Genomic DNA, 72,089 nt, shown 5'->3' with positions numbered 1-72,089 from the left:
TAAAGAAGCCATTCACACAATCTCATCTTGGGACTCAAAACACGGGAAGAAAGATGTATGTCAAGCTTTGGACAATGCTTTTACATCATGGAGTGACCAACAATATGCCGAGAAATACTTTAAGCTTTGAAACATTCTTTCCCAGGACACGGATGACACAGTCGTGATATTTTACGTGTGCATATGTGTAGACTGAATTTTTGTGAGAATTCGCAAGATGTACAATACATGGGTCATTTATTTATATGAGAAATGATCTTCTACTTGTCTTTTATCTTGGACAATATTTTCGTAGTCTTCAGTCATCAAGTCTTCTAACAGTCTGTTGGAATTGCCATTGGCACCAATTGTGCTCCTTTGTTCGCTGACCTGCATTTATATTCTTATGAAGCAGAGTGTAGTTAACAAAATCTACGTGAGAAGAAACAATTTCGTGTTGTGGCCTTCAATATGATTTAGAGAAATTAATCTAAATTACGTTTTATCTATTAGCAATATCTATCAATCATATGATTCCTTGTGAACTTAAAATACATGACACCACAGAGTCTGCTTCATATATAGTAACGGCAAACTAACAACTCAACTTTTTGACACATGGGATTATTTCATCTTCTCCATCGTCAACTTGCCGTATCTATGTAGAAATATCAAATTATCGCCTGCCTATGGTGCGTCTATATCTCAACTGATTCGATGTGTAAGAAGTTATTCTGCGTATGATAAGTTTCTAAATAGAGACAGGCTACTGACAAACAATTTGATGGTTCAGGGGTTTCAACAGTTTCGTTTAAAGTCAGCAATTTGCAAAATATATGGTCGTTATAACGATCTAGTTTGTGAATACAACCTATCGATGGGTCAAATGCTGTCTGACGTGTTTCATATTTATGCTACGATACCGGCCTTTAATTCTTTTTATTATGTTTATCACAATTTTCATAGAAGCTTTTGAATTGATTAAGATACATTAAAAGATTATATCTTAAGATTACGTGACATTTACTAATCATCATGATATGCTACGTTTAAATCGTGGCGAATGGCTGCACAAAAGCAAATTATTTTCAAAATTGTACTATGAGTGTTGCAACTTATCAACAAAATATTTATTTGTCTATAAAAGTGACTAATTTGATGGTGATGTTTCTATGGTATTTCAAGACACATCAGGTAATACATTTAGAATTTTCTATTTTTGTCTTTAATCTAATGAGAGGGATCATATTACTGTTCGTTACCTTCCCCTTGCATTACATATTTTTCAGAAAGAAAAGGATTGAAGAAATATACACTTATACGATCTTTGCCCCGTAGACCTCTTTGAGGTCATGGGATAGCATGATAAACTTAACAATAAATTGTTTCCTGTCGGATTCCTAATAAAATTATTTGCAATATGCCTACCCCAAGTCGGGATACATTGTAATCGTTTTAAAAAGAAAATATTGTGATTTTGTTTTTAAAAAGCATTAGAATGTGCCGGTAGAGAAAGGACTAAATAACTGAATATGTGACTTAATCAGACAAAAATGTTAAAATAAATGTAAAGAGACTGAAACGATCTAAAAAAAACTGCATAACTACATGTATAGTCCAGGTAGAAAGTTATTCAATACAAATTAACGTTACGTGTGTACACTATGTTATCATGAAATATTTTCTTGTAATTTATAGAAATAAGAGACTTTACGGTAGATTATTGCAGAGTGACGCTGCAGTATGGCGTAAACGACGCGTAAAATACCGGACATGTACGAGTGCATGCGAAGTTTCACGAGCAGCATTGACTCCGCTGAACATATCATCCTTGGTGCTTTATGGTTGAGGATTTTTAAGGTACGATGGCAGGGTATAATCTAGGGAAGAACCATGCAATGTGCACGATATTCAGCTGGTAGTGAATGGAGAGATTTTCTAAAGAAATGGGTTGGTGCTTTTTACTTGAAATAGCGATTTTTTGCCGCCATATTTTGAATTCTTTGAAGCCTTCATATATTGGTTTTGGTAATCCCTGTGGAAACAGATTCCAACAATTCACTAGTGCAGTTCGGGGTTAACAGAAAAAAGTGTCTGATCATGATAAATTAATGTCAAACATAGAAACCGGAGCTTATAAACCAATGCCTATTCGACCATCTCTTTATAGCTAGAGTGCAATATTAACCGATCCATTGTCCTAAGACATGCCCAATTCACATTAACATTAAACACACACGGGGAGGAAGGAGTTCAATTTGCAAGTTCATTGAATCTCAATCAATCAAGAAGCTAGAAATTATTCAATCAGAAAATTATTATCGATTATATCATATATATTGAACTCGATTGTTTGTTAAGATTTGCATCTTTTTTCTAAAACACTGACAACTACTTAAAGACATCCTCCAAATAGGATACACGATTTCGCACTAATTAAAGGTTTCCAAGTTTAACATTCGATAGGTAGATGTTCCGGCGCGTACGAGATGAACTCGTGATACATGATAAAAACATTTCCCATGTTCAATCAAAAGTACAAAGGTATAAAGACAATCATCAAAAACATGATTCATTTGATCAACACCAACTCAAACGTTGCAGAGAACATTTAACGTCCTCTTAGTGTGACCCATTCTGTGGGTTTTATTTACTTGATGATACGCAGATTCATTCATTTTAATCATCTCTTGTGCATTTTCATGACGGCTAGACAGTACACAATCAGTGCTTCTTTTTCTTCTTCATGTAAGGTTTAAATAATTATTTGGTGACAGTCATTCGTCTATAACACTGAACGATTTGCAAAAAATTGCTTGAATTGTGCCAGATAAATATCATGAATTAACCATATAATCCTTATATTTGAATTGTTGCAATAGAACTATGCTTTGAAGGTTACTGCTTTTCTACACACGTATATGAGTCTGACAGAAAAATGGGAGTACATATTTCTCCATTCCAGAGTTGGCCGGTTCTAAACCACAAAGATATTCGGTTGTGTAGTGTTACATGCACGTCCGTATAGGCCAAAACTAATCTCAATTTGATTGCGAAATAAAAATCACACCTGAAACATAATTTGATTAAAATACAATGTGTGTTACATTATATATGATCACACGTGTTAAATGAGTTCCACTGTCCATTTATTGATACAGCTTGATATTTACGTCCTCCTTTGGATTTAAGATTTATTGAGTTGAAATTCATTTATCATACACAGGTAAAATTGCAATATATGTTTAACATATGATTGGATATTCATATGTTAAACATATGTTAATGTTTAACATATGTTAAATCTATGATTTTATCATCATATGGTGATCATATGTTTTGAACATATGTTTTACGTATGTTTGAAACATATTTTAACATACTGCAAACTTCAAAAATATGATTAACAAAAGCTGAAAAATTGATATGTTTAACATATGGTCAACATATGAAAATTTGAACATATGATTAACGTATGGTAAAAAAAGGGTTGGGGTCTATGTTTTATACAGATTTTTGTTTCTTGGATATCCCCACCTATCCCACAAAATCGCTGCTATAGGTCTAGATCCTGTTTTACAAAAGATATTATAACTAAGACTAAAATGTTTTAAGAACTCGTCATATTTATAATTAAATCACACGGTTTTGACACAATCTGAGAAAGCTGGTTTTATAGTATATCAGAGATTATATGGACTTTATAGTGGTAGGTTCTAGTGTATGACCTGACCTTAATCTGTAAAATTTATCATACCAAATATGACGTAAAATTATTTTGAATTACATTTCTCGCTCGAGGAGAAAACAGCTTGCAAAACCGCTTTGTCATTATATCCGTCGATGTAATTTACACACCTGTTACTTGCTGTTGATAAAGTCTGTGTAATTAAAGTATCGGTGTAACTAAGAAGATTCATAACACGTGTGCGTACTAGCAGACAATCAATCATGTCAGGGAGAGCGGAGAAAGACTCTCTAGCAGTAAGTAGAAAAAGGAAATTAATGCCAACTATTGGCTTTTATTCAAAAGTATACTTTTTGTATATAAAATCAGGTTATAAGCAGTGTATATCAGAACTAAACAAGGAGAGAAGGGTAACCACAAACAACGATGTAAACTATGTTAGGCCTAATTCATATCATTGAATTTAATTTTTCTATATGAAGCACAAACATCATTGGGTAGTCAAAATCAGTGTGACAAGAACGAACTAACAATCAGAATGAAACACGTCAGACAACATTTGACCCAATGATAGATTGTATCGGCAAACTAGATCTTTATAACGACCATAGCATTTGCAAAATTGTGACTTTAAATGATATTGTTGAAACTCCTGCACCATCAACTTGGAAGACCTATTCACCGAAGACTACGAAGATATTGGCACATAGGAACTCCAATACATTTCTATTTCAACTTCAGAGTATCTGAGTCGCGTTTAACAAAGTAAATTTTTTGAATGACTGACCACTAGATATGAATAATTGCGGTTTCCTATTTTGTTGAAGAAGCAACTGTCTATGATGTCAAAAATTATACTCTTTAATTTATCGCGAGGAATGGTCGTGTAAAGTGTTGAAAAGTCATAAGTTTCGATGTTGGTGATTTGCGAAAAGTTTTGCGATTTCAAAGTAGATGAAAGTCCTTTAGATTTTTGATTTGATTTCCACCACTTTTGGCATAGGTAGTCGCACAGTAAGTTTGAATTTTCTCGTTCATAACTGTTATTATTTTATGAGGAGCAAAGAGAGGGGCTTGGTAGAGCATTTACTGGATCCAGCAATGCATTTTTGTTTGTAAGGGTTTTCATAAAGTTCATGAATCATGTATAGGTATGATAACTCATATTCATCCGACCCACTGACTGGGGTATAAAATGTGTCTAAGACTGAAGCATGGTTTTGAAGAATTTCATCTTTTGAATGGCAGTTGAAGTCTAAGTACAATTACCAAAAGTGGAATTAATGCCAAGTTCGTTTAAAATAGAGTTGTAATAATGAGCCTTACAAACGAAGACAACGTTGTTACATTCTCATAACTCCTATAAACAATACAAAATAGACAGTTGGGCAAACACGAACCCCTGGATATACGTGAGGTGAGATCAGGTGCCATGGAGGAGTAAACATTCCTGTCGACAGGTCACACCCGCCGTGAGCCCTATATCTTGATGTGTTTTAAAATAAATGTTTGTGTAGATGTACTATTTAAGAATTGTTTAAAATGTTGCGTATTCTAAAAAAGTAACATTCCCTTGAACAAGGTACACAGTCAACATTAAGCATAATCTTTCTAAAACCAAACAAATTAAACAAAAGAAAGGCAAATCGCTGGTACTGAATATGACATTTTTATTCTGTTTGGTAGAATGGAAAATGTCAACCATTTCATGGAAGAAAACATTTTTCGATACCATCACTATTTCTTTTTCCTCCCCAAAAGCCATCCTATAAAGAAACAAGACAATGTTTTATGTATTGTATTTCTAAATAAATGTTTGCATAAATGTACTTTGTTAGACATAACATTTTTAAAAGTAACATTTGCTTGCATAAAACGTGAATAAAAGACATGTGTGTGGGCTATGATGTTGTAGATGATTTTAAATGTACGCCCATAACAATCGCACACAATCCTTATATAAAATAAATACAAGAAAAGCAAACAAATGGCTTGCACTAAATATGGAATTCAAAACTCTTAGTATCCATTTCCAGCAATCAGTAGTTAGCATCAGCATCAATAAGCACACATTTAAAAGTAAATATATCCAGCTGCCTCAGATTAAGGTATTAAGGGGGTATACTGTACCATTTGATATATGTTAGATTCAGGCAATTTCTGAGAAAGAAAGGTTATTAACGTCGTGGCATACAAATAGGTTGGATCCGACATAAAAGATCTTCGATTTTGAAATTCGTTTTATAGAATAAAGATATCAAATGAAATAGGATTTTCCCTACCGTCTTTATTGACGCTCTCTCTCTCTCTCTCTCTCTCTCTCTCTCTCTCTCTGTCTCTCTCTCTCTCTCTCTCTCTCTCTGTTTTTCTAATTTTTGATTAACTTGTGTTGTGCCAACATTACCTGGACAATTGTCAGTGTTACAGTCCCTAGACGCCCTTGAAGGACCACTACAGGTCGCCCCTCCATGCATCGGATAAGGGTTGTCACAACTTCTGTCCCTGCTTTGGGTGCCAGTGTTGCAGGTTTTTGTGCATGATGACCAGCTTCCCCAATTACCCCAGCCTCCATCAACTTAAATAATTGATTAATGCAATTAGAGACCAACGAGGCATATTTTACAAAATACATTGCATCATGCAATTAGTTATTGCATATTATGCACAATGGATATCATGCCCATGCTTTAAATAAGCAAATATCATACATGTATATAGATAAAACACATATTTACCCCCCCCCTCTCTCTCTCTCTCTCTCTCTCTCTCTCTCTCTCTCTCTATATATATATATATATATATATATCTGCGTGTAGATACGTACTTGGACAGCTGTTGGTATTGCAGAGAACACTATTTTCTGATTGACCACTGCAGTAACGTCCTCCATAACGTGGGACAGGACTGCTGCAACTGCGAGTTCGGAGTTTAGTTCCACCATCACAAGATTTCGAACAAAATCCCCATCCACTCCATCTACCCCATCCTCCATCCACTGAAAGTTTATAAATGGAGGCCAAATCATATTGCCAAATTATATTTCATATAACGACTACTTGTTTTGCAAGACATTTGTATTGTCTATGTGTCTATGTGCACATTTATCAAATTGTACATTCAATCGAAAATATGAAGCTAAGTGGCCACAATCGCATCATGTGTCTAAAATTACTGAAAAACAACAATCACGTACTTACATTGTTTTCTTTGATACCGATTCTGTAACTAGTTCTTACCCGGGGCCTGACAGTTGTAGGATAGCGAGGACCACTTCCCTCCCGGGCGGCAGTAAATGGTGTTAATTGTACCTACTGATGTATATCCAGGGCTGCAGGCAAACGTTGCCGATATTGGAGAATATGTTTGTCTGGCAACAACTCCGTTCTTTAACGTCGGGAGAGGTTCAGCACATTCTACGAAAAGAGTCATTCATGTTATTACTACAATCAACAGGACCTCACGTTGTAATTATTTAGTAATACCATTTTCTCACATAGAAGTCCACTCTCTTCAAACATCAACATCAGTCATTATCAAATTTTGAAGTGTTGCAAACATATTTAACTCTATCATAGATAAGATTTATCAGAAACAACAATTAATTTTTTTTTTCATTACTGAAAAAGATGTATTCTGTATACTTGAAACATTAGAACCTGCAATGTATATACTAAGCAATCATGTCATACTATATCGAATGCGGAAAATCAAAAGCAACACGCAGTGAAGCATCCAGCATATTTTCAAGCGAGATGCCATCAAAGGTCAAATCTTTTCTGCCTGGTGTGGGATTGAATCCTCCAACATAGCAGAAATGACCTTTGTGGAAAATAATATCCAATGGGGTTTAAAACTCCCGCAATGCGACTTATTTACAATCGCCTTTGATGTGTATACATACATACATACATACATACGTGTAGATGGATCCAAAGAAAAGTTAATTAATGTAAAACTTATACGGTACCAATAGCATACCTGTTGCGATGCACACACTCAAATTGAAGAGAGTATGTATACAGGTGGAGTCGTTGTTGCACGTTTTGTCTCCACATATTTTGTCTTTCGAATCAACCTGATCATGCAAAGAGAGAGAGAAACATTATTGTTTTCCATCCGCAATTTGCGCTCTAACTTATAATAATCATCTGACATTTCAACTAAACGAAATTTTTGGAAGAAAATGCAGGTGACTCTCAGTTCCTCGAACGTTCGATCTCTCGATGTGAATTTGGGTACCGTAAAACATATTTCATTGTTTTTCACTCTCGATCTTTCAAAGTTGTAGTAACGTACATACACCTTTACCCAAGCTCTTGGACCTTACCTGGATTTTGTTGAATGTCGGAGGATAGCGTCGTCGTGACAATTAGGTGTTTACATAGGTGATACATCGCCTCAGCTTTTTAGAGAGGGTGGACATTTGATTTATAATTGCTTAATTGATCTGTTTTCACCCTACACTAGTGTCTCGTGATGATTAAAATTGGTATATAATCTGACTATGAATAAAATCTGTAATTTGTTTTGACTTGTTAACGACAATAATCTAGAGATCTACAGACTGTAAAATTTCTCGAATTTGTTCTTTGTGTAACATTACTCAAAAATAAGAAATGATCAATTAATAATAATAATAATGAAATAATTTTGTAAAGGGTAAAATCCATATTGCTCTAAATGATATTTAATTAACAATAAAATAAGTAAAATAGGTTGCATAACAACAAATGACTAGTACATGTAGGTGAAGATAAGAATGATTGCACAACATAGTAATATTGACTTAGATTTCATCTGCACAGACTAGTTGTAATGAATTTTAAACAGATGCGTCTTTAGTTTAGGTTTGAAGATACAGAGACTAGCAGCAGTTCTGATATCATATGGTAATGCATTCCACAGTTTAGGGCCAGCTACACTAAAAGCTCGAGTTAGAATCACGGATGAGGTGGTAAATGGCACTTGTAGTAGGCTCTGATTACTGGACTGCAGAGTTCTGGAGGGATCATAAGGTGTTATGAGTTTCTGCAGATAGGATGGAGCGATGGTGTTGACTGTTTTGTACACTAACATCACAAACATCGTTTTACTCATTTATCAGAAGTTTTGCTTTGTGTAAAACGACAAAAAATGTGTTCTGTTTAGTTACCGACAGTAAAGCTTTATCGGAAATTAGTTTTGTACGGCTATCTTGACAAATAAATACATCCACTTTGAAATTGTTTTACTAATGCAAAATAATGTTCTATATTTTGAAATCAAATGAACTATCTGACAATAAGATCCCATTATATTGCTGGTAAACATTTCCGGTTACTTTAAAATCTGAACCATATGGTCGAACCTTCAATTTCCGAATTTTAATCTCTTGAACTCTTGATCTCTCTAATGTTTTAAAGGTCACTTGAACTTCGAGTTAACGATAGTTACATGTACATTTTGCCGCAGATGAATTTTGTGAAGTCGATGAAAGTGCAATTTCTTCTTTTATGGTGCTTTTGGTTTATTTTCCTTTCTCATCAAGGAAAAAATATATCCATCATTTATATATATATATATATATAATATTCTACCAATGAGAATAATATTCTATGCCTTGGATAGATTTTATTTTAACTGTAGAAATATTATTTTGAAAAAAAGATGTTTAACTTCACATCTCCAAAAAATACGCTTTTAGATCTCTATCTCAACAATTTCTTTGACAATTCAAAATGCTAGTTCTATGCGTTAGAAAATAAGTATTTGGATTTTTTGTTGTATAGCAACATTTAAGGTTTAAAATTCATTGAGTTTCCAAGTTCATAGAAGTCACAACTGCTACATAACAAAGCAAACAAATACAATAATATTGAATATTTCTGTCATCTTTTTTCATTACTTTCTAGTTTAATGCATTTACCATGGAGATTAAATTGAAAATTTGAATCAGCTACAATTCAATGTCAGTAAAATGTAAACGGGTCACTTTCATAGCTTGTTCCAGAATTTTCTTTGTTTATCAAAGTTCGTTGTTACAAATGTAAATGAAACCATCTTGACTTTAATTTCGAATTTGGTAAGACAACGTATAATCCAACCGCCTTTCCAAAGTTGTGTGTAACCAGTCATTGAGGTAAAGTTTCTATATCCTTTATAGGATTTTTTAAAGAGTGATTTCTGTTTGTCATTGCCTTTACCCTGAGTTCCAAGCATAAAATATAAAAAACGAGGTTAAATCGGATGCTATGGGGAGGCCAACTTGCGCATGCATAAATGCACGTTTTCACCAGAGGCAATCGGAACATCGATCGGTGTTTTCCGTAAAGTTGAGAAAAATTTCAACAATGTTCCGATTGCATCGGGGCTTGATGTAACAACTTCTAGTTACAGATAAAGCCTAGCAGAGTAGTCCCTAATCATAAACATATTTTTATTAACTTATGAACATATGTTCATCAAGTTAATCAACTTGTGCAAGTGTATGTTTATTCGAATCAGCAATGTTTCATAAACAATAGAATTCAGAAATGCTCCGTATGGTTAAGGAAAAAGAGATTTTAGTGTTATTAATAAAAAGCAAATAAATGTTTCGTGTAATCTATTCACTTATACATAGTTATATAACAATATATTTATCTTACGACGCTAAGCAGAGGAATTATCAAATTGTTGTTCATATGTTAAAATCGACATCATTTGTGAAGTTACACTGGGTTTTTCAAATGGAATCCGCATTCTAGCATGTGGGGATCAATATTTTGTTGCCAGACATCATTCTGTGGTGAATGTGACCCAAGTTTGTACCTTTTTCTGCACAAGAAAGAAAGAGAGAGTTAAAGACCCCACAATGACAAACAAAGACATTTTTTCTTACAACTTTGGGGTTGCCGCACCCGTAACATCCCTGCTCTAAATCTGTCACTGTCATTGGAATAGGGTATTTGTCGCACGATTGTTATACCTGTTTAAAGTATATGTATGAAACTCAAACATGGGTTCCTCATTTAGTTATACAATAATACATGTACTGACAACGATAAAAATGGTTCAAAATTGAATACAATCTTTTAATAAGATACATTTTTATTTCAACCTAAACTATATTTTTTGTTAGAAACGTTTGCTTATGGTCCATGTGTGTCAGTCATGTTTAAAAACTGAATCCTTTCTTCACTTGTTTGTTCAATGCTATCTGACTTATGAATGAGCAAGCTGATCCCCACATATGCTTCAAATATTGTCAACGGTGATATATATATATATATATATATATATATATATATATATATATATATATTTATATTATGCTTTGTAAAAGAGTTGTTAAGATTTTTATGCTGAGGAGCGAACATCCATCATATGAAATATATGAGGAATATACATATATATATATACATATACTAAAGATGCACATCTGGACATGATATGATCTATTCGGATTTACTGCCGGGCGGATATATCAGGTATTGTGATTCATTAGTGTTAAAAATGATTTCTTGAATTGAAATTACATGTAAATGAAATAGTCTGTTGAAAAATAGCTTTACAAATATTCGTTTTTCTTTCCGATTAAACAAATATCATTATTCCTTTTTGGAAAAAACAAACATAAACAGTACTTTCTATATTAATCGAAACATATTGACCGGTCAACAGGGGATGCTTACTCCTCCTATGCACCTGATCCCACCTCTGGTGTGTCCAGGGGTCTGTGTTTGCCCAACTATCTATTTTGTATTGTTTGTAGGTGTTATGAGATTGATCACTGTTCGTCATCTTCAGTTTACATTGAAAAGTGCTGTATTATTCTTAAATGAGACATATTTTTAAGCATAGCTAGAAAATACCTTTAACCTCAAGATTTGATGTTCAGCAAGATAGAATACTCTTTCTTTACTTTCGGCATCAGAATTACCAGAACTACCAAGGCAATTAGGAATGAAAAACTATATGTATTTAAAAAAAATAAACTACATGGTTCAGGGTTCTTTTAAAGATAAGAATGTTCGAGATCAGTGAACAATGCCATCGTTCTTTATATCTGTATTGCTATTACTCGCCCATAGGCACGCGCATCACCAAAATATGTCTGTATTTACTTACAATATCTGGCAGGTCCATGTGAATTGAATCTCCATCATTTATCAATGGCTCAACATTGCTCTTCTTCCTACCAATCAAATCACAAATGAAGTGCTTTCTGTTATAGTTCACAGACTGACAATTTCTGAGACGCTGACATTCCTTGAAACATGCAATCGGTCCTATGCCGTCTAGATTTTTAAGAGGGGAAACAGGGAGTTTCATTCCAATTGCGTGATTTATGTTGGAATTTAAGCAAGTTACGTCAGTTTCCGAAGCATAACAGAAGCATAATGCTAAGAGTAGCCATACTAAAATATAAAATAAGGCGTTGGTAACTAGACACGCGGACATGAGAACTGTGCGATCTTCGTGGTATAACAGGTTGGAGTGAAATTCTTGCCGAACGCAAGCCATAGAAATGGTAACGTCATGATCGAATAATCATTTTCATTTATTATATTTCAGAATATTTGGAAACAACAAGGCTTAAAATCAGTTATAGATTAAGGATGCAGAGACTGATTACACCGATACCAATCAATATTTCTATTGTTCTCTAGAATGCTTTTGATCCTTTACTCGATCCAGTTTCAAATGGAATGTTTTTCAGTAGGATTGAAATTAATTAATGAGATAAATATCGCTTGATTCGAGTATCCTTAATATAAATTTTAAACCATCTAAAGAAACACATGCATATATGTACGAAAATGAAGATGGCTAACGGTGATATATCTCAAATTCCTATAATAAATAATTCCAAGTAGGTTAATTTGCGAACCTGTTTTCATATTTTTGAGATAGAATTGATGTAAAAGCTTCTAATTGAGAAGAATACATTTCTTGATGTGACCTTCAAGTCGACATTCAACGATAATGATTTCCATTTATACAATGTATGTCCATTCGATATATACAAATGAACACAAAATAAAAGACACTGCAGTCTTCCTCATGAAAAGGTAAATATAAAGATCAGTGATCAATCTCATAAGTCCTATAAGGAATACAAAACTAAAAGTTGGGCAAACACGAACCAATCGATATACCGGATGTGAGATCAGGTGCTCATGACAAGAAGAATGCCTCCTCTGTCGACCGATGCAAGTGATAATAAAATATTGCTACATTAATTTGGGATGTTTTTACAATAGTTCGTGGGTAAATATTGTATTGAATATGGCTATTATTGCAAACCTAAGAACTTGTAAAACCGTATGACTTCAGCTACGTCATCGCCAACTTTTCAGTCTATCATCACCTGTAGATGGTATTTATGTCTCCCAGCTTGTTATTGGTATTATCAGCTTGTTATTGGTATTATCAGCTTGTTATTGGTATTATCAGCTTGTTATTGGTATTATCAGCTTGTTATTGGTATTATCAGCTTGTTATTGGTATTATCAGCTTGTTATTGGTATCATCAGCTTGTTATTGGTATCATCAGCTTGTTATTGGTATCATCAGCTTGTTATTGGTATCATCAGCTTGTTATTGGTATCATCAGCTTGTTATTGGTATCATCAGCTTGTTATTGGTATCATCAGCTTGTTATTGGTATCATCAGCTTGTTATTGGTATTATCAGCTTGTTATTGGTATTATCAGCTTGTTATTGGTATTATCAGCTTGTTATTGGTATCATCAGCTTGTTATTGGTATTATCAGTTTCGAATTGAAGCAGACTAATGACAAACAAGTTGATGTTACAATGATTTCAACAGTGCCGTTTAATGTAAGTATTTCACAAATTATTTGGTCCTTGTAACTTTGTAGTTTACCAATACAACCTATCATTAAGTCAAATACGGTCTGATGTGTTTCATACCAATTGTTAGGTCGTTCTTTACATACTGACAGGCTAATGGAATATCTTCTGATTTATCTAAATACATACACAGTGATCCCCCGTTATAACGCCAACATCTGTACCTCGGCAATTTTGGCATTATAACAGGGGTGGTATTATATCGAGGTAGGGGAGGGGTATATGTACAGCTGTCATAAGAAATCAATCAAATTTTATCTACTACATCAATGTGCTTTGAATGCCTGGATAACCCCGGCGTCCAGTGGTCGTAAATGATTCGTAATGGTAGGGGTATTTACTGATTTCCAGTTTTTGTTTTATATCCGACACGCTTAGATTTCGGTGTGTCCGCCATACTCAGATTTCAAAAACAATACTGTATATTTGAACTCAGTTGATTATAAGTTACATAACTTGCTATCTCCTCCACACTTTGATGTCTGGAGGACTAACGGTGGATTATTGCTTAAGCCTATTCACTGAAAGTTTCCTGTTGTTGATTGGCGATAATTAGCGGGGGTGATTATAACGGAAATTGACCAAATCGTATCTGTAAATAGGTTGGCGGATGGCGGTATGCGGGGGATGGCGTTATGACGATGTTTTCCATAGCGAGGAAAACGGTACTTCAATTTTTTTTGGCGATATGCGGGGGCGACATTATAACGGGGGGCAATATAGCAGGGGATCAATGTACATCATATACATAACAGAGTGTGAACTATTTCTTAATTTGTCCAATCTATCTTTTTATTTCAATGACGCATTTTAAGGCTTGTATTGTGAATATCCTATTGATACAATAGCAAACAACTGGTTGACTGTGCAGAAGTGTAATAAAAATATTCAGCAATGTAAACATATGCAAAATATAGATGATTTGATAAAATGATCAACTTTTAAATACAAAGCGTTGGATGTTTTTACAAAAGTATTTTCACATTTACAATATTTAAATCTGCATTGACGAAATCTTAAACAAAACTTACATATGTACGTTGATGTAGTTAATTTAGACAACTTTTTTTTGCAGTTCGTCAGTGTCCAATTTTATGTGTTAATGTCTTAATGCAGAAGTTAGCATACCCAACGTTCTCTCAAAACGGGCATTATTCTGGGTTTGTTTTGGTTGTCTTCATAATCTACCAATGCCTGTATTGTTTCATTGTATAGTCGGACAATGGCTGCATTGAGCGACTCCATAGCCGGCCAATGTCTGCATTGAACGACTCCATAGTCGATCAATGACCGCATTGGGCAATTCAATAGTCTGCAAATACCTGCATAGGGTGACTCCATAGTCAACATATGTCTGCATTAGTTGACTCCATAGTAGTCTAATTTTGTTTTTTTTTCATAATCTACCAATGCCTGTATTGTTTCATTTTATAGTCGGACAATGGCTGCATTGAGCGACTCCGTAGTCGGCCAATATCTGCATTGAGCGACTCCATAGTCGGCCAATGCCTGAAGTGAGCGACTCCATAGTAATAATAATAAGGCCTTTATTCATCCAGGATTACATATTTAGCGATAGCGCTAGTTTTCAATATGGTCCTGCATATAACATACATACAGACAGATATTAGTAAAATAAACACAGATTAAAAGAAGTAGAATACATATAAACTTAAGAAATAATTATGAATGTAAGATAAATAGAATATAAAATGAAGCTTAAAAAGTATGGTGATAATCTCCAGATAATATCTCTTAAAACACGCAACACTCGTTGAGTTTCTTATATTTTGACTCAAGGCATTCCACACTGTGCTCCCTGAAATGCTGAAAGATCTTCTATAATATTCTGTTTTTGCCCTGGGTATATACAATATATTTGAATAAGAATTTCTAGTTTGCCTCTGACTGACTTCTGATACATATTTAAAAACATTTAAATAATCTGGCATTAAACCATGTAAAACTTTATACACTAAAATGACTTTTCTATAGACAAAGTAATCTGATAGAGGCAACCAGTTAAGTTCTGTAAACATGACCATCTTCACACATAGTCGGCCAATGCCTGCATTGGGCAACTCCATAGTCAGCCAATACCTGCAATGGTTGACTTAATAGTCAGTTATGTTTTTGATATTATTGGATTGTGTCATAAAAAAGGTATTATCTTATCATTAAAAAAGGTTGATAGAACCTGAAATCACCGACTGACAGAGTACTCTTGCAGACGTACATGTAGATATCCCTCATGTCTTCAATGTTTGAACCGACTGCTAATTTGGTTTTTCTTTTTTTTCCTTTTTTAAAATCTTAATTTGTAATCCCGCTTCATGCATTACCTGACATGTACATTACACAGAACCGTCTTAAAAACGGATGTGCCGATCCAACAATATATTTTAGTCGTAAATCGATTTAATTATTGTACTGCATGCATTTATAAGCATGCCCAAGTGTTTATATAGGCATACAAACATAAAATCGTATCTAAATCACAATTTGTAGACAATATATGTTTAGAATTATCACCATACTTTTTACTTTTTAAGCTTCATTTTGTTCCTATTTATCTTACATTCATAATTATTTCTTAAGTTTATATGTATTTTACTTCTTTTAATCTGTGTTTATTGTACTAATATATGTATCTATGTAAAACTTATACGGCACCAATTTTGATGCACCAGATGCGCATTTCGACAAATAATGTCTCTTCAGTGATGTTCAACCGAAATATTTGAAATCCGAAATAACAATTAAGTTTTAGAGATATTATAGGGAAAAACAGTGTGCCAAAAAAGGGGAGTCAAATTCGTCTAAGGATCAGAGCTATGCGTGAGGGAGATAATCCTTAATTTTGAAATGAATTTCTAAATTTTATAACAGCAATTCAATATACATCCGTATTTTCAAGCCAGTAACGAAGTACTTAGCTACTGGGCTGTAGAGACCCTCGGGGACTAACAGTCCACTAGCAGAGACCTCGACCTCTGTATGTATGTTATAGGACTATATTGAAAACTAGCGTTATCGCTAAATATGTAATCTTGGATAAATAAAGGATTTATTGTTATTATTATTATTATAGAATTCATAGGTCTGATCCACAGGCAATCATACTAAACGGTGTTTATTTTCATAGTCCAGAGGCGTGCTCCAATACAAAACTCTGATTACTGAGAGAGATTGTAATAATGCACAATTGAAAGAAATATTACTTCGGTGCACACATGCGGAGGTAATTAATTTGATCGATATCTTAAGAAAATATTGAGATTGTCATGATCTTTGTGGCAACAACGTCATTAATAGCGGTGAATATGACGTCATTGATATGAGATTTCCCAGAAATATGCCTATATTTAGAACATCTAAATGGCCAAGAGTAACAATAGAGTAATGCCAAGTTTACCTTGAAACATATTTTGATTTAAAATTCTTAATTGTATTCGTTTTCAGTTTTGAAAAGGGGATTGACATCTTAATCTTTAATGAGAAGTTCCCAAATATTTTCCGCTAGTGACAACCCACTGGCAAATCCTGACATGCATGGTAAATATGCTGATGTGGAGGACACAGGGGGATTTTATTCGTATTGACAACCTGGTATTTAGGTTTAATCCAAGAACTATGGCATTCCATTCGGAGTGATAACCTGGTATCCAGTTGATATGACTCTTGAGGTTCAATTCAGGGTTAAATCCATACATATTTGTTAACCAAAACGCACTATTAAAATAAATCTAGATAATGAAAGGTGAAAATAACAAACAGTGATCATAATGTAAACCTTATACGTACCAATTTTTATGCACCAGATGCGCATTTCAACAAATAATGTATCTTCAGTTATGCTGAAGCGAATTTATTTGAAATATGAAATAATGATAAACTTGTAAGAGCTATTTTAGGTAAAAACAGAGTACGAAAAAGTGAAGTCAAATTCGTCTAAGGATAAGAGCTATTCGTAAAGAATACAAAATAGAAAGTTGCACAAACACAGACCCCTGTGTATACCAGAGGTGGGAGCAGGTGGCAGGGAGGAGTATACATCCACAAAGGGATTCATGACGTTATGGTTCACCGATATTCACGAACCATTTACTGTTTATCGTAACATCAGTAGATACACAGACATGGCAAAAGCCAAAAAGACAAAACATCGAAAGTCATTACTCTGTTTCTAGTTATAAGTGAAAACTAGTGTTTCAAATATTGACAAATATGGTATGGTGGCCAATTCTAATTCTATTTGTAATTTCCTTTCAGATATGGGACCCGATTGTTCAGAGAACCTGCAGATTTTGATGAAGTTTATTCTACACCATTATGCTGAGATCTAGGGAGAAGGATTGCCGTATGCTTGCCAATGAAATTTGCAGTCTCTCTTTGAAAAAAAAATACTGGTATTACTAGTTCTAAAGTTTCGGTATTGTGATAGTGATTTTCAGTTTAAAACAAGTGATTAAATACATTTCAATAAGATTACTATACACTATTTTATCTTAAAAATAAAATTAATTTTGAGGTGTCAGTAAAATATGTGATTTCTGGAACCGGATTGTTTACGGTAGATTATTACAGAATGATGCTGCAGTATGGCGAAAACGGCGCGTATAACACTATACGTGTAGGAGTGCACACGGAGTTTCACGAGCAGCAATGACTCCGCTTTTCACAACATCATTGATGCTTTATGGTTAGTGATTTTAATGTACGATGGCGGGATGTGATATAGAGAAGAACCATGCAATGTGCACGATATTAAGCTGGTAGCTAATGAAGATAATTTCTAAATACTTCAGAAATATTTTTGTGCAATTTCAATGATTTCTGCCGAATTTTAAATTCTTTGAAGCCTTTATTTATTGGTTTTGGTAATCCATGTGGAAAAGATTCCAACAATCCACTATTATCCATCGGGATAAACCGAAAATGTGTTTGATCATGATGAAATAATCTCAATCATAGAAACCGGAGCTTCTAAACCAATGCCTATTCGACCATTGGAAGAGTGCAATACCTGGTAAAGATATTAACCGATTAATCGATTGTCTTAGGATATGCCCGATTTACATTCACACTGAACACACATGGGAATGAAGAAATTCAATTTTCAAGCTAATCGGATCTCAATCATTCAAGAAGCTAGAAAGTATTCAATCAAAAAATTAATTATCGATTATGTCATACATATTAAAATTGATCATTATCAATATTTGCTTCTTATTCTAAAACACTGACAACTACTTGAAGATAATTCTCAAATAGAATACATGGTTTTTCACTAGTTACAGGGCACAAAGTCTAACATCCGATAATCCGATGATCCGATGCGTGCGAGATAAATTATCGATACTTGATTAAACATTTTTACTCCTGCAGCCAAAATTACAAAGATATAAAGACAACCATGAAAAATATGATTCATTTGATCAACACTTACTCAAACGTTCTGAAGAACAGTCAACCTTCTCTAAGTATGGCAGCTTTGTAGTTCATTCTACAGCCCAGTAGCTAAGTACTTCATTACTAGCTTGAAAATACGGATGTATATTTAATTGCTGTTATAAAATTTAGAAATTCATTTCAAAATTAAGGATTATCTCCCTCACGCATAGCTCTTATCCTTAGACGAATTCGACTCCACTTTTTTGGGCACTCTTTCCCCCCCTAAAATATCTCTAAAACTTCATTGTTATTTCGGATTTCAAACATTTCGGTTGAGCATCACTTAAGAGACATTATTTGTCGAAATGTGCATCTGATGCATCAAAATTGGTACCGTATAAGTTTCACATACATTTCTTTTGCATCTTCATGACGGCTAGACAGTACACAATCAGTGCTTCGGTTTTCTTTATGTAAGCGTCAGATAATTATTTATTGACATTGTTCTATAAAACCTGAACGATGTGCAAAACATCGATCGAATTTTGCAGTGCAAATAACACTAATTAATCATTTAAGGCTAATATTTGAATTGTTGCGATAGAACACATCTATACTCTGAAGTTCACTGCTTTTCTACATACGTATATGATGAAACGAAGGGAGTACATATTTCTCCATACCAGAATTGACAAGTTCTAAAGCACAAAGAGCTTCGTTTGTGTAGTGTTACGTGTACGTCCTTATTGGTAACAAATACTATCGACTTGATTTGCGAACTAAAAACCACACCTGAAGCATGATTTATTGAAAAAATACAATGTGAGCTACATATATGATCAGACGTGCTAAATGATTTCCACTGTCTATTCCTTAGATACAGTTTGGTATTTACGTTCTCTTTTGCGATCTGACTGGATTTAAGATTTATTGAGATCAAGATCATTTACCATATTTAATCAATCATTCTCGTTGAAAGTCAACGTTTGACAATATATATTATCGTTATAACGATATGATTTAGAGATACAACGTGATTGTGGGTTAAATACTGACGATCGTGTTTCATGCCAATTGTTAGATCGTTCTATGTATGCTGGTTGTATCTATGGATTGCTCCCTGTATCGATATATAGGGGTTACCGGGTGTGACAAGCCAACATGGGCTTCTTACTCTTCCTTGGAACCTTATTCCACCTTTCATGTGTCCTTATAGGTAACAAATAATGTCGATTTGATTGCGAAATAAAAACATCTGAAGCATGATTCAATGAAAAATACAATTGGATTTAGAGATATGATCACACATGTAAGATGATTTCATTACGTTAAATTTAGACGTTAGCTTGAAGCCGTGATTGACGCTGTTAAGGATTTCACCACCGTGTACTTTATCTTATTGGAAGGCGGATTTAGTTAATTTCTTTACAGTTTCACCACTCTACAGTTTCTATGGATTGCTCCGTATGCCCTTTTTTGATGGGACTGGTAGTGTTATTGTTTTTTGGCGTCGCTTATACAATGTAATTAAGACTCAAAATAGTTTTTTCCTTAAATTCCCTGATATATGTATATAATTTTGCAATTAATATCATTGTAAAATCATGTCAATGTGTATTCATCAAATTCAGTGCTAAATCCGGGGGATGAATAAATGAAAAATATCCATCTATACATATGAAACAAAAATCGTGCAACACCGTTTTTTAATCCTATGAATGCTGATTTATATCACGCTATACGATGGATGACAGTTTTCATGATTAACGTTAATTCATTTGATCTCTGAAAACGTAACAAGACATTAATCAGTTGATATATTCATTGTCATTCTTTCTCAAAGATAAGAAAGCATGATATATTGAGAGAAAAACACCACAGTAGCTAACTACGGCTCTATCTTTTGATTCAAATGACTATTATGAATGAAATAAAGTTAGATAGGGTTAACATGTAACATTCAAACTAAGTGTTTTATCAATATTTAGTGAGACTTTCGTTTACACGAATGAGAGGCTCTAGGCAATTTTATGCCTCTGATTAAACGTCGATTGATGGGATACTTCTGTCTTATGTTTGATTTGGCGGTGTACTTTGACAAATTCGGTAAACAGTGATTCCCCAAAATGTGCACGATACGGTTCAGATCTTGATTACAAATAAAACTACATATCACTGATTTACACTTTTTCATGCATGAGTTTTGATATTAACGATTACCTAAATCTCACACAATGAAATTTGAACTCCTCCAAAATGTTACATTTTGATTATGCTTTCAAACTCTTAAAAGTATATTTTGTCAGATTACCGTCCGCTCACCGTTCAAGTGGGTGGGAAATATTGACGTGTTAGTACAATGGTATATGCAATAGCGTTCGTAGCCGTAGACATAACTTGAGGATTCTTAAATGAACGACTGCATGCGCGCGTGCGAAGTGGCTGTCTTCACTTTAATAGGAAAATTAGATATTTAGATGTACTTCATCTATACTCTCACCGCAATATCATTTACAATGACAAACAAGAAATCAGAACAATGCGAGAAAGTCATATATCTCAACGGTATGCCTTTCAATTGTGCGACTATGTTTCATCGATCAACTGTATATATTTTATGAAAAATTCACTAAATTGAAAGCATTCGAAACGTAAAATTGCATAGATCTGCGATGCAGTACTACATGTAATCAAATTTAAATCGGCATGGATTGACAAGTAAGTCAAAACTGTGTATATAGAAATGACCTTTCTTTTACCGCTGACTAGGCCCTTAACTAATGTTAAATTGACTTCTAACGGATTCTTTCTCTATAATCAATTAATTATCACATTGTCAATGGTTTGAATAAAAGGAAAAAAATGCTGAATTTGATTACATGCTGCGTGTCTTCACATTTAGTGTGTTAGACCTTTCTTTGATTCAGGCTATACAATTGTTCTTCAGAAATAGTAAAGATGAATTTCTTGAAAATTATAAATTATACAGAATTTATAATTAGCGCATTGTGATGTCGCTCCATGGTGTTTTATGTTGTATACATACACATACAATTTTGTTTTAATATTTATGATACGGAATTTTCATTTTCCCCGTTGAGTACCCTAAGCTGATTCTTGTGTATAATACTTGTCTCCATCAGTTGCTTACTACACTGTATCAAACTAGAATTCACTCAGTGACTGTCATCTACATAAGTAGAGGGACTTTAGGAAATTCTGAAATTGACAGATTTCCCTACTGCTTTTTGAAATAAATGATGCTGAAATGGCATTTAGTTTTGCTGCGTTCTGTGAATTACTTTCAATTAAAACAAAACAAGATAGGAAATAGTTTATTGAAACTTGATTGAATTTTGCATTGGATTGATTTGAATTGTAACTACGAATTGCTCCGTTTACCTGATTAAGATATAGGCCCAACGGCAGGTGTGACCAATCAACTCATCCTAGGCACCTGCTCTCTCATCCGGTATATCCAATGGTCCGTGTTTGCTCTTAATTTTGTATTTCTTACTGTAGTTATGAGATTAACAAGTGTTCGTTATCTTCACATTTTATTGCTTTAAATTCTAAGCATTCTGCATTGTCATGGTCAAGTGATAAAAAGCGTGCTTAAAAAGTAAAAAGACTGACACTCTGTAGATAAGCTAAACAATTTACATACTGTAGCAACAAACAACCAGAAGCGACACATGCTCGACCACTTGGAAATGGGAACATGAATGTGTATATGTTCTTGATTTAATAAATGAAAAGGTGAAAATAATGAACCGTGATCAATCCTATAACTATAAGGAATAAAGGTTAGAATTTGAGCAATTGTGCGAGATCAAGTACCTAGGAGGACTAACCATTCACAATCGACCCGTTACAAACCGCTGTGAGCCGTATATTGTGATAAGGAAAATGGAGTAATGTGAAGTCAAAATCAATGTGCCCAGAACAACTGAACAATTGGTATGTGAGGAACATATGAAATTTATCGTTTTTGTGCTTGACGTAAGGTCATATGTAAGAATTTTGCAGAAAAATTAAGCTTTATATCCCATTGTTTTGGGTGTAGTTCATTTAACAATATTACAAAATAAAAGACACTTTTCAAATACCACCATATAATAAACGTGTTGTACTTTCACTTCACAAGTTCCCTTAAGATGTCAAGAATCGTATGACGTCATTTAACCAAATTATACAAGAAGCAAATAGATGATCATACATCGACACGGCTGAGACCAGGTATATATAAAACAATAAAAGGTGTTATAAAAGAGTTTTCAAATCGCATTATCTGCTTGTAAATAAGTGAAAAATGATCTGCAATATAAAGACCTACCCCAACACTTTCTTTATATGTGTTTTTCTCGAGTTCAGTGTATTTTGCAAGAATAGTTCAGGATTTGGGCACTGACTTCTAGATAAAGCCATGATCAAAGCTTTCAAATAATCCCATGGTATCACAATACATTTATTTTCCTCTTACCGCCGTCCAGTTTTAGCCTTGATATGCATGTAAACACATGTAATAACAAATAACGTTATTTGTCGTTTGTTTACATGGCCAAGTAGTTACGATTGGTAGAATATTCATCCAAAATTGGATACTGGAAAGGGAAGTAATACGGCGGAAAAATTACAATATTCATTATACATATATGTACGAAAGACAACCAATATATTTTGATCACGCAACATTTACTTTATTTTGAATCTTAACCCAATATATATATAAGGTAATTTCAGAAATATTTTAAACCTGGTTTGTCTGATAATTCCAATCTGATTAAAAACAGATCTTTAATCTTTAATCTGCACGTTACTTTTATGTTGCTACACTTTTACACTTTTGTGCAGTATGTAAACAATGAACAACGTTACCCATAAATTCTACCTCTAAAGTTATTGTGTCAATGTATAAAACACAGTAAATGTTGTTTAGTTTGATTGTTAGTTTCAGGTATTTATAGATCATTATTTTAATTACAATTTACCTTGACTTTTTCGATTTCTAAGTTGTACAGCTTCACGTCGTCTTTACCATGTGCGTAGCAAGCGCTTTTTAGACGCTGATTCCCACCACGTGACAAACTTCACCAGGTTCTTTCTCATCATAATGCCATGTCATGTGTTGTCAAATCGGGGAAAATTGACTTATTTTAAGCGTAGTATAAAGACAATATTCCGATATATATTATATGATCCTAAAAATAGAGTTTGTGTATGCGTATCCAAATGTGGATTAATCAAGGCGGTGGAACTGTCATGGTGTATCAGCTCATTATGATCTCATTATCATATCGAGTTCATTTGTCATCTTCTCTATCTTGCATTCCTTCTGGTTTTCACGTCTGGTAAGGTGACCTTTTCTCTAAACGTTATGTTGAAAGCTATTTCTACACTGAAATATATCAACTAAGCTCATTTCTAAGCCTAACTCATTAAGGTATGCCCACGGATTATGTTGCAGAGAGGGAATTATACCGCTTTAGCTCAAATTGATTATTAAAGAGCATGGCATGAACAGGTGACGATAAAGAACCGTGATCATAACTCCAATGAACAGGTGACGATAAAGAACTGTGATCATAACTCCTATGAACAGGTGACGATAAAGAACTGTGATCATAACTCCTATGAACAGGTGACGATAAAGAACTGTGATCATAACTCCTATGAACAGGTGACGATAAAGAACTGTGATCATAACTCCTATGAACAGGTGACGATAAAGAACTGTGATCATAACTCCTATACAGAACTACGAGTTAGAACAACTATTACTTTTGTATTCCTTATGAGAGTGTCCACTGTTCTTTATCGTCACCTGTTCATGTATTAACAATACCAATTACCATTCCTATGTCGATTCGTCAGTGAAATAGAAGTAAAAGACTCCACATAATCTCTCACTTCTGCTTCATAACTGATAGTTTGTTGGAGAGGGATATCAACAGCAAACTAACAACCAAACGAGGTGACTGTATACGATACATAAATTTATGTTTCTCAATGGGATCCATGCGCGAGAGCATGTTCTAGATAGTAGTAAGTTTATAATTCTAGGTAGGCTAATGACAAATAAAGATTATGTATAAGAGGTTTCAACGGTCTCTTTGAAAGTCAGAATTTTACCAAAAAATGTCATGGTCGTCACAGGGACGTAATCTAAATAAAATATATCATTGGGTCGAATGCTGTCTGACGCAGTTCTTACAAATTGTTACATACTAATTTTAACGTCGGGTTACTCCGTTTACCTAATCAAGATATAGGGTTCTCGGCAGATGTAGCCTGTCAACAGGGGATGCTTACTTCTCCTCGACATCTGAATCACTATGTCCGGGGCCCGTATTTGCCCTACTCTTAATTTTGTATTCTTTGTAGGAATAATGATACTGAATCGCTGTGTTTTACTTGTTCATGTACACAGTGAATTGAAAAGTAATATCATGTAGCACTAATACATTATAAGAACATGTATTAAATTATTTTAGTTAACGCTAGATTCAATCGATACTGTTGAAACCTCTGTACCATCAACTTGTTTGTCAGTAGTTCACCTGCAAATGGTGTTTATATTTCAACTGATTCGATACGCAAGAGCTCGTTCTGGGTATAGTCAGTTTTTAAATCGAGACAAGCTACTGACAAACAAGTTGATGGTACAGGGGTTTCAACAGTCTCGAATAAAGTCAGCATTTCGTAAATTCTATGGTCGTTCTAACGATCTAGTTCGTCAATAAACCTATCATTACAGGACGGCCAGCGCGGATCCCGTATTAGACCGCGCTCCCCCAGCGGTATGTTAATCCTTCCCGCGCTATCCCGCCGAGGGATTTCATCGCGGGGCAGAGTTACACCGCCGCGGTGTGAAGTACCGTTGTTTACCTGTTAGGACTATCTACCCGTACAATAGTTATTTTATTCATCGGCAGAAAATGATTATGGCTTGATTATCGTCAGCTTTCTGGCATTACATACCGGCATATTAAAGAAATAATTTAACAAAAAATAAAAAATAAAATCGGGAACGTTTATTTGTCCTTACTAAAACCAGATACACATGTACTTAGGATTTACATGTAAAACTTATACGGTACCAATTTTGATGCAACAGATGCGCATTTCGACAAATAATGTCTCTTCAGTGATGCTCAACCGAAATGTTTGAAATCCGAAATAACTATGAAGTTTTAGATCTAAATATAGCCAAAAACAGCGTGCCAAACAAGTGGAGCCAAATTCGTCCAAGGATAAGAGCTATGCATGAGGGAGATAATCCTTAATTTTGAAATGAATTTCTGAATTTTATAACAGCAATTAAATATACATCCGTATTTTCAAGCTAGTAACGAAGTACTTAGCTACTGGGCTGTAGAGACCCTCGGGGACTAACAGTCCACCAGCTGAGGCATCGACCCAGGGGTCATAATGTAAAACTTATACGGTACCAATTTTGATACACCTTAACTTTTTAGTCTGAAAGAAATCCGTTTTTTGATTTTGTTTTTTAGTATTTTATGCTCCATATAATGATAATGTACCTTGGATAAGAAGCTATGTGCTAATAATATTTACAGTGAAAAAAAAAGATTTACAAATGACCGTATATGAGTGCAAGATTAATATGTTCTGTCTGTTTTAATGGCGTTTATATATGTATGTAGACTTTGAGAAATGATTCAAAAATTTATTTATAACAAAATATCATTTTGTGTTTTTAGGAATAAAGAAATGTCAATTTTTATATTTTGCAAAAAGGTTTTGTTTTCCCATTTCAATCGAACTTCGTTTATATGTAGACCGTGTTGCACGTGTTCTTAAAACAACACACGGGGGAGAAGTGGACATGATAAAAATATGGTGGGTATATGTTCAACGCGTCGCATCAAGGACGTGAAAATTATAATGTCTTTACCCAAGGATATGTAATCTGCTTTCTTAATACTTTTGATTAGGGCACGGATGTGAGCAACATTAAAACATACTCTCTAATTGCGTACCTGTATGATTAATCAAAATCCAACATATTTTGTAAACTAATCGCACATGCATAAGGCGGGTGGCGTATGCCCCCCAAAGTGCGTTTTACTTGTTATCAACTTTGTGTTATTATATTATATGATATAATTGTCTTCTTCTATTCCAATCTCTCACTCACTCTCAGATTAAAGCCTCAACAATGTAAATTAAATTGAACAATTTGACAAGCGTGCGCTGATCGTTGTCTGGGGCGTTGAAGCAGACAGGAAGCGTTATGTAACAGGTATACACATACCTCGTACCTAGATATACACGTACCTGAAGCCTGTTCAGCAGAGCGGGTGCACATGAATATTAGGAATGTTAGCAGGCGCCCGCTCTGCTGAACAGGCTTCTGTTTTGATAGATATACACAGTATGCATGTGCTAATATTTTGAAAATTTACCATTTGTTATTCTAAGAGGAAAATCGGATTTAAAATACAGCTGGAGTTTTTTTTTTCTGTTGAAAATTATTCACAGAAATCATAAGTTACAAAAAAATTGAGGAAGTATTGAAAATTTATTTTAATAACAAAATATTATTTTGTATGTTTTAAGTGTAAATTTTATATTATACTAAAAGAAAGATTTTTGTTTTCCCATTTCAACCGAACATCGTTTATATGTACATATACACCTGTTGGGTCCCTGCTGCACGTGTTCTTAAAACAACACTTGGGGGAGAAGACCCTGTGTGTATATGTTCAACGTGTCGAATACAGGATGTCAAAATTGTAATGTTTCTACTCCAGGGCATGCGACCTGCTTATCAGCTTACAATTACATATACCCAACAAATTTTACCAGTAATTAAACTAGGGTGTTTTTTTTTAATTCCTTCATCAAGTGCTTGTTGCCTTGCTTACAACTTACTAATTCCTTTTATTACGGTACATATGACTGTCAGCATCATCAAAATTACCCTCTAATTGCATGTTGAATCAAAATTTATCATACTTTGTAGAGTAAGGCCACACATATTTACGACAAGGGTGGCGTATACCCCAAAATTGCGTTTTACTTGTTACATGTATCTACTTTTTGGTATTATATCTGGTGCATCAAAATCGGTACCGTATAAGTTTTACATTAGGTAGACAATAATCTAGAGTGAAAGGAAGCCAACCATAATTCTGCCATCAGATTTTGTTTTGACAATCATTAATATGTAGTATATTAAAATACTTAAATATTTCATTTTAATTAGATTGATGCTTTATTTGTATTGATTACCAAGCGGTGTTCGTGTGGCTAGTCTAATGTTGTGTTAGCAGTTTCACGGGTGGAGCGTGCGCTGATCGAGGTCTGGGGCGTTGAAACAGACAGGAAGTGTTATGTAACAGATATACACATGCCCGAGACCGTTCTCAAGACAATGAAACCTGTTAAGTTAGGACGTCTTCACAATGTCTAGAAGAGACTACACGCATGTTATTGTAAAGGCAAAAATGTACTGTGTTAGGTATAGCTATAGGGACTCGTAATTAAAATTTCAAAGCGGGCGAGATTAATTATCGTTTGAACTGTGTGGCTATCGCGCGTGTCTTCAATTAATCAAATAAAGGCTTGGGGGGCGGGGGGTGAGGAAAAGTGAGAAGTTTTGATAAAATGTGATTTTAAAGTGATATTAAATTAATAAATACTTGGTTTTATATAGAAAACTTCTTATAAAAATATTTCAATTACAGGAATATGATATAAAACATCGGGTATTTCGGTAGGTTAGGGGGTATTTCGGTGTTTATGAGGGTATTTCGGTAAATCACGGGTATTTCGACAATTCTAGTTACCGAATAAATAACAAACATTTAGATGTACTACTACTGTCATAGTTCACATTTTTGCACTGCACACATCTATAATTATATATAAAATACTGATTTCAGAGAAAACTCAAATCAACATAATGAAATAATAATAAGTGTTTATGCGTCTAGGCTAATGTTGTCTTAGCAGTTTCACGGGTAAAGCGTGCGCTAATTGACGGCCGGTGCATTTAAGCAGACAGCAGATATATACATACCAATAACCGTTTTTCACAGTCCATAATGTTAAATAGTATTCTCTCTCTATCTCCCTCTACGATGAAACCTGTTAAGTGAGGACGTCCTCACATTGTCTAGAAGAGAATACACGTATATGTTATTGTACAAATATAGACCTATGTATAGAATTAGATTTCTGAAAACTAATTTATTAAACCAATATGTGATTGATATTGACAGGGATAGGGGGGCCTAATCAGTTTTCGTGAAGTTTCACTGGTAGAACGTTTATATAGATGTATGCACATGCATGCCTACCCCTTTATTGAAAGTATGATTCAATAAAGCTAACATGAACAGTTTTTGTAAAATGTGTTTATACAAGTGATGTACACTGTATGCACATGGATGTGGTACTTCATATGTTTATACTGATTGTGGCTGTTGATGGCTCCGTTTGCCTGGTTGGGGTGTAGGGCTCACGCCGGGTGTGACCGGTCGACGGGGGTGCTTGCTTTTCCTAGGGACCTGATCCCACCTCTGGTTTGTCTAGGGGTCCGTGTTGGCCCAACTATCTATTTTGTATTGCTTATAGGAATTATGAGATTGATCACTGTTCGTTATCTAATCCTTTCACCTTGCACTAGAAGTACGCCCATTATAGAGATTAACAAACACTCAATTTCACGCAAAATCCTTCTGAAAATAAAAACAATAAAGAAAGAAAAGGAAATGACTAGTACTATACATGGCATTTTCATTCCAGGGATGCACTGTCTGATAGAATGAAAAACGTCACAACCAGAAGACAGTTTTCGATATGGTCACTATTTCTTTTTCCGTCCAAAAAGCCATCCTATAAAGAAATAAGGTAATCATATGTAATGCATTTGTAAATAAATGTTAGCGTAAAGAATACAAGTTACAAAACATATTTCAAAATTCAAAGACTTTTCGGCAATTAGTTGCAGTACTTTATATCCACACACTTAAAATTAATGAACTCAGCTACGTCCCGTTAAAGTATTGAAGGTGGTATACTGTACAATTATATATTTGTTAAATTCAGGCAATTTCTGAGAAAGAAAGGTTATTAAACTTCTTGACATACAGATTGGTTGAATCCGATATAAAGATTCTCAATTTTGAAATTTATTTCACAAAATATAATTATCAAATGAAAGAAGATTTTCTCAAATCTTTTTTATTTAAAGACAATACTTTCTCTTTCTCTCTATCTATCTCTCTGTGTGTATGTTTGTATTTGTGTTTCCAATATTGGATTTATATCGTGTTTTGCAACATTACCTGGACAATTGTCTTTGTTACACTCCCTGGAGTGCCTCGAAGCTCCACTACAGGTTGCCCCTCCATATATCGGAGAAGGATTGTCACATTTCCTGTCCCTGTTTTGGGAGCCAGTGCCGCAGGTTTTCGTGCATGAAGACCAGCTTCCCCAATTACCCCAACCTCCATCAACTTAAAGCATTAATGAATGTAATTACAAAATACATTGAAGCAGTCAATTAGCTTATATGAAATGAATATCATGCCCATGCCAAGCAAACACATCCGGATTGAAAAAAAACCTCCCCGGATGTTGTAATAACTTAGCCTCCTATCATCAATATATTTTAAACTCCCAACGGAACCGTAAATCAGTTAATTGATCATAGCAATGGTAATTGATGAACAATGCGCGGCTTCAAGAGGTGTACATTTCAAACAACAAAGAAATATGACATATATGCACTTTGAGCAACCTTAAAATAATTTTAAAAACCATTTCAAAAGGAGAAGTTTCGGGACATTTGGAAATGAGCATATATAAGCAATCATCTCAAATGACAAATCCACACTTCTTCAAAACGCAGAAATTTCTGTAAAACGAAGAGCAGTAACCAATTTACTTCTCAAGAATTCAACCCTTGCTTGAAAGTTTTGAGAAAAAAAACCGGTTTGAGCATTGATACTGTGTACTAAAAAATGAAGTATGCAACAAACTATTTACGACAACTCCTATTCTTGTATACGGTCAATGTAGCAATATCCGTGAACTAATTACTGGGTGAAAGCTCAATCAAGTATACGATATATTTGTTTGAATTTAAAGTATAATTTCTGAAGAAAAGGGCTTGTGTTCATTACTAAGCATAAAAGACACCACAGGGTATTCCATATCTGCTTCAAATGTTGGATAATTCATTGGACATTGATGTTAACGGCAAACTTGCAACTTAACTGTAAGATAATATGTATGATTTCAGCTTCTCCTCTTTAAATTTTCTATGCAGTAACATTCCATTATCAACTCATTGTAGTGTTTATTTCTCTGACCTGATTCGATACGCACGACCATAGTCCATATATGATACACATTTTGTTATAAAATTGAGACAGACTAATGACAAATAATTTGATGTTGCAGTGTCTCAACATTGTCTTTAAAGTCAACATTTCGAAAATGTTATGGTTGTTATAACAACCTAGTGTACCAATACAACCGTTCATTAAATAAAATGCTGTCTGACGAGTTTCCAATACCCAGCTACATGTAAGGTCGTTCTTTACATACTAAATGTAATTTTGACTACACATTACTCCATTTCCTGAGGTATATATGGTGAACATGGTGAGTGATGAGATGTTTACTCTTGTTATGGACCTGATCCATCGCTTTTGTGTTCAGGAGTCCGTGATTGCCGTACTCTTAAGTCTTCATAGGAATTATGATATACATCAAGTTATCTTTATTATTTTATTGTTATATACAGGATAACGTATCACTTTTAATCATGTAAATTTATAGGAATTATAAGAGTTATTACTACTTGTTATTTACACATTTTGATACACAATTATTTGCATCCAAATTCCAACGAATTTCTCTTAATTCACAATTAATTTCTTGACCCAGGGCTTCATCAAGAGTGAAGGGTCATACTTAATTTTGAATCATATATTGTATTCTATTACAACCCATATTTATCCACAGAAATGTGTTTATGTATACATACTTGGACAGTTGTTGGTGTTGCAGAGTACACTGTCCTCTGAAGGACCGTTGCAGTAGCTACCTGCGTAACGGGGAATAGGATTGTTGCAACTCCGATTTCGGACTTTGGTTCCACCATCACATGATTTTGAACACGAACCCCATCCACTCCAACTGCCCCATCCTCCATCCACTGAAATTTTATGCAGGAATTTGAAAGGATGTTGCAAAATTGAATTTCATATAGCGACCTCTTCTTTTGTAACACATTTGGAACTAGTATCGATGTACACATTTATCAAATTGTACATTCAGTCGAAAATATGAGGTAGAGGTGGTCATACTCGTGTCATGTTTCTAAAATTACTGAAAAACAACAATCAGTTACTAACACTGTTTTCTTTGATGCTGATTTTGTAATTAATTCTTACCCGGGGCATGACAGCTGTAGGATAGCGATGACCATTTCCCTCCCGGGCGGCAGTGAATGGTGTTAATTGTACCTACTGGTGTATATCCAGGGCTGCAGGCAAACGTTGCCGATATTGGAGAATATGTTTGTCTGATAACAACTCCGTTCTTTAACGTCGGGAGAGGTTCAGCACATTCTAAGGAAAGGTACCCCAGTTATTATAAAAAACACCAGCATCTGACGCTATAAACTATTTCCATCTTCTTGCAAAGAAGTCAACTTTCTTTAAAACATGAATATTGATTGCTATAAACGTTTGACATATTGTCTTTACATTTCACACTATTTAAAATAAGACTTATTAGAAACAACAATTACAAATTTTCTCATCACTGAAAAAAGAAGAATTGTGTAAACTTGAGGCATCAGAACCTGCAATTTAAATATAAATCGTATTTTTCGAATACGTGCGGGGTGCCAAAACATAGCACGCAGTGTCGAATCTAGAATATTTTCAAGCGGGATGCAATCAAAGTTCATACCCTTTCTGTCCGGGGTTGAAGATTCCAAAATGGCAAAAATTACCTTCTTGGATGAATTATACAGCCAAAGGAGGCTGCAACGGCCTTAATCAACCCCCTCTATAATCGCCCGAGATATGTATGCACACGTACCTGATCCCACCTCTGGTACATCCAACGATATGTTTTGTATTCCTTTGATTGTTATCTTCACTTTTTCATACATTCGTGCGTGTTGATGGATGTAACGGAAAGTTGATGAATGACATACCTGTTGCGATACACACACTCTCATTGAATAGAGTATGTATACATGTGGAGTAGTTGTTGCAGTTCACGTTCCCACAGATTTTGTCCATCGGATCATTCTGACCATACAAAGAAAAAAAAAAGCTAAAATTTTAATTGTTCTCCCTCCAGCATTCGCGGTGTGTATCATAATTATCACCTAAAATTTCACGTACATGAAGATTTTGGAAGAGATTGCATTCTGTGGCTGATGAGGTTTTATAAGTTGATGAACCTTTCTGTTTTGATTTTTTTCCAATCACAGACAAAACGCATCCCTTTTTATGATTCATATAAAATATAATATTAATTAGAAAAGGTATTATATTTTGTAAAAAAAGTTTCTTACTTTTGAAAAACGAACAAGAAGAGATAATTTCACATCTTCACAAACTACGCTTTCAGAGCCCTTTCGACTTGGAATTCACCCGTTAAATTCGTTGCTTATTTTGAATTATATGTTTTTGAAAAGGTGAACTGTGTCAGTTTAAAATGATAAGTATTTGGCAATGTTGTACTCCAACATTTGAAATTTATTAATATCATAGCTCCGACAAAATAAATCAAACAGATAAAAGAATCTTAGAAATATCTCTCATCATGTTTCGTTACTTTCTAGAATAATAAATGTACTATGAAGATTAAATTTAGAATAAGAATAAGCTAAAACTGGAATTTGATCAAGTGTAAAGGAGTGAGGTTCAACGCTTGTTACACCATTATTATTGTTTGTGAAGTTCATTATTGCAACTTTATTTTAAACGATCTTGATTTGAAATCCACATATTGTAGAGCAATCGTACTTATATGCAAGTTCCCTATCCAAAGTCAGGTGGTGTGAGCGGTCGACAGGGTATGAATTATAATTTCATATCTTTATAGGATTGATGAACCTGATTACTGTTGGTTATCGTCACTATTTCGTGTAATGCTCTCTGACTCATTATGTTTGCTTCAAATATTGTCACTTGAAACACATATAGACTTTCCAAAACTTTGTTGAGACATTCATGCTAGGGAGCGAATACTCATTAGATGAAATATATGAGGTATATACACTTATGTTGAATTTATTCATCTGAAGATATAAGTCCGGCTGGATACACCAAATGTTGTGTTTCAATAGATTTAAGAACGGTTTCTTAAATAAAAATAAAATTATAGAGCCTGTTGAAAAATGGTTTTTACATCTCTCTCTCTCTCTCTCTCTCTCTCTCTCTCTCTCTCTCTCTCTCTCTCTCTCTCTCTCTCTTTCTCTCTCTCTCTTTCTCTCTCTCTCTGAGTAATCGAATATTACCATTCGTTCTTGATGTACTATAAATAGTTACTTCTACATGAAAGGTAAATATAACGAACAGTGACTAATTTCATATTGATTGATTGTTTTCCATATAATCGAAACATTTTCACTCATATTTAAACCTTACAAGTTGTAGTTGAAGTACAGTTAGATTTGATGTGATCATGGCACGAGCAATGCTCCAACTCACGACCTCCCGGTGACGAAGCGAATGCTCTATAGCTGAATCGAAACATTGAAATGCTTTGGATTGTTCGTAAATGAGATATGTTTTGAGCATAATGTTAACTAGAAAATGTCTTCATCCTCACAATTTGATGATAGTAAAAGAGCCAAAGAAGTCGTACCCTTCCCGTATCTCTGGTTACCAATGCGCTTAGGAATGAAAAATATAAGCAATAACTCAAAATTAATCACGTAGTCCATGGTTCTTTTAAAGCAAATAAGGTTAGAGATCAGTGAACAATAGGGTATCGTACCATGTACCTGTATGGATACGTGTCGCCCATGTACAAATGAAAGATGAAGATAAGGAACAGTGATCAATCTCATAACTCCTACAAGGAATACAAAATGGATAGTTGGGCTAACACGGACCTGGACACACCAGAGGTGGGATCAGGTGCCAAGGAGGTGTAAGCATCTCCTGTCGACCGATCACACCTGCCGCGAGCCTTATATCCTGATCAGGTAAACGGAGTCATCCGTAGTCAAAATCAGTGTGCCAAGAACGACATATCAATCGGTATGAAACAAGTCAAACAGCACATGCATCACGAAAATGTGTCTGTATTTACTTACAACATCTGGCAGGTCCATGTGAATGACATCTCCGTCATTTATCAGTGGCTCAACATTACTTTTCTTCCTACCAATCAAATCACAAATGAAGTGCTTTCTGTTATAGTTCACAGACAGACAATTTCTGAGACGCTGACATTCCTTGAAACATGCACTCGGTCCTATGCCGTCTAGACTTTTAAGAGGGGAAACAGGGAGTTTCATTCCGATTGTGTGATCTATGTTGAGTTTCAAGCAAGAATCCGAACCATAGCACACCGACATTTCTAAGATCAGCCATACTAACACATTTCGTTTGGTGACTAAGATTGCGGGCATAATAACCATATACTCGTTGCGATGTATATGAGGAAACTGAAGTTCTTGTCGAAAGTAAACCATAAAACGATTATCTTCGTTATCAAGTAATTGTACTCTTTTAATTGAAAATAAATGATATATGAATAACAAGGCTTATAATTGGTTTTAGATTGCAAGATGCAGAGACGGAATTCATCGAGATAAATCAATGATTTAATTGTGCTATGTACCATATATTTTTTCTGCTCGATCAAATTCCAAATAAATTGCATAAGATTAGGTTTGAAAAATATTGATTAGATAAATATCTCATGATTCTGGGTCATCTTATTTAAAGTATAAAGTTTCTAAATGATTAGTTACACGAAGCTCTTGTAAAATTGAAAGTATTTGGTGATTTGTTTTTTTAGAAAAAATATTTTGTTTTGATCATCTGAGGAAAATCAATGATAGACCATCAATATTTTCAACAAGATAGAAACAAATACTTTAATCAAAATCCCCCAAACAAAAATGAAAATATCCATGAAGTAATTTGAGAACTAAATTACCTTATATACTGCAATTTATATCTACCATGTCATTTGCTTGTTGCAGAAGGAAAAAAATCAGGTATGATGTATTAATAGGACCCCCCTCTCTTTACCCATTTTTCACACTTAGCTGTTAAAAAACAAATATTTAAAAAAAAACCACGACCATTACCAAAACATTATGCACCCAATTATATCGGTCTTTTCACAGGAAAACTATTACATGTACACCAATTGTTTGAAAAAGTCATGCAAACAATGGTTTTGCAGAGATAAAACTACATGTATCACAAAGTATTATTTTTAAGGGAGTAACGACCATATAATTTGGGAAATGCTGACTTTAATCGAAACTGTGAACCCCAAGTGACATCATTTCGTATTTTAGTAGCCTGCCTCGAATTAAAAACTGAATATGAAAATAATTTTTCGTCCTATGACAGAAAATTTGGAAAGTTTACACGCATGAACATATATAACTATCAGCTTGTTAAATATCCTGTCGTACCTATTTGCATCAATCAATAAAAGCGATATCGATTGGAGCAGCCTAGTATATTTGAACTTGGTTAGCATATGAATCCTGGTTGCAACAAGGTGTGCAGAAATATGTAGAATTAGTGAATTAGTACTGAGAAGGCACGCGATTTACTTCTAATATGACAACAAAACACTTTAATCCCACTGAACGTCGCGTTAACCATATACACTGTGGCACTTTATCATATGTTTGAAAAATGTCTTATGAACAGGGATTAATCTTATAATTAAATTAGCAGTTGTAAAAACACGATATACCAGAAGTGGGATCAGGCCCATTTGCACAAAAATGAGTTAAATTTAACTCACAGTTAACGTCTAGTTAAGGGGAAGTGAACAGTCTGTTAAAGTTTGTTAACCATTGTGCAACTGGGTCCAGGTGTCGAAAAGGAGTAACAAGCTAACCGGTCTTGATAAGGTAAACTGAAGTATTAGTGCTCGAAATCAGTTTGTTATGAACGGCCGAACAATCGGTATCAAACACGTAAGACTACATTCAACCTCATGACAGATTGTTTTTGTAAATAACATTGTTATAACGACCATAGAATTTGCAAACCTCTTTATCATATTTCACGTTTAATACAAGTAAACATAATAAATAGACTGTTATACCTGTTTATGAGAAATCGTTTGTATTATATATTGATCCAAAATGTTACTCATGTAGGAAATTAAAATATACACTAAAACTATTTAAAGATATATTTTCATTTTTAAGTTTCGTCGGCAACAAGTGATTCCGTTTTATACATCTATTGTGAACAATTCGTATGTAAGCCTCCATCTACAAGAAATTGCACACCGGTGATAAAGGAAGCACTGTCAGATGCCAGGAAAGCTATTCCATTGGCGACTTCCTCCACGTGGCCATGTCGTCCTAGCACATGCGTTATTTTAGTCCTCTCTAGAACCTGCAGTAAAATAGAATTCTGTCAAAGTTATTTAACATTTCTATATCGTTGAAATTTTGATGCTGAATTTTCATTTGTTAAAGATGCATTTGATATGAATTTTTTTAGGTCTGTCCTTTTAAAATATGGTATATAATGGTTCTATTCATTAAAAGCGACTTGCATTTAAAGCGTACACCAGGTTATCAACATATACACTACACACCAAAAAGAACAGAGTATATTAGACTCGCGGTCATATGTGTAGTATCATATCAACGTGCATAATTGTTTTGGACACATTGTATTGCTTTAGAAACTCTGTAGTATAAATGTTAACACTAATAGCGAAGATAAAAAAATATAGTGGGCTTAAAAGGTGAAGATTACAGTGGTCAATTCCATTAATCGTATACGGAATACAAAATCAAGAGTTGGGCAAACATGTACCCCTAGGCAAACTAGACGTCGGATCAGTAAGCAACCTCTCTCGACTGATTACGCCCGCTTTAAGCCCTCTATCTTGATAAGATAAACGGAGTTCCTTAGTCAAAGTCAGTTTATTTCATATGCATATCATCTCACATGACCGGTCAACAGGAGGTGGTTACTCCTCCTAGGCACCTGATCCCACCTCTGGTGTGTCCAGGGGTCCGTGTTTGCTCAACTATCTATTTTGTATTGCTTGTAGGAGTTATGAGATTGATCACTGTTCGTTATCTTCACCTTGCATCATATATTATTATTGTTATTATTCAATTATCGTTGTGTATCATGCATATTATAACTTTTATCTCGATAGGCTATCATTGGTGATTGAATGGTTGTTTGTTTCACGTCCCGTCGAAAACTTTTCACTCATTGAGACGTCACCATTTGTAGGTGAAGTACTACATATTTAGAATTATTGGATCAGGGACGTAGCGGGCGGGGGGGGGGGGGCATTTAACATGACAACGCTTGCTGTGGCACGGGGCCATATTAAGAAGATCCATGATTCTCACTTTTAAATGCTGAGCGTTTGTCAAAGGAGCAATTACTACTTATGTTTACGTTTTACTTTGACATGACACTACCGTGAAACGAACTACGTTCGAACTAATGACCTCCAGGTTACGAACACAGGGACTTGTCTTCCTGATTGTGGAATAAAAAAAAATAGAAATATGATTCCTCTTTAAAATCAACTTAGAAGTCGTCCTGATAAAGATGACGGCAGGTTTAGGTAACCAATACACGGTTTAAATTAGACACCCTTTGAAGAGTACCATACAAAGGACAAAAGTCACGATGTTAGAAAAAATACCCCACCTCAGTTCAACACCCGTTTCTGTACTCTAAACTAATAATTTATTGGATTACCATAGGTAAATGCGCTGCAGCGATGAGTTTCCTAAATTATGATGTATCTGTTGCGAGTTAACACACGTTCCATCGAAGGAAAACATACACGCTTTCAACTATTATGGGGGCCATTTGGTCACATCTTCCTGGAAAGAACGGAAGGTTTCAAATACCACGGTTGGCAATTGGGAAAGTGCAAAAGTTCAAATATTGAAATTATTCTTTATGGCACTACCATTTTAGATTACATAAGAATTACAACATATTTTTTCGATACATTTAATGTTACTACGGTTTTTAACGGGGTACGTATCTGTTGCGAATGCCTAGGACATGTTGAACATACATGTGTATGATGCTTTCAATATTTATAATTTTGGCACTTTCCCTATAGCCAGCCGTCGCAAAAATGTAACTTTCGTTCTTTCCAGAACAATTTGACGATGTGGCCCTAAAAAGCAATTGTTTCGTATGCATTTTCCTATGATAGAACGCATATCGATTGGCGACAAATGCATCATCATTTAGGAAATTCGTCGCTGTGGCGAATCTTACTAAGCTGTTCCAATAAATAGTTAGTCTAAAGTATCGTAACGGATGTTGAACACAGTGGGAGTGTTTTTTTTATGGCGACTTTTATCCCTTGTATACATAAGATACTGCGTGTGGGGTGTACTTTAAACGACACATTAATTACCTGAACGTGTCGGCATCTTTATCAGAACCAACTAAAAAGTGTTTTTAAAGAGGGTTCATATTTCAATTTATTTTTTTTGTCATATCTTACAATCCGGAAGACAAGCCACTGTATTTACGAAGCGAACGCTTTTCATTTGAGCTATCGCGATCGGTGAATAGACTATCAAAACTACTGAATCGTACGAACATTTTAAATACAAAGCCCTTTGTTGTGATTTAAAACATTGAACTCCAATAAAGTCTGCCGGATAAAACGAGTAGCCCGCGGTGTTTACCTTCTGATATGACTCTTCATCCAGTCCGCTAGTCTTAAAAATTTCAGTGGCAATCAAACCAGGGCTAAATATAGGAATATCTGATTATAAGTCTTTTAATATCAATGGCAATCAAACCAGGGCTAAATATAGGAATATCTGATTATAAGTCTTTTAATAATAATGGAAAAATCATAAGTATACCACTGAATCAATAGATTAATTGTGTTATTGTGTAATCAAATAATTTCTCTTTTATCAATGAATGCTGTAAAAGTAGGGATATTTACACTAGTTATGCGGTCACATAATAAGCACGTAAATTTCCCCCACGCGTATACATGTATGTGTAATTATAAATATTTGATATAATATATATTACATGTATATACAATTACCAATCATTCCTCCCACGCTTAATGTTGGACGTGAAAAAAAAAACCCACGTGTACTTAATCCCCAGTGTAAATAACTTTTTTTTACAGTATTCATACAAGTAATCCAAAATGCACAAAAATGACAGCTGATCTCAAGCGTTTGCAGTGTGATAAAGATGAATATGCGTACTTTACACTGTTTACCCTGACCTGCTTTGGGGCCAAATCTGAAATACAATGTATACATTTCTCAATGCTTTATGACTTCATACATTCGCATTTCTGTTGCGATAAAATAATTAAATCCAATGTACTAAGCTATATAAAATCACAAGGTAAAAACAATTCTCTTCTAAATGTCATATGGTAGGAACGCCTATTTGTCATCTAATTCAATAATAAAGCCACAATGATACTGAAACCATCACATTCAGTGTTCCTGGTATGGGAGGATGTTTTGACATATATTGACACACTGGAAAATTCTAACTAGAAAGGAACACCTACCTATTGCAGTGCATTTCGTAAACTGATCTATAGCACTCTTGGACATACAGTATGACAAAACTCCTTCAACCTGAAAAAATATAACGAATAGACACGCCCATGGTATTCTGATGATATTGTATCATATAGTACCATACAATGTCACATGCAGAATGCAATGCTGTTATCCACGGGACTGAAATATACACCATGTGAGATTGAGATGCATTGAATGATAATAATAATAATCCGGTTATCTAGTTACCACTGTCCGCGTAATCATTACCAGATATGGAGCGTCGTCAAGGTCAAAGGTTGCATTGGTTGTTCCGTTTAAAGTAACGAAATGGTTAACGATATATTTCAGTACTTATATCTAATTTAATTTTTATAAATAAAGTTTTATGAAATAAAAGATATAGATCTACAAATGTTCAAGTTCATCAGCGATAGTTAAGTACTGATGACACGTGATCAGGTAAGATTACTCACCGATCTAACACCCACAGCACTAGATACATTGACAATGTTTCCCTTTGATTGGACCAAGTGAGGAACTGCAAGCATTGTCAGATGGTAAATAGCTCTGAAAACACAAATCATTTCTGATAAGCGAATATAGATATATAATAATGATAATAATAATAATAATATTTATTAATTAGGCGCCCTATATGACTATAATTAACCATTCTAAAGCGTTGCACACAATATAATGATACAGCATGTTACGAACGTAGTAAAAATAAATTATAATAGCAATAAGACAGATAATATCAAAACGATGCTAGCAAAACATCAATAATGTAAAGTAAAATTACTAAAATCTAAAACATGATGTGCATGAAGAAAGTTCCACGCCGTACAATCAAATGATATGAAATATAATAGTTGAAATAAATATACAATTATACACTTGAAAAAGTCATGCTAAAATGATGGTAAAGAAACCATAAAGATTTAACCACCTATAATACTAATACTATGCAAGTCTAAAAAGATGTGTTTTTTAAATGCTTTTTAAAGGTGTTGAAATTCTGACAACGGCGGAGGGTATCAGGCAAAGAGTTCCAGAGTGTAGCTGCTGTTATATGGATATAAAATGAAAGCAACAAATAGCGTAATAAAATGAGCATATCATACCAATTGCTAGGCCTCTCTCTCTCTCTCTCTCTCTCTCTCTCTCTCTCTCTCCATATATGTGTTTTCGTCCTTTAGTATGTAAGTGTTCTATTCTTGACGACAATGTAGATAATTAATACTTGTCATTTTTTCGTGACTGGATTGGATTGTATTTTATTTAACACTCCTCTCGAGAAATTTTTACTCATATGGAGACTTCACTGATACCGTAGAAGGGTTTAAAATTTAGGTCTGTGCTCGGCGCTTACAGCCGTTGAACGATGAGGGGTTTTTAAGGTCAAATCCGAGGACCCGTGACATTCACACCTGGTGTAGAGCGTTTGGCGATGAAACTGTCAATATCTGTTTTAACGACTTAGATCTGCCGCGGTCGGGATTAGAACCCCGACATCCAGCACGCGGAGCGAACGTCTGACCTCTAGACCACCGCGGTGGTGTTTGTACTGTGTAGTATGTGATATTTGTTTATATAACTTACGTCTTTTGATAGAGACGCGGGTTACACGGATGTAGCAATGAATTCCCAAATAAACACAACCGCCTTAAGTGAAGAAATATTTAATATAGAGCACATTTTCAATTTATGTGGATACCCACTTCCGTCCCTACCCGAAGTTGACTACCTGCGGAACAAACTCTCTTAGCAGTATTTATCGATCATCTTGTCAAGGTTTACCTAGATAGTTGAGCGGTCTAGAGCGCTGGTCACATACTGCTAGGAGTATTTGTTACGCATGTTGTGAGTACAAGCCCGGGTAGGAAATTAATTAGTATCCAAAAAAGTGAAATTTTCTGAATATATATATATATATATATATATATATATTACACAGATGTAATAACATTACCTAACGTTAATGTTCATAACGTCATCATACTGTTCCAGTGTTGTTGTTTCAATGCTTCCAGATTTCAATATCCCCGCATTATTGACCTATTTTCCAAACAATAATCTAATAAAATCGTCAATCTAAAGATATGAAATAGAATGCTTCTTTCAGAGTTCTAAAAAAGTTTTAATACGATTTATTTTTAAATTCTTTAATTTTTTTTTATTCAATTCTTATTGCTTATTCTGATTATAAGCATGCCACAACAATTTATAACAAATTTAATGAGGTACTAAATCATGTACATGTATACATGTAGTGTTTTAAACCAAATACCTTACGGTGTAACATACCAGTATGTCCAATTTCCCATAATGTTTTACTGTCTCTTCTACAAGATGCTTAACAAAATCTTCCTTGGTCAAATCACCGCTAAGAATAAACGGCTATAAAAACAAGGAGATATATTTTTGAACATGTTGTATTTCTCAGACAGCTTTCAAGTGTTTGGCTACGACAATAAATTTAAAGTAGGATCTAACCTTTTCTCCATTCCCCTTTTCACACTCGGCAGCTGTTTTGGCCAAATTGTCAACATTTCTGCCTGTGATTGCTACCTTTGCACCAAGTTTACTAAACAAAATGGCTGTTCCCGCCCCTATACCGGAGCTGGACCCTGAAAATAACACAGAACATAGTGATAGGGCGTAATCGTTATATTTTATGAGGCATCGCAAAAAAGGGTGCTTCAACTAAGATGCAAATGTATACAAAAGTACACCCAAATGTTTACTAGCCAACATACGATGGTTTCACACCACATAGGAGTTATGAGATTGATCACTGTTCGTTATCTTCACCTTGCACCACAGAGACACAAGGGCATCTTAAAAATATACACTAAAGGTGGAGAGGTACTGAATCACAGGACAGTCAGTTTCGATTGATTGATTGATTAGCTGTTTTTCGCCACACTCAACAATTTTTCAGTTATCTGGTGGCGCCCAGTTTTTATTGGTGAAAGAGAGAACCCAGTTACAATGTACCTGGGAGGAGACCACCGACCTTCCAAAAGTAAACTGGGAAACTTTCTCACTTACCGGTGCGAGCGGAATTCGAACCTGCACCCACAGAGGTGAGATATTTCGAGCGCGATGCTCTAACCACTCGGCCACGGAGGCCCTTTAGTCAGTTTCGAAGCATTCTTATAATATTGTTATACAATTTAGAAATTCATTTCAAAATTAAGGATTATCTCCCTCATGCATAGCTCTTATCCTTGGACGCTGTTTTTGGTTATATTTAGCTCTAAAACTTCATAGTTATTTCGGATTTCAAACATTTCGGTTGAGCATCACTGAAGAGATATTATTTGTCCAAATGCGCATCTGGTGCATCAAAATTGGTACTGTATAAGTTTTACATTCTAAATAATATTCGAAGCATTCTAAATAATATTGAATGCCTTTTTATCCCTAAATAGTAATTGCAAAAAGTATGTACACACTTGTCAGAAGGTGGAGTGGAATTGAATCAGAGGACAGGCGGTTTCCGAGCATTCTAAATAATATTGAGTACGCGGTTGAGTTAAGGCTTTCCCCATAAAATGTTTAATACCGGTGCTGTGCATAAATATACTTTACCGCACTGGCATATTGCACGACGTCACAATGAAAAATACGTCATGACGAAGGTCATGACGTACATATATACAGTCCTTTTGTGGTTGGAAATGTCAAAATATTGTTTCGTTATTTACCACCGCTGTCAAACGGTAAACTGCAATTGCGTAAAAGTTTCTGTCAAATGGGTTATATTAATTCTCTCTGATATTGAAAAAGTTTCATTTCTTCTTTATATAGCATACATGCTAAAGTAATATCCATATTATATTGTGATCTTGATATCGCCCCTAATCTACACGTATAGTTACTTTCACAATGGACTCATTTGCATAAACAGGGTTTCCGTACATAAAAATTTCATCATTGGCAGGACACCCCGAGGTTTTTAAGTGAAAGATGTTTGATTTATGTGACATGTGAACTTCAGTGCCAAAGGAAAGTTAGGGGAGCAAAGTCTGGCTTCAACAGAAAATATGTTTTTCAGGCTAGATTCAACTTCGTATGTGCAAAAATTGCTGTATCTTGCATATTCAATGCAAAAATTAGACATGTTACAAGTCACAATAAACTTGCTCTCAGCACTTTTCAAGTTAAGAAATTAATATACTTTGAAGTTATATTAACTTCAAATTGCATTGATATCTGGATATCGTGCCAATTCAACGATATATACATTGACGATACGTTTTTATCTTGCTGTTTGATCCCGTGATATACAGTTGATGTAGAGACTGTCGGTCTGGTGAAAAATGTATAAGAGGTCAATATGCACTTAATGATATATACATATTGTTTTTGTATAAAAGGGTTGTGTTTACAGAATTTGTCACAAATTGATCTGTTTATTAACGCTTTTTTCCTGACCTATTTGTATGGCCCTACTTAAGAGAACTGCGTAAGTTCTGTCCCTACAGTGTACATAGTAATCGCAAGACATTGTTCAAACCAGTCAGAACTGTCAAGAGTTCACAAACCATCCTTTAGGGAATGCTTTTTTCTTCACATCTAGTATTTAGAGAGGAGTTATGTAATCGGCTATCAATGCAGAAGTATCAATTTCGCTACGGTCTTTTCGATTGCGTTTGATTGTTTATAGATTATCACAATCACTTGCATATAGCTTTGAAATATTTTGAATATTTCGTTGATGCTGAAATTTGGCATTTAGTTTTTTGGATTTTGTAAATGTTTGATACTGTACGAGGAGAACATTCTTCTGAAATAACAATACTAACTTCTGTGGTTCGTCGTTTGACCATGTATCATTATGCTGAGATCTGATATAGGATCCATCGCTACTAATTTTGACAATGAGGTAGAAAATTACGGATTTCTGATTTTTTAAACTTTTTTATTGATGAGCTTTGAAAGTAGAGTTCATGGGAAAATATAATAAATTCTTCTAAAATAGATATTTCCTAAAGAAGGAAAAACTCTGAGTATATTAGCATTGCTTTATAGGTTATTATTTACAAAATTGAAAATCAGTTACATGGTTAGTAATTAGACGTGTGTTTTTTACTGTCTATTTGAATCTCAAAGAGAATTAAGGGAGGATATACTGATCCCGGTCAAAGTTGATGATGCTTAAAACAAACCTGATAAAGTTATCGTCATATACCTTTTTAAACTTTCCTTTCAATTAGTAAAAGATAAAAATAAAATAAACAGAAAATAGACAGGATATATATATCGGTGTAATTTAATGTTGTATTGACCAATTTGAAGTCGGTGACGTCTGTGTAGTTTTCATATCAATTGAATCAGGCTATTTTAGTTGCATTATCTGTTACGTAATGACATTGATTGTTCAAAGCGACATTGTGCTGAGTTTGCTATTGCTTTAAATTTACAGTAACACAGCTTTAAAAAGAGCAAAAAATTGGAAATTCGGAAAAAATATTGATCCTCTAGGACGATTGTTTTTAAAGAAATTAAATTCGTTTTTTTTTGTTGCTTGTTTGTCATTTGAACGTACTGGGGATGTAGTTAGGTATTCGAGCAAATTTTATCGAGTAAAACAATTGTTCAGTATGTGGTGTGTTTCAATTTGAACCAAACTATTAAAGTGAGGGAGTAATAATTCAATATCATATTTCTGATTATTAAATAAGAGTTATCAACGAATGTCCAATTATTATTTTTTTTACCAGAATTAATATTTAAGAGGTGAACAAAGTTACTGAAAATCATGAAAAAAATTAGTTAAAAATATGAGTGAATTTAAGAGATGAAATGTCACATCATTTACAAAAGGTGAAAAATTCAGGAGATGAAACATTGTTATGATTTGGAGGAGTTAAACAATTCAAGGGATTGAACATAAATGAAAATGGTTTTTAGGATTTGATTAAATCGGGAACTGACATGCTCTTTTTATTTCCAAGAGATGAACAATTGCAGGAGTGGACACCGTTTATGGAATACAAACAAGAGATGACAATTTTCAAGTTAAAGAGCAATTGAAAACGTTAAAGAGATGATACATATAATTCTTGAAACAATTTGAGCAGTATTTGCTTCGACAACATGCAGTTAAGTTTTAGGTCACCTGAGTAAACTCATGTGATTTATTGTGATTAGTCAGTGGCTGTCGTCCGCCGTGCATAACAAATGAACCTCTTTAACTTCTTTAATTTTTGATTATTGTCCTTCCAATGATTTTGAAATTTGGCATGAAACATTTCTGGGACAAGGGTGATATAAATGATAAACTTTAGGATTTCTACACCAACTGGACCAGAGGGTGGGCAAAAATGGATGAGCTAAATGTTTACCTAAACCCCACATCTTCAGGAAAAACTAAATGCAGATTGATGTAGAGTCGGTAGGCCTCTACCACATTTGTAAAATATGATCCCCGGAGTATATGCTATAACTCCAGGGCAGGACCACGCTTGGAGTATGAAAAGTGAAGATAACGAACAGTGATCAATCTTATAACTCCTATAAGCAATACAAAATCACGAGTTGTGCAAATACGGACCCCTGGATATATCAGAGGTGGTATTCCCTGTCGACCGGTCACACCCACCGTGAACCCTATATCTTCAGCAGGTAAACGGAGTTATCCGTAGTCAAAATCAGTGTGCCAAGAACGGCCTAACAATCGGTATGAGACACGTCAGACAACATTTGACGCAGTGATAGGTTGTATTGGCAAACCAGATCATTATAACGACCATAAAAATTGCGAAATGCTGACTTCAAACGAGACTGTTGAAACCCATGTAACATCTACTTGTTTGTCAGGAGCCTGCCTCGATTGACAACATTATCATACACAGAACAAAATCATGCGTATCGAATCAGTTAAGAGATATAAACACCACATGCAGGTGATAATTGTATATTGCAACATAAATATTGGAACTTGACGACGGAGAAGATGAAATCATTTGTCATAAAATTGAGTTGTTAGAGTCTTAAATATTGAATTTAATTCAGGCAACGGCTACGTTGAAGGATGTTTGATGAGCACAGTGGTTCTGGAAAAAAAAATGCAGATGCGACTAGTTTGCAAACGACACCGAAAGAACAAACTAAAGATTATGATAAAAAAATTTGATGAGCTAAAAACTTAAACATCGCCTCATCAAAGTGATTTTAAAGAGTATATTATGACATAGTACTTAGAATCTGCAAAGACACCTTTGCATTGTGTCTTATTTCATATTGAAATCATATAATTGAAATATTTTGCTCCTTTTATACCGAATCAGTCCCAGACAAACCTGTAATTAATGCAACTTTTCCATCCAATCTAGAAATAACAGACATGTCGGCTAGTTAATCACAAACGTTAAGGATGTATGGAAGCTCGTTTTGACTTTTGTTAAAATCAGTCTATTGTGTTCTGAATAGTATATCAGTTACGCCAAACATCCCACTGTCTTTTAAAAGGAATTTGTTGATGTTTGGTATACACTCACAACACTTAATGAACCTGTTATGTCTTCACCAACCTTTTCTTATCAATTTCCAGCTGAAGTCGCGTTTGAATAATCCTGTTTTATTGGCATGATTGCATCCCTTAAAGTATGAGTAAGTTATGTAATAGCTAGATAAGATATATCCGATTGTCAATTGTTTCTCATCAGGTGATTCTTTCTTTAACCAGGGTCGTTTAACAAGCCGTAAATGTTTTACTATCATGTTACAGGAGAGTCCATTCTTCCCACAAATTGTTGTAAAATGTCATCATCAGTTTCAGCAACAATTCTGTTATACTAGTGTGTTACATAGGGGAATCTATCCTTCTCAATGAATGTTATAAAACGCCACCATGAGTTCCAGCTATAGGAAATATTGCGAAATGTGGAATAGGTCCTCAGTACCCCTTGTTTGTCGTAAGAGGCGACTAAATGGGGCGGTCCTTCGAATGAGACCACAAAAATCGAGGTCCCATGTCGCAGCAGGTGTGGGACGATAAAGAACACCTCCCTGCTCAATGGTCGTAAGCGCCGGGCATAGGCCTAAATTTTGCAGCCCTTCACCGGCAGTTGTGACGTCTCCATATGAGTGACATATTCTGGAGGGGGACGTTAAACAATATTCAATCAATTAATATACCGATCTAGATATCGCCGAACATGAACAGCTTGATATGTTTGCGATGTCCAAGGTTCTTGAATTTCATGTCAACCGTTTAATCCTTTATATGGTTTAACATTTGAAATTACTCTACAGCCCAGTAGCTAAGTACTTCGTAACTAGCTTGAAAATACGGATACATATTTTTAAAATTGCTGTTATAAAATTTAGAAATTCATTTCAAAATTAAGGATTATCTACCTCATGCATAGCTCTTATCCATGGACGAATTTGGCTCCACTTTTTTGGCACGCCGTTTTTGGCTATATTTAGCTCTAAAACTTCATAGTTATTTCGGATTTCAAACATTTCGGTTGAGCATCACTGAAGGGACATTATTTGTCGAAATGCGCATCTGGTGCATCAAAATTGGTACCGTATAAGATTTACATTGAAAGCCTACAGTGGAAAATGAAAAGGTGAAGATAACAAACAGTGATCAATCTCATAGCTAATATGAGGAATACAAAATCACGAGTCAGACACACCAGATCCCTGGATACATTAGAGGTGGGGAAACTTGCATTGGGGGGGGGGGGGGTAAGCATCCCCTGTCGATCGGTCACACCAACCGTGACCCCTATATCTTGATTAAGTAAAGAGAGTGATATGTAGTCAAAATTAATTTGTAAAGAACGATCTAACAATTGGTATCAAACATGTCAGACAATATTTGACCTAAGGACAGATTGTATTGGTAAATTCAATCGCTATAACAATTATACTTTCAAACCCCTGTAACATCAACTTGCTTGCCAGTAGTCTGCCTCAATTAAACAAAAACTGATCATACACAGGACAAGCTCTTGTGTATGCAATAAGTTGAAAAAATAAACACCATATGCAGGTGACAAATGAATATTGAATATCGTACGTCGATGACAGAGAAGTTGAAGGCATCCCGTTTGTCATAATGTTGAGTTTTAAAACCGTTAACATCTACAATAAGTATAACTCAGATGTGCGAGACTTTGTGGTATATTTTATTTCGAGTTTCCTGGGATAAATCGAATAAACATATTAACTAAAATGAATAATTTTAATAGGTAAAACGTAGATATATCCGTCTGGTTGAAGCCCACATCAAGATATTTTTCTTCTCATGTAGAAGCTTGTGAATGAATTCTGACTCATAAGAATATGCAAACAGGACAGTTAATAAAGGAGCACACTTCTAAGCGAGGGGACAGATCAAAGATTGCAAACATATAAGAAGAGGAACTCCAGCATTTTTAAAGTTCAATGTACTTGTGCGTAGAATCAAAGTGGTATTTAGCAAAGCAATACGTTCAATGATTGCTCACTACAGACTCTGACGTGTATCACTACACCATTTGAACCGTTTCATTACCGTTCTCTTCCCACATCAAAATGTTCCCATTTAAGCAGTTCAGTGTTGCGTTTCCAGTCCAAAGCGTTCCATTTACAGACGAAAGATATTTCTATTTTGGGGTAAACAGCAAACTTACTTTCATCAAAATTGTGAAAGGACATTAACTTAGTGAAGAAGAAAATATGTAAACATGGATTTTTAATTTTGAAACCAATCAATGAATAACGGTAATGTTACTGTTGATGGAAAAAAAGTTCGTGTAGTGGGGGCTCATTCATTCTTTTCTCTTTTTTGTCGAGGGGGGGGGGTTGGGTTCGAGAAAAAATCGAATTATAAGATATTCTATTGGCGCATAACTATTAGATTAATATGAATTTAAAATATCTCAAAATTGTGAAAATGTTGGAAAATGAAACTGAATTACTTGCTAGAATTTTAACTGGCTTAGTGTCATCTTCAAAAATAGGTACTAAATGTAGTCCACGGGGGAGTGGGCACAGAGTTCGCGTTATACGACCCCATGTCAGCTGACATTGGCTTCTTTGATATCCCTCTTTAGATGTAGCATTTTTAATGCACATGTATCAAATGGGTACCTTTACGTGTATCATCAATCAGTATGATAAGTCACCACAATATTGAAACAATGCTGGCAATCCCCTATTGTGTTTTAACGCAATATAAATCATTTTTCCTGAAAATGATTATTATCAACGATTTTGAAACTACAATCCTTCATTATCATTTATTATTAAATTACATGTGTATGTATTGATCTATTCTGAACATGCATAAGAGAAAAACTGTCATATATATTTACATAGGGCCTCCGTGGCCGAGAGGTTAGAGCATCGCGCTCAAAATTACACGGCCTCTCACCTATGTCGGCGATGGTTCGAATCGCGCTCGCGCCGGTAAGTGAGAAATTTTCCTAGTTTACTTTCGGGAGGTCGGTAGTATCTTCCCAGGTACATTGTATCTGGGTTCTCTCTTCCACCAATAAAAAACTGGGGGCCACCATATAACTGAAAAAATTGTTGAGTGTGGCGGAAAACATCAATCAATCAATCAATCATAGCTATATGAACTTTTAATCAATGGTTACACAAATACATGCAATACATGTACAAACTGGAATCCCTCTTTTTAAAATTACATGTGCATTAAGTAATAGAAAAAAAAAATTTTGAGTCATGGGTGACAATATCATAATATTGAAATTGGACCTAGCCTGAAATGACGCAAATTGATTACTATTTGTTTTAAAGTGTGAAGTTGTTTTCTATTGATTACATTATATATTGTTTTATGAATACATCACTGTTCGTTATCTTCACCTTTTATAAATTTAAATACACCGATGTGGAATTTAAGACATGTATACTTGCATGCATTAATTTACTTCAATTCCCATTCCTCCCATTTTAAGATATTCATAATATTAATCAAATTAAACTTTTATTTTGGCAAGTAATCTCTCTTTCCTACACTGTTTATGTATGAATTGAAAGTACCGAAAGTGTCCGAAATACTGAATTTGAAATCCAGACCAAACCGTTTATTCCCATCTTTGACCAAAGCTTTCAGTTCTCATTCACAAGTGTTCCGTTCCAGATAAGAACCATTCCGTTCTCGCTGAAAACCGTTCCGATTAAACCGTTTCGCAGCGTTCGTTCCCCAAACAAAACTATTCGTTCTCCAATCGTTCAGCGTTCGTTAACCGTTCAATTCCTGTAAACGTGCACTTTAGGGTCCGTGGATACGAATATCTAATTTTCCATTTTTGTTGAAGAAACACCTGTCTATAATATCAAAATGTATATTATTTAGTCTATCGTGGGGAATGGTTGTGTAAAATGTTAACATGTCATACGTTTTGATGTTGGTGATTGGGGAAAGGTTTTGTGATTTCAAATTTACTAAAAGTTCTTGAAAATGTTTTGGAATCCAAAGTTTATTTACAACACATTTGATATTTGTGGTGGCATAATACGTTGAAATGTATCCTTCACAATGGTTAATATTTTTGTGAGGAGCAAAGATAGGGACTTGGTACAACATTTACTGGATCCAACAATGTATCAATGTCTGTAAGGGATTTTGTGAAGTTTAGGAATCCAGTATATACACGGTAAGTCATATTCATTCGTCACATTGGCTAGGATATTAAATGTGTTTAAAACTGAAGCATGATGTTGATGAATTTCATCTTTTGAAAATGCAGTTGGAATATAAGAAGAATGATCAAATGGAATTAATGTCGAGTTCGATTAAAATACAGTTGTAATAAAGAGTCTTACAAACAAAGACCATGATGTTACAAGTTTTGTTAGCTGGATCCAAAGCAGATTCGCCATAGAGCCTATCTAACTTTTTTTTTATCGTTTCTGGTTTTACTAACCATAGAAGGAAAGATGGTAGACACTTATCTATGTGTCTTCTTTTTATCCATTCTGAAAAGGTGTGAAGTTGTTTTCCATATTCATCCCATGGTCTGGAATAATTTTTCATCGAATTTGTAACAGAGATGAAATTATATCGTCAATTGAAAGACCCAGGTTTTCCGAATTTAGAAGCTTTTGAAATAAGTGATTTCAGGACATTTTCAACTATATCAACGTCACCAGTGACGACATGTCCAGCTGGACTATAGTTAAAAGATGAAGAACAGGAGCGCATTGGTGGATTACATATAAGATGGTCTATATCTAGGCACTACAAAGTGTCTTTGTAAATAAAGAGGTTGGATGCAATAGTAGAAGTATATTTGAACCTGGACTGAACTTTTTTATGACAAAGAATGTTACTTATTTTGACGACATTAATTGCTTTGCTAGTAAATTTTAAGTTTAAGAAATTGATGATAGGATTCGTAATTAATATCATCCATAGCCCTCATTAGTTTAGATAGCGGTGGAGGGGCCTGTGATGAACAACATTCATAATCATAAGATTGAGGCTATATTCTTGTGTTGAAAAATGCAAATGTGGACTAGATTTTGTTTTTCGAATAACGCATTCAAAATTCTCAATGGAACAGAGTAAAGTTTTGTGCGAATATGACATGGACCTACTTGTATGTTGACGTATGGTAATAGTTATTCAAGTGTGACAATGTGTATATTTGATGCATCATGTGAACGATGTCCATACCTGTGTTTACGTGTTTTGTATTTAGAAAAGTCCCATCTTATTTACGTTCTTTCCTCGTGGACTAGTCAAATTGCTCAATTGTAAACGTTGTCGCTGCATCCATATGGAAATGCAATGCCGAGGGTCTTGATCTAGTTATTTTCTCGTTGTCTACGAAAGGGGACAAACAAAGTTGAGTTGTTGGTATGATGGTGATTTTTTTTCTAGAATTCATGGACTAGCCGGAATGATCTGAGAAATTGAAATGTTAATAGAGAAAATATGTACCTTATCATTGATTTGAAACCTATATCCCGAACATTCTTTTATTTATTTACTCCTTAGTTTCCCCGATATAAATTGGTCCACGAAGGTTATATTAGTAGTAACTCTACTCTTGGGAAAATATATATTCTAATCTGTTCTCATGGTTATACAATAAATGTCTGATCAATGTTATTTTTGACAATACCCGCAACTACAGTATTTCTCCGTGGATAAATCTATCAGCGTTTCCACTTCAACTTCTAGAGTCCTAATCCTTCATTGGTTTTTTTGTTTCCAGTTCTCTTATTAGATCTCTGTATGAAACTGATTTATTTTAGAAAATTTCCCGGTTGCAACATCAAGATGAAGGCATCATTTTGCAAACTGAATTATGAGGGGAAAGTTAGGTATTTTCTTTTTGTATGGAGACAAACTATCATGTTTTGTTTTGTAAAGCATCGGAATTTAAAGGAAAGTAATAACAACAACAACAAAAGAGAATACAGCACTTTCTCGCAGGCATGGTCAGGTCCCAATGCTATTTGATTGTGGTCTACATGACACATAATTTTTGCAGTGTAGCCAGTAGTCCTGCAGTAATATATTCATAAACTCAAATGTCATCCCCAGAAGTTAATATATATTGTATGTGTTGATTCACACACGTAAAGATACATGTTATAACGAGAAACAAAAACAACAAACAAAATTGAGAAAATGCCACTCGAACTATTTCTATTGTTTCAGGTGTGCACAGATCCTATTCCCTAACCTTGAATAACTAGATAAGATATTTTATGGAATAACTAATTTCTCACAAATCGTGTAGTATATTCTATATTAGAGTTATCTTCCTTTCGTTGTTGCAAGCACGTTGAAAGCATAGTTATCGCTGAATACTGGGAATGTCCAAAATTGATTACTACACGCACAGTCCATAGTCTAGAGTCAATGAAAACGAAACCCGGGACTTTTATGCCAGAGTAATTTGATTCGAGTTATTGCACAGCAAATGAGCGTATCTGTAAACAGTTGGATTGTCAATGTATTTTTAACATATCGTGTGTTACAATGTAGATCTAGTGGATTATTCAAATCAATACAACCGAGAAAACCGACCAGTCTATAACTATCGATAGCCATGTAGAAGAAAAAGTTTCTAAGCATGAATATACTTTTCTGTGAGATATATTTAGAGGATGAAAAAAATTCAAATTTCACACTGCATACCCTCTGAATGCAATAATTATAGCAGGTGAGCATTTGATATATAACAATATTGAATTCATACTGAAATACATGAAGATGGAGCTAAATTTGAATCTGGAAATGACATAGGGTGAAACTATACCATTCTGTCGACTAATAAGTTATTGAAAGGTCTGAAAATGTGATTGACTGGTAAAACTCTTTCATTTAGTCACTTTGCAATAACCATTCGGTAACATGTCATTTTATTGCATGGCATAATTTTATCATATGTGAGCTTATGAAAAGGTAAAGATAACGAATAGTGATGAATCTCATAACTCCTATAAGCAATACAAAATAGAGTTGGGCTAGATTTACCTCTGGACATATCAGAGGTGGGATCAGGTACCTATGAGGAATAAGCATCTCTTGTCAACCAATTACGCCAGTTGTTTTAAATTTAACACGAGTTCAAAGAACGTGTTTTATTTTATCTTCGCATGCATATTATGAGATATTTAATCTGAAGTAAGACCGTTATAATACAGAGAAATATTATTCCGAAAATCATATTATTCCTCTTCGTTTGTGATATCTGGGAGTTACTCCTGTTGTTCTGACACGCTGCATCTGTAAGAGCAAATTAAGTTTCGATTGAACAGCAAATCAATCTAATAACAAAATCTTCATAATACTGATTTATTCATTATTCTTTTAAAAAGCACGTGTATCGTTTTGAAGATCTTTGACCCCAAGTTATCAATCAAGTTGTTGTTCATTAACATGTGTATTTGATTTATTGGACACGTTGCTTGAATGAAACATTTCATGCAAATTTGCATGAAAAAGCTTTATTTGAATATGAAAATCAACACCCTCACATCTGGGGATCTTGCAAAATGGTTGAAATACAGTAATTTAGAGTCACTGATAAAAGTTACAGCTAACTAAATGATGATAATGACAAAGTGATGCTTATAGACTTAAATTGTTTAATTCCAAGATGAAAATTACCCCCACACCACCCCACGATACACATGGATGATTACCTTAAGATGTTTTACAACCATACATATGATTGCAATCGTCAACGGAAAATTTACACTTATCACGGCATTCCTTTCCAAAATAGGGATAAGAACATCTCCTGGTGCAATTTTTACCGTGATATCCATCCCCGCATGCTAAAATGAAAATATATTTATTCATCTGAAGATATAAGTCCGGCTGGATACATTATACATTAACTCTTTAAAATCAACTTAGAAGTCGTCCTGCTAAAGATGACGGCAGGTTTAGGTAACCAATACGTGGTTTAAATTAGACACCCTTTGCACGGAGTACCATACAAAGGACAAAAGTCACGATGTTAGAAAAAATACCCCACCTCAGTTCAACACCCGTTTCTGTACTCTAAACTAATAATTTATTGGATTACCGTAGATAAATGCGCTGCAGCGATGAGATTCCTAAATTATGATGTATCTGTTGCGAGTTAACACGCGTTCCATCAAAGGAAAACATACACGCTTTCAACTATTATGGGGGCCATTTGGTCAAATCTTCCTGGAAAGAACGGAAGGTTTCAAATACCACGGTTGGCAATTGGGAAAGTGCAAAAATTGAAATATTGAAATTATTCTTTATGGCATTACCATTTTAGATTACATAAGAATTACAACATATTTTTCGATACATTTAATGTTACTACGGTTTTTAACGGGGTACGTATCTGTTGCGAAAGCCTAGGACATGTTGAACATACATGTGTATGATGCTTTCAATATTTATAATTTTGGCACTTTCCCTGTAGCCAGCCGTCGCGAAAATGTAACTTTCGTTCTTTCCAGAACAATTTGACGATGTGGCCCTAAAAAGCAATGGTTTCGTATGCATTTTCCTATGAAAGAACGCATATCGATTGGCGACAAATGCATCATCATTTAGGAAATTCATCGCTGTGGCGAATCTTACCAAGCTGTTCCAATAAATAGTTAGTCTAAAGTACCGAAACGGATGTTGAACACAGTGGGAGTGTTTTTTTTATGGCGACTTTTATCCCTTGTATATATAAGATATTGCGTGTGGGGTGTACTTTAAACGACACATTAATTACCTGAACGTGTCGGCATCTTTATCAGAACCAACTAAAAGGTGTTTTTAAAGAGGGTTCATATTTCATTTTTTTTTGGGTCATATCTTACAATCTGGAAGACAAGCCATTGTATTTACGAAGCGAACGCTTTTCATTTGAGCTATCGCGATCGGTGAATAGACTATCAAAACTACTGAATCCTATGAACATTTTAAATACAAAGCCCTTTGTTGTGATTTAAAACATTGAACTCCAATGAAGTCTGCCGGATAAAACGTGTAGCCCGCGGTGTTTACCTTCTGATATGACTCTTCATCCAGTCCGCTAGTCTTAAAAATCTCAGTGGCAATCAAACCAGGGCTAAATATAGGAATATCTGATTATAAGTCTTTTAATATCAGTGGCAATCAATCCAGGGCTAAATATATAGATATCTGATCATAAGTCTTTTAATAATAATGGAAAAATCATAAGTATACCATTGATTCAATAGATTAATTGTGTTATTGTGTAATCAAATAATTTCTCTTTTATCAATGAATGCTGTAAAAGTAGGGATATTTACACTAGTTACGCGGTCACATAATAAGCACGTAAAATTTCCCCACGCGTATACATGTATGTGTAATTATAAATATTTGATATAATATATATTACATGTATATACAATTACCAATCATTCCTCCCACGCTTAATGTTGGACGTGAAAAAAAAAAAACCCACGTGTACTTAATCCCCAGCGTAAATAACTTTTTTTTACAGTATTCATAGAAGTAATCCAAAATGCACAAAAATGACAGCCGCTCTCAAGCGTTTGCACTGTGATAAAGATGAATATGCGTACTTTAAACTGTTTACCCTGACCTGCTTTGGGGCCAACTCTGAAATACAATGTATACATTTCTCAATGCTTTGTGACTCCATACATTCGTATTTCTGTTGCGATAAAATAATTCAATCCAATGTACTAAGCTATATAAAATCACAAGGTAAAAACAATTCTCTTCTAAATGTTATATGGTAGGAACGCCTATTTCTCATCTAATTCAATAATAAAGCCACAATGATACTGAAACCATCACATTCAGTGTTCCTGGTATGGGAGGATGTTTTGACACACTGGAAAATTCTGACTAAAAAGGAACACCTACCTATTGCAGTGCATTTAGTAAACTGATCTATAGCACTCTTGGACATACAGTATGACAAAACTCCTTCAACCTGCCCATGGTATTCTGATGATATTGTATCATATAGTGCCATACAATGTCACATGCAGAATGCAATGCTGTTATCCACGGGACTGAAATATACACCATGTGAGATTGAGATGCATTGAATGATAATAATAATAATCCGGTTATCTAGTTACCACTGTCCGCGTAATCATTACCAGATATGGAGCGTCGTCAAGGTCAAAGGTTGCATTGGTTGTTCCGTTTAAAGTAACGAAATGGTTAACGATATATTTCAGTACTTATATCTAATTTAATTTTTATAAATAAAGTTTTATGAAATAAAAGAAATAGATCTACAAATGTTCAAGTTCATCAGCGATTGTTAATTACTGATGACACGTGATCAGGTAAGATCACTCACCGATCTAACACCCACAGCACTAGATACATTGACAATGTTTCCCTTTGATTGGACCAAGTGAGGAACTGCAAGCATTGTCAGATGGTAAATAGCTCTGAAAACGCAAATCATTTCTGATAAGCGAATATAGATATATAATAATGATAATAATAATAATAATATTTATTAATTAGGCGCCCTATATGACTATAATTAACCATTCTAAAGCGTTGCACACAATAAAATGATACAGCATGTTATGAACGTAGTAAAAGGAAATTATAATAGCAATAAGGCAGATAATATCAAAACGATGCTAACAAAACATCAATAATGTAAAGTAAAATTACTAAAAAATCTAAAACATGATGTGCATGAAGAAAGTTCCAATCAAATGATATGCAATATAATAGTTGAAATAAATATACAATTATACACTTGAAAAAGTCGTGTTAAAATGATGGTAAAGAAACCATAAAGATTTAACCACCTATAATACCAATAATATGCAAGTCTAAAAAGATGTGTTTTTAAACGCTTTTTAAAGGTGTTCAAATTCTGACAACGGCGGAGGGTATCAGGCAGAGAGTTCCCGACTGTAGCTACTGTTATATGGATATAAAATGAAAGCAACAAATAGCGTAACAAAATGAGCATATCATACCAATTGCTCTCTCTCTCTCTCTCTCTCTCTCTCTCTCTCTCTCTCTCTCTCTCTCTCTCTGTGTTTTCGTCCTTCAGTATGTAAGTGTTCCATTCTTGATGACAATGTAGATAATTAATACTTGTCATTTTTTCGTGACTGGATTGGATTGTATTTTTTAACGTTCCTCTGTAGCAATGAATTCCTAAATAAACACAACCGCCTTAAGTGAAGAAATATTTAATATAGAGCACAATTTCAATTTATTTGGATACCCACTTCCGTCCCTACCCGGGGTTGACTACTTGCGGAACAAACTCTCTTAGCAGTATTTGACCAGCTCTCTAGCCCGCTCGATCATCTTGTCAAGGTTTGCCTAGATAGTTGAGCGGTCTAGAGCGCTGGTCACATACTGCTAGGAGTATTTGTTACGCAGGTTGTGAGTACAAGCCCGGGTAGGAAATTAATTCGTATCCAAAAAAGTGAAATTTTCTGAATATATAAATATATATATATATATATATATATATATATATATATATATATATATATATATTACACAGATGTAATAACATTACCTAACGTTAATGTTCATAACTTCATCATACTGTTCCAGTGTTGTTGTTTCAATGCTTCCAGATTTCAATATCCCCGCATTATTGACCTATTTTCCAAACAATAATCTAATAAAATCGTCAATCTAAAGATATGAAATAGAATGCTTCTTTCAGAGTTCTAAAAAAGTTTTGATATGATTTATTTTTAAATTCTTTATAAATTTTATTCAATTCTTATTGCTTATTCTGATTATAAGCATGCCACAACAATTGATAACAAATTTAATGAGGTGCTAAATCATGTACATGTATACATCTAGTGTTTTAAACCAAATACGTTACGGTGTAACATACCAGTATGTCCAATTTCCCATAATGTTTTACTGTCTCTTCTACAAGGTGCTTAACAAAATCTTCCTTGGTCAAATCACCGCTAAGAATAAACGGCTATAAAAACAAGGAGATATATTTTTGAACATGTTGTATTTCTCAGACAGCTTTCAAGTGTTTGGCTACGACAATAAATTTACAGTAGGATCTAACCTTTTCTCCATTCCCCTTTTCACACTCGGCAGCTGTTTTGGCCAGATTGTCAACATTTCTGCCTGTGATTGCTACCTTTGCACCAAGTTTACTAAACAAAATGGCTGTTCCCGCCTCTATACCGGAGCTGGACCCTGAAAATAACACAGAACATAGTGATAGGGCGTAATCGTTATATTTTATGAGGCATCGCAAAAAAAGGGTGCCTCAACTAAGATGTAAATGTATACAAAAGTACACCCAAATGTTTACTAGCCAACATACGATGGTTTCATAAAAGCGATTCTAGTAAAAGTAGCTTTCCATGTTTTGCAATAAGAGAGTATCAAGAACCAGGCAAAGGATTGTTCCTGGAAGAATTAGATATCGTGGTTAAGTCTCACCTGTTAATCATAGATCAGGCTCTGATACAGAGACAAAGCAACACAAAATCCAAGACAAAGAAAAATCATTTCAAGAAGTTTATTTCAAGGGATCACATTGAAAATTCTGGTACATGTAGTAGCAAAACTCTTAGATGTTACAGTTTGACACAGGGACTGCAGAAAACAATTCTGTGTTGGTATACTAAAGACAATGTTCTTCCTCTGTCAGAGACTTGTCCACACCACATAGGAGTTATGAGATTGATCACTGTTCGTTATCTTCACCTTGCACCACAGAGACACAAGAACATGTTAAAAATATACACTAAAGGTGGAGAGGTACTGAATCACAGGGCAGTCAGTTTCGATTGATTGATTGATTGATTAGCTGTTTTTCGCCACACTCAACAATTTTTCAGTTATCTGGTGGCGCCCAGTTTTTATTAGTGAAAGAGAGAACCCAGTTACAATGTACCTGGGAGGAGAGCACCGACCTTCCGAAAGTAAACTGGGAAACTTTCTCACTTACCGGTGCGAGCGGAATTCGAACCCGCGCCGACAGATGTGAGAGATTTCGAGCGCGATGCTCTAACCACTCGGCCACGAAGGCCCTTTAGTAAGTTTCGAAGCATTCTAAATAATATTCGAAGCATTCTAAATAATATTGAATGCCTTTTTATCCCTAAATAGTAATTGCAAAAAGTATGTACACACCTGTCAGAAGGTGGAGAGGAACTGAATCAGAGGACAGGCGGTTTCCGAGCATTCTAAATAATATTGAGTAACTTCTGTCCCTACAGTGTACATAGTAATCGCAAGACATTGTTCAAACCAGTCAGAACTGTCAAGAGTTCACAAACCATCCTTTAGGGAATGCTTCTTTCTTCACATTTAGTATTTAGAGAGGAGTTATGTAATCGGCTATCGATGTAGAAGTATGAATTTCGCTACGGTCTTTTCGATTGCGTTTGATTGTTTATAGATTATCACAATCACTTGCATATAGCTTTAAAATATTTTGAATATTTCGTTGATGCTGAAATTTGGCATTTAGTTTTTTGGATTTTGTAAATGTTTGATACTTTACGATGAGAACATTCTTCTAAAATAACAACAGTCCATTCCTGTAGGGTCCTTCAAGTGGTGAGTAACTCATCATTTAACAACTGGAAAATGCTTAAACCGAGGAACTGAGATATCCAGATAGACAAAAGTAAATATATTACAGACTATGCAATCGCAATAACAGCGGACTCATGTCAGAGTGATTTATTTTCTGACGATATTATCTGAATAATTGCGTCATATAACAAACATATTCAGATAGCTAAAGAACATAGAAATCATTGTATACTGTATCGTAAAAAATTATGATAATAAAATAACCTGTAACACATTAAAAATTGAACATTAATTATATACTAGCAATTCAACGACTTGAAAGGATCTTGGCGCTAGGGGGTCATTTTGTTGGAGGAAATTAGAGTACCCGGAGGGTATTCACCTATTTGAAGGGGAGACTGTCATGCCCTCTCTCTTACAGACACTGTCAATGATGGGGTCCAACTCGGGTCGCAGCGGTGTGAAGCAAGTACATTAATCACTACGATACTCGGACAAGCAACGGAAAGCAAAGAGTATGTTGTTCTATGGTTTTTAAAATACCAGAATGTAGACGGAATTCTCTAACTTTATTTCCCTCCAGAACTGAGCCGATTTCAATCAAAATGTAACAAATCATCCTTGGGTAAATGAGATTCAAGTTTGTTGAAATGAAGGATCATGCCTCCTTTAAAGGGGATATAATAGGGACTGTAAGCTCACAATCGAGATGACGCGAGATTTGAGTATTTCCGGTGACAAACAAACTTTTACGGTTTGGATGAAATCATACAAGTTGGAAATATCCTGCAGTTTTTGTCGTTGTTATGGTCGATGCAAAGAATTGGATGTTATGGGAAAAGTTGTGCAGGTCAGTATAAATGCATTCTAATACTGGTAGTAAACTTGATTTCCATTAGATAAGTACAAATATCTTTGTTTTGTTTGTTACCACATCTAGGGCCTTCATATCGATCATCAGTCTTTAGTTACATATACGCTCAAGTAGATCTAAATAGATTTACATTTACTTATTTACCATTCACAAATCAAGATGTCACATGCAGTCACGCATCAAATTGTATAAATGAAATGTCTATAGAGGGATGAGCATGGTTTTACGATCTATCGAGATAATTTTTACAAAAACATTCCTAGACACAGCAGCTGTAGCACTACTAATTAGTACTCTTTCCATGACATATACTACAACACTTCATCACTGATTTCTTATCGGCGCCGTGCGTGCATGACCTGGATTAGCTACAATAATGTAGCCATTTACTTTTTTAAAAAAGGGGAGGGGGTCCAGATTACTAAACTCGGAACGGGCTACATTATTGCAGCTAGACATGATAAATGTAATATTTACACAATTTTCAAAAAGAAGTGATAGTATTTAATATTATAAAACAATAAATTATTGTTTTAGAAAGTGGATTCATTGAGATTCGGTTGGTACATGGTGGAAGGATGGAAGGGGGTGGGTTATAATTTAATTAATTGATACTTTATGCTTTAATGTTCGTACATCTGTATTGATGGTTTACTGGGAATATTATAATTAAACAAACCTCCATCCGCATTGAATTTTTATATCCTCTCTCCCTAAACCAGTTTCAAATTGTATAAACAGTTTTGTGTATAAAAAAATATTAGTTTAAACTAAATTCAAGCATGTGGCTTTGATTTAAGACTTACAATAACTTCTTTGAGATAAAGAGAAACGTATTGCATAAAAATGATTTCTATTCCAATTCTGTTAATAATTAGACATACAAATGTACAATGTAACTCAAGTAGATCATTTTGTCATGTGGCCAAAATTGAGGGGGGGGGGTGTTATGGTTATATTATGGCTCAATGCTTCACTGGTTTTTATTATTTTTATTTAAGCAATGTGGAGAAATTAGTAATATTTTAAGAAAACTTGATTATATATGGCTTGATTAAGTTTGTATATATTTAGCAAGAAATTACTGGGGGAAGAAGGGGGACACTTCTTGTCTAAAGATATAAGAAGACGAATGTTGAAGAGAATAATTTCAGTGGTTGCTCCTTCCAATAATGTGGTAAAGAATTTGAATTAAAAGAGAAGATTTAAGTTGAATTAAAAGTATAAATGAATTGCGTAATTATCAAATAATCATGAATTCATGAAAATGTATGTATAACTTGCAGTTACCTGGTTACTTTATACAACTTGTTCTCCATCGACACTTGAATCACTGCATTGACAATGTACTTCAACTTGTTAAATAGGGACATACTAAATGGTTGTGGTACACAGTGTTCTCTGATTTACGCATAAGCGTTGGTTTTTCGTGTAGTTGGTCCAATTCTATACTCGTAATACTGAATCGGATTTGTTTGTCACCGGAAACGCTTCACCGGAAGTGACGATAAACGAGACTTACAGCCCCTATAACAAAAAACCCGCAAACATAGGGTGGGGTCATTTAAAAATGTTCTTCTCAAAAACAAATGGACCAGAAATGCTGAAATTTACATGAAAGCCTTTGACAAAGTGCAAATTCAAGGTTATAAAATGCATAACCCTGGTGTTAAGAGGGGGTCACAGTAAGATATTAAGTTTTACATGCAAATGTATATAAAACCAAACTTGATATAAAACATACTTAGATGATTTTTTTTATATGAAAGGTCATGTCTGTCTACAAGAAAATATGATAATTAATGCATTTTGATCGTTACCTTTGATATGTTTTATTCCAAACCAAGCTGTCTGTATGATAAAAGTTTTGTTCAAGCTTGTTTATTGCTAGGAACTGCTGCTCAGGTGAACGATGTGGACAATGGGCCTCATGTTATATCGAGTCATGATATTGACAAAGAAGTTAATGTTATAGGGTTTTCAACAGCTTCGTTTAAAGTCAGTATATCGCAAATTTTATGTTTGTTATAAAAGACCTGTCATTCCCCATGTTGACCAGATACCAAAGTTGTTATAAAAAACCTGTCATTCCCCAAGTTGACCAGATACCAAAAAGAAAAGAAAAATACTGGATGCACAGACTGAAGTCATTCGATTGCTACCGTATAAATTTTACATTATGACCCCTGGGTCGAGGCCTCTGCTGGTGGACTGTTAGTCCCCGAGGGTCTCTACAGCCCAGTAGCTAAGCACTTCGTTACTAGCTTGAAAATACGGATGTATATTCTTAAAATTGCTGTTATAAAATTTAGAAATTCATTTCAAAATTAAGGATTATCTCCCTCATGCATAGCTCTTATCCTTGGACGAATTTGGCTCCACTTTTTTGGCACGCTGTTTTTGGCTATATTTAGCTCTAAAACTTCATAGCTATTTCGGATTTCAAACATTTCTGTTGAGCATCACGGAAGAGACATTATTTGTCGAAAAGCGCATCTGGTGAGTCAAAATTGGTACCGTATAAGTTTTACACAAGGTAGCAACAAACTTTTTGGTATCAGCAAAGTGAATACTAACTTCTGTGGTTCGTCGTTCGACCATGTTTCATTATGCTGAGATCTGATATAGGATCCATCGCTACTAATTTCTGATTTTTTTTTACTTTTTTATTTATGAGATTTGAAAGTAGAGTTCATGGGAAAATATAATAATTTCTTCTAAAATAGATATTTCCTAAAGAAGGAAAAACTCTGAATATATTAGCATTGCTTTATAGGTTATTATTTACAAAATTGAAAATCAGTTACATGGCTAGTAATTAGACGTGTGTTTGTTTACTGTCTATTTGCATCTCAAAGAAAATTAGGGGAGGATATACTGATCCCGGTTGAAGTTGCTGATGCTTAAAACAAACCTGATAAAGTTATCGTCATATACCTTTTTAAACTTTCCTTTCAATTAGTAAAAGATAAAAATAAAATAAAGAGAAAATAGACAGGATATTTATATCGGTGTAATTTAATGTTGTATTGACCAATTTGAAGTAGGCGACGTCTGTGTAGTTTTCATATCAATTGAATCAGGCTATTTTAGTTGCATTATCTATTATGTAATGACATTGATTGTTCAAAGCGACATTGTGCTGAGTTTGCTATTACTTTAAATTTACAGTAACACAGCTTTAAAAAGAGCAAAAAATCGGGAATTCGGAAAAATTATTGATCCTCTAGGACGATTGTTTTTAAAGAAATTAAATTCGTTTTTTTTGCTTGTTTGTCATTTGAACGTACTGGGGATGTAGTTAGGTATTCGAGCAAACTTTATCGAGTAAAACAATTGTTCAGTTTGTAGTGTGTTTCAATTTGAAACAAACTATTAAAGTGAGGGAGTAATAATTCGATATCATATTTCTGATTATTAAATAAGAATTATCAACGAATGTCCAATTATTTTTTTACCAGAATTAATATTTAAGAGGTGAACAAAGTTACTGAAAATCAGGGAAAAAATTTGTTAATAAATATGAGTGAATTCAAGAGATGAAATGTCACATCATTTACAAAAGGTGAAAAATTCAAGAGATGAAACATTATTATGATTTGGAGGAGTTAAACAACTCAAGGGATTAAACATAAATGAAAATGGTTTTTAGGATTTGATTAAATCGGGAACTGACATGCTCTTTTTATTTCCAAGAGATGAACAATTGCAGGAGTGGACACCGTCTATGGAATACAAACAAGAGATGACAATTTTCAAGTTAAAGAGCAATTGAAAACGTTAAAGAGATGATACATATAATTCTTGAAACAATTTGAGCAGTATTTGTTTCGACAACATCCAGTTAAGTTTTAGGTCACCTGAGTAGACTCATATGCTTTATTGTGATTGGTCAGTGGCTGTCGTCCGCCGTGCATAACAAATGAACCTCTTTAACTTCTTCAATTTTTGATTATTGTCCTTCCAATGATTTTGAAATTTGGCATGAAACATTTCTGGGACAAGGATGATATAAATGATAAACTTTAGGATTTCTACACCAACTGGACCAGAGGGTGGGCAAAAATGGATGAGCTAAATGTTTACTTAAACTTCACATCTTCAGGAAAAACTAAATGCATATTGATGTAGAGTCGGTAGGCCTCTACCACATTTGTAAAATATGATCCCCGGAGTATATGCTATAACTCCAGGGCAGGACCACGCCTGGAGTATGAAAAGTGAAGATAACGAACAGTGATCAATCTTATAACTCCTATAAGCAATACAAAATCACGAGTTGTGCAAACACTGACCCCTGGATATACCAGAGGTGGCATTCCCTGTCGACCGGTCACACCCACCGTGAACCCTATATCTTCAGCAGGTAAACGGAGTTATCCGTAGTCAAAATCAGTGTGCCAAGAACGGCCTAACAATCGGTTTGAGACACGTCAAACAACATTTGACGCAGTGATAGGTTGTATTGGCCAACCAGATCATTATAACGAACATAAAAATTGCGAAATGCTGACTTCAAACGAGACTGTTGAAACCCATGTAACATCTACTTGTTTGTCAGGAGCCTGCCTCGATTGACAATATTATCATACACAGAACAAAATCATGCGTATCGAATCAGTTGAGAGATATTATCACCACATGCAGGTGATAATTGTATATTGCAACATAAATATTGGAACTTGACGACGGAGAAGCTGAAATCATTTGTCATAAAATTGAGTTGTTAGAGTCTTAGATATTGAATTTAATTCAGGCAACGGCTACGTTGTATGATGTTTGATGAGCACAGTGGTTCTGGAGAAAAAAATGCAGATGCGACTAGTTTGCAAACGACACCGAAAGGACAAACTAAAGATTATGATAAAAAATTTGATGAGCTAAAAACTTAAACATCGCCTCATCAAAGTGATTTTGCAGAGTATATTATGACATAGTACTTAGAATCTGCAAAGACACCTACATTGCTTGTGTCTTATTTCATATTGAAATCATATAATTGTAATATTTTGCTCCTTTTATACCGAATCAGTCCCAGACAAACCTGTAATTAATGCAACTTTTCCATCCAATCTAGAAATAACAGACATGTCGGCTAGTTAATCACAAACGTTAAGGATGTATGGAAGCTCGTTTGGACTTTTGTTAAAATCAGTCTATTGTGTTCTGAATAGTATATTAGTTAAGTCAAACATCCCCCTGTCTTTTAAAAGGAATTTGCTGGTGTTTGGTATACACTCACAACACTTAATGAACCTGTTATGTCTTCACCAACCTTTTCTTACCAATTTCCAGCTAAAGTCGCGTTTGAATAATCCTGTTTTATTGACATGATTGCATCCCTTAAAGTATGAGTAAGTTATGTAATAGCTCGATAAGATATATCCGATTGTCAATTGTTTCTCATCAGGTGATTCTTTCTTTAACCAGGGTCGTTTAACAAGCCGTAAAATTTTTATTATCATGTTACAGGAGAGTCCATTCTTCCCACAAATTGTTATAAAATGCCACCATCAGTTTCAGCAACAATTCTGTTATACTAGTGTGTTACATAAGGAAATCTATCCTTCTCAAAGAATGTTATAAAAGGACACCATGAGTTCCAGCTATAGGACATATTTCGAAAAGTAGAATAGGTCCCCAGTACTCCTTGCTTGTCGTAAGAGGCGGCTAAATCGGGCGGTCCATCGGATGAGACCGCAAAAATCGAGGTCCCATATCGCAGCAGGTGTGGGACGATAAAGAACACTTCCCTGCTCAATGGCCGTAAGCGCCGGGCATAGGCCTACATTTTACAGCCCTTCACCGGCAGTTGTGACGTCTCCATATGAGTGATATATTCTGGAGAGTCCGGGACGTTAAACAATATTCAATCAATCAATATACCGATCTAGATATCACCGAACATGAACAGCTTGATATGTTTGCGAAGTCCAAGGTTCTTGAATTTCATGTCAACCGTTTAATCTTTATATGGTTTAACATTTGAAACTACATGAAAGCCTACAGTGGAGAATGAAAAGGTGAAGATAACAAACAGTGATCAATCTCATAACTGATATGAGGAATACAAAATCACGAGTTAGACAAACCAGATCCCTGAATACATTAGAGGTGGGAAAACCTGCATTGAAGGGGTAAGAATCCCCTGTCGATCGATCACACTAACCGTGACCCGAATATCTTGATTAAGTAAAGATAGTGATATGTAGTCAAAATTAATTTGTAAAGAACGGTCTAACAATTGGTATCAAGCACGTCAGACAATATTTGACCTAATGACAGATTGTATTGGTAAATTCAATCGCTATAACAATTATAAAAATTGCAAATTACTGAATTTAAACAATACTTTCAAACCCCTGTAACATCAACTTGCTTGCCAGTAGTCTGCCTCGATTAATCAAAAACTGATCATACACAGGACAAGCTCTTGTGTATGGAATAAGTTGAAAAAATAAACACCATATGCAGGTGACAAATGAATATTGAATATCGTACGTCGATGACAGAGAAGTCGAAGGCATCCCGTTTGTCATAATGTTGAGTTTTAAAACCGTCAACATCTACAATAACTATAACTCAGACTTTGTGGTATCTTTTATTTCGAGTTTCCTGGGGTAAATCGAATACACATATTAACTAATATGAATAATGTTAATAGGTAAAACGTAGATATATCCGTCTGGTTGAAGCCCACAGCAAGATATTTTTTCTTCTCATGTAGAAGCTTGTGAATGAATTCTGCCTCATAAAAATATGCAAACAGGACAGTTAATAAAGGAGCACACTTCTAAGCGAGGGGAATTTCAACAGAATGTTGTAAGAATTGATCATCAAATTCATAATATTAATCAAATTAATATTTTATTTTGGCTAGTAATCTCTCTTTCTACACTGTTTATGTATAAATTGAAAGTACCGAAAGTGTCCGAAATACTGAATTTGAAATCCAGACCAAACCGTTTTATTCCTATCTTTGACCAAAGCTTTCAGTTCTCATTCACAAGTGTTCCGTTCCAGATAAGAACCGTTCCGTTCTCGCTGAAAACCGTTCCGATTAAACCGTTTCGCAGCGTTCGTTCCCCAAACAAAACTATTAGTTCTCCAACCGTTCAGCGTTCGTTAACCGTTCAATTCCTGTAAAAGTGCACTTCAGGGTCCGTGGATACGAATATCTAATTTTCCATTTTTGTTGAAGAAACACCTGTCTATAATATCAAAACGTATATTATTTAGTCCATCGTGAGGAATGGTTGTATAAAATGTTAAAATGTCATACGTGTTGATGTTGGTGATTGGGGAAAGGTTTTGTTATTTCAAATTTACTAAAACTTCTTGAAAATGTTTTGGAATCCAAAGTTTATTTACACCACATTTGATATATGTGGTGGCATAATACGTTGAAATTTCTCCTTCACAATGGTTAATATTTTTGTGAGGAGCAAAGAGAGGGACATTTACTGGATCCAACGATGTATCAATGTATGTAAGTGGTTTTGTGAAGTTTAGGAATCCAGTATATGTATGGTAAGTCATATTCATTCGTCACATTGGCTAGGATATTAAATGTGTTTGAAACTGAAGCATGATGTCTATGAATTTCATCTTTTGAAAATGCAGTTGGAATATAATGATCAAATAATTAAATTCATATAAGAATGATCAAATGGAATTAATGTCGAGTTCGATTAAAATACAGTTGTAATAAAGAGTCCATAGCCCGCATTAGTTTAGATAGCGGTGGAGGGGCCTGTGATGAACAGCATTCATAATCATAATATTGAGGCTATATTCTTTTGTTGAAAAATGCAAATGTGGACTAGATTTTGTTTTTCAAATAATGCATTCAAAATTCTCAATGGAACAGAGTAAAGTTTTGTGCGAATATGAGATGGACCCAATTGTCTGTTGACGTATGGTAATAGTTATTCAAGTGTGACAATGTGTGTATTTGATGTATCATGTGAACGATGTCCATACCTGTGTTTAAGTGTTTTGTATTTAGAAAAGTCCCATCTTATTCAAGTTCTTTCCTCGTGGATTAGTCAAATTGCTACATTGCAAACGTTGTCGCTGCATCCATATGGAAATGCAATGCCGAGGGACTTGATCTAGTTATTTTCTCGCTGTCTACGAAAGGGACAAACAAAATTGAGTTGTTGGTATGATGGTGATTTTTTTTCTAGAATTCATGGACTAGGCGGGATGATCTGAGAAATTGAAATGTTAATAGAGAAAATATGTACCTTATCATTGATTTTAAACCTATATCCCGAACATTCTTTTATTTATTTACCCCTTAGTTTCCCCGATATAAATTGATCCACAAAGGTTATATTAGTGTAACAGGGTGTTGATTGCGAATAGATTAATGATGACCAACTCCTGTTGAGGTTCTGAACAAAGCGTTTATTCAGCAAAGTATATATTAAGTTGCTTGAAAAGAAAGCCCTGTAACAATTGTATAACAATAATCAAACATTTGTATAAATCATAAAATACAATGTTACTTTTACAGACTAATTGATATACAATTAATGATAGCAATATTTACATACTTCAAGGGAGATAACTTTGTCTTGCACAAAGTGCTATACATGTAACATTAAATACACAAATGCATCTCCCAATATTTACTCTTGCCTATGGATAAAATCTTTACTGTACACTTATGCTTATCATAATATAAACATTACAGTTATTACTTTGATATAAAATATCCATTATGAGAAATATTTAAGTCAGTAACTCGAAATAGTCAAACATACCATTCTATGGGAATAGGCCAATATATACAATGGTGAACTGCCAATGTGATTAATAAATGTCACCATATAAAGTTCAAACCTGCAAGTTAATCAAATAACTTACAACTAGCTGCTAATGAAATTATCATAAAAATATGGCCATTGATAAGATACATCATAGTGAGACAATTGAACTACATGTATTTACACTTTATAGTTAAAATAAATGATTCTCTCTCACTATATACTTTTACTCAGGATGAAGTGCATAGGAAATTAATCTTAATGCAGAATTATAGGATTTACCATTTTAGATATATATTAGAAGTATATTATCATTAGTAATTAGTAACTTACCGATTGAGAGGAAAAGTCAGTCTCAGGTAGTACTATCAGGTCTCTGTCAACTCAAAACTTATACACTGATTTATGGATTGGTCACTTCAAATTTCAAACAAAGAATGAACTGACACAAAGAACTTTTGGAGGGAACAAATCCCAAAACCAATAAAAACGCAAGACACAAAACTAAAACACCAATGAAATCAAAAGACTTATGGACAACTTGGCCAAAACATAATTAGGCACCTCAGGCACTCTATACCAAAGAACTCACTAAGTGTTATGCTTGACTGACCAAATATTGAATTGCAGATCCATTAAAGGATTATGCAATTCAATACACATAACATTGATGTTAAATTGAAATAAAATGAAATAACAATGCATACATGCATATATGAATGCATTATATGCATATTAGATAAGAAATGACTCTGCCACATTAGTAGTAACTC

General features: G+C 34.6%; 4 protein-coding genes across 4 annotated transcripts; all 4 read right to left on the bottom strand.

The window, feature by feature from the left end:
• Positions 1 to 5,319: 5,319 nt before the first annotated feature.
• On the bottom strand, positions 5,320 to 11,876 carry LOC125677733 (coadhesin-like). Its single transcript, XM_048915893.2, has 6 exons — positions 11,756 to 11,876; positions 7,646 to 7,742; positions 6,904 to 7,080; positions 6,492 to 6,662; positions 6,072 to 6,242; positions 5,320 to 5,433 (listed from the first exon to the last, which is right to left on the bottom strand). Exons 1-6 carry the CDS (start codon positions 11,771 to 11,773, stop codon positions 5,405 to 5,407), a joined length of 663 nt encoding a protein of 220 aa, XP_048771850.1. The 5' UTR covers positions 11,774 to 11,876; the 3' UTR covers positions 5,320 to 5,404.
• A 14,505-nt stretch (positions 11,877 to 26,381) lies between these two features.
• LOC125675562 (coadhesin-like) lies at positions 26,382 to 35,586 on the bottom strand. Its single transcript, XM_048913287.2, has 6 exons — positions 35,226 to 35,586; positions 33,108 to 33,204; positions 32,335 to 32,511; positions 31,926 to 32,096; positions 30,217 to 30,387; positions 26,382 to 29,764 (listed from the first exon to the last, which is right to left on the bottom strand). Exons 1-6 carry the CDS (start codon positions 35,550 to 35,552, stop codon positions 29,736 to 29,738), a joined length of 972 nt encoding a protein of 323 aa, XP_048769244.2. The 5' UTR covers positions 35,553 to 35,586; the 3' UTR covers positions 26,382 to 29,735.
• A 1,559-nt stretch (positions 35,587 to 37,145) lies between these two features.
• LOC125674032 (3-oxoacyl-[acyl-carrier-protein] reductase FabG-like) lies at positions 37,146 to 48,120 on the bottom strand. Its single transcript, XM_048911035.2, has 9 exons — positions 47,984 to 48,120; positions 43,167 to 43,300; positions 42,978 to 43,070; positions 42,643 to 42,728; positions 41,144 to 41,237; positions 40,673 to 40,742; positions 40,356 to 40,392; positions 39,810 to 39,873; positions 37,146 to 37,512 (listed from the first exon to the last, which is right to left on the bottom strand). The coding sequence occupies exons 1-9, from the start codon at positions 48,027 to 48,029 to the stop codon at positions 37,354 to 37,356; spliced, it is 783 nt and encodes a 260-aa protein (XP_048766992.2). The 5' UTR covers positions 48,030 to 48,120; the 3' UTR covers positions 37,146 to 37,353.
• Positions 48,121 to 55,235: 7,115 nt separating this feature from the next.
• LOC125674033 (3-oxoacyl-[acyl-carrier-protein] reductase FabG-like) lies at positions 55,236 to 67,638 on the bottom strand. The gene is made up of 10 exons (XM_056159800.1): positions 67,587 to 67,638; positions 60,182 to 60,315; positions 59,993 to 60,085; positions 59,660 to 59,745; positions 58,460 to 58,553; positions 58,012 to 58,081; positions 57,705 to 57,741; positions 57,157 to 57,220; positions 55,815 to 55,949; positions 55,236 to 55,395 (listed from the first exon to the last, which is right to left on the bottom strand). The coding sequence occupies exons 1-10, from the start codon at positions 67,630 to 67,632 to the stop codon at positions 55,333 to 55,335; spliced, it is 822 nt and encodes a 273-aa protein (XP_056015775.1). The 5' UTR covers positions 67,633 to 67,638; the 3' UTR covers positions 55,236 to 55,332.
• Between the last annotated feature and the right edge of the window lie 4,451 nt (positions 67,639 to 72,089).

The sequence above is a fragment of the Ostrea edulis genome, chromosome 3, assembly GCF_947568905.1.
Source record: "Ostrea edulis chromosome 3, xbOstEdul1.1, whole genome shotgun sequence".
NCBI classification, from domain to species: domain Eukaryota; kingdom Metazoa; phylum Mollusca; class Bivalvia; order Ostreida; family Ostreidae; genus Ostrea; species Ostrea edulis.
Note: the sequence above shows the minus strand (reverse complement) of the source record. Positions and strands in the feature narration are given on the sequence as shown.

Coding starts and splice junctions, on each gene's coding strand:
- LOC125677733 (XM_048915893.2), bottom strand. Junction 7,081..7,645: donor GAGTGTGTGCATCGCAACAG/GTATGCTATTGG, acceptor CTCTTTTCGTAG/AATGTGCTGAACCTCTCCCG. Junction 5,434..6,071: donor TAACACTGACAATTGTCCAG/GTAATGTTGGCA, acceptor GTTTCTTTATAG/GATGGCTTTTGGGGAGGAAA.
- LOC125675562 (XM_048913287.2), bottom strand. CDS start 35,552: ATGGTTATTATGCCCGCAATCTTAGTCACCAAACGAAATGTGTTAGTA. Junction 32,512..33,107: donor GAGTGTGTGTATCGCAACAG/GTATGTCATTCA, acceptor ACCTTTCCTTAG/AATGTGCTGAACCTCTCCCG. Junction 32,097..32,334: donor CTACAGCTGTCATGCCCCGG/GTAAGAATTAAT, acceptor ATAAAATTTCAG/TGGATGGAGGATGGGGCAGT.
- LOC125674032 (XM_048911035.2), bottom strand. CDS start 48,029: ATGTCTGTTATTTCTAGATTGGATGGAAAAGTTGCATTAATTACAG. Junction 39,874..40,355: donor GTCAGGGTAAACAGTGTAAA/GTACGCATATTC, acceptor TCCTATATTTAG/CCCTGGTTTGATTGCCACTG. Junction 37,513..39,809: donor ATGAAGAGTCATATCAGAAG/GTAAACACCGCG, acceptor ATTTTACTGCAG/GTTCTAGAGAGGACTAAAAT.
- LOC125674033 (XM_056159800.1), bottom strand. CDS start 67,632: ATGTCTGTTATTTCTAGATTGGATGGAAAAGTTGCATTAATTACAG. Junction 60,086..60,181: donor AAAAGGGGAATGGAGAAAAG/GTTAGATCCTAC, acceptor TTGTTTTTATAG/CCGTTTATTCTTAGCGGTGA. Junction 57,742..58,011: donor TACTAAATGCACTGCAATAG/GTAGGTGTTCCT, acceptor ATTGTATTTCAG/AGTTGGCCCCAAAGCAGGTC.